Source organism: Macrotis lagotis, chromosome 7 (assembly GCF_037893015.1).
Source record: "Macrotis lagotis isolate mMagLag1 chromosome 7, bilby.v1.9.chrom.fasta, whole genome shotgun sequence".
NCBI lineage: Eukaryota > Metazoa > Chordata > Mammalia > Peramelemorphia > Peramelidae > Macrotis > Macrotis lagotis.
The window spans coordinates 72,021,152-72,093,240 of NC_133664.1; the positions used below are offsets into that span (position 1 = coordinate 72,021,152).

Here is a 72,089-nt window from a genome sequence, read left to right on the forward strand (position 1 = left end):
TTGCACTTTGGAATATATATTCAGTAATGTTGTCCGCAGAATCTGAGTTCAAATACACAGTATGTCAGGGCTCTTTGGAAATGATTCATTGGAGGCCTGTTGTAAGCATTAAGGCCAAAGTGCTCTAATCAATCCAAAGGACATTGAAAACTCTAAAAGCCAAAAGGCCCACTTCTTGGCAATTGCTTCAACAGACCACCAGCCTATTCTCATTCATTCATTTTATAGCCTAAGTTTCTAACCCAGGCAAACTAAGATTCTCCATCAAATTCTCCATCTAAGAGTCAGATGACTTCCTAAAGTCAAGGCAGGATATTTCCCCAGCAGGGAAGAAGGGGAGACTTAAGAGAGTGATAATGGGATGTTAATGGAGGGAGCTCTGAGTTCAAAGTTTGACTTAAATCTGACCTTCTGAACTTCAGTTTCCTCCCTAGTAAAAGGAGGAGGTTGGATCTGATGATGTCTCAAGTCCCCTTTATCTCAACTCTATGATGTTATGATCTATGATTCCCTGGGTTCTATTTTTGCAGTGTTATTGTATCATTACCTATTACAAAGGGTCCTACTTTGGGCCCCCTTTCTATAAATTACTCTACTCATCCTATAACATCTAATGAATTTGTATGTTTTATTGCTTGTTGATTTTACCTGCATATTCATGGTCCCCACTGATGATATCAAACCAGTTGGGAAGAGTAGACATACAAGCACTCTCAGTCTGGTTTATTAACCACTTCTCTAGGATAAGACTAAAAGCAGTGTGTTGTAGCATCACAAAAATCAAGAATCATTTTGGGTCCTTTTTAAAAAATTTTTCAGTTTTTTTTCCATTTCAGGTTAGACTAATTTGTGATTTCATTCATATCAGAAATATGATAAATATGATAGTTTTCTTGTTAAGAAGACTATTAATGAAAACTGGCAAATATTTTGTATTTTTTAATCTTGGAGTTGTCTAGAGACCATTGCCTGTAATCACAGTCACTAAGTGTGATGAATTTGAATCCTAGACATCCCAACTCTGAAACTGGCCATCTACACAGGTTTTTGTCTCCTGTGTACTTTTAAATTGTCCAATATGTATTTAGTGCCTACTACATATAAAATTATTGTGTAAGGTAGAAGACAAAGATAAATAAGAATCAATTTGGTTCTAAATGTTCCCTTTTGCTCTTATTTCACTGTACTTAATTGTGCTTATTTAATTGTATGATAGCTAAACTGAACAATTTACCCTTCCCCAGAATCATCCCAAATTCTCCTGGGTCTGTTTGTTACACACTCCCCCTTCCCAATAATCCACAGAATCTGTGGTGGAATTTGTTAAATTTATATTTAAAGTGTACCAAATTTCACATCTTCCATGAGATCTTCTGTGATTTTTCCCTAGTTGGAAATATTCTCTACCTCCTTGAATTTCTCCTGTCATGCTTTTTATGACCTAGGCATTTGTTCATTTTCCCTTTGGTATATACATTTTTGTGTACCCTCTCCCTCCCCTCAAAACGTTATGCATTATAGTCATTTTTCAACGTTGAATTCTCAGTGCTTAACCCAATGACCTGAATAAAAGAAGATGTTTAAAACAACGATTAATATAGAGTTAAAATGATGGGTTGGAGAAGAATTTATGGTGCTTTTACTGAATCCAAAAAAATTATATATGGTCATCATGACTTCATACAAAGGAATATTAAAATATATATTATAATGGTTGAGAGAGATAAGCAGGAAAATGAGATTAAGCTGAGATGCATTTTTAGATAATGAAATAATAACAATTTTAAATATATGTGCACTACACACAAGTCAACTAAATACATTAAGAAAAACATAATTGAAAACCTATATAGAAGGACAAAATGATAGATTATTTCAAGGTACTTCTTACAAATTCTGAAAAATTTAAGAGATAAATTTAAAAAGTAGATTAAGGACCAGAACACATAATAAACAAATCTAAATGAAACAAAAATATGATGTTTATTGAAATTTGATGAATATTACTATTCATTAATATCATATACTTTTTCAAAAATTAATCACTCATTAGAATATAAAGAACTACTAAATATAACACAACATAATGAACAAGGGAAAGATGAATAAAGGATATATACCTAAATAGAAGCTAAATAATATTATTCTAAGTAAAGAGTATGTTATAGGACTAATCAGAAAATAATTAAAGAAAATAAAGGAAGAGGAAAACATGTCAAAATTTGTGGTATATGGCTAATCAAATTCTTATAGGAAAAGCAATGAATGGAGAATACAATCTTCTAAAACTTAGAAAAATCAAATGAATAATTCCCAATCAGGCAAAAAGGAGAAACTGAGTTGTATTTGGAAAATCAATAAATTTAAGAAATCATTAGGAAATATGATCGAATGAGAGGAAAACTGAATTTACAAAAATAAAAAACTAAAATGCACAATAATAAGAAAATGAAAAAAGTTATCAGAAAGTCCTATACCCAATTATATGGTGACACAAAAAATTTAAGGAAATTGATGAATATATTAAAAAATAGGAAATAGAAATTCTAAAAATCTGATTTCATAAGGTATTCCAATGAATCCCAAAGCAAATCATAGATCCAAATGGTTCTATAGGTGAATTCTATCAGACATTTAAAGAATAGCTAGACATCACTATTTAAACTGTTCACAAACCCCTTTACCAAACTCTTTATGAGAAAAGTATGATCCTAATATCAAAATGAGAGAAAGGTTTAGACCAATATCAATAATGCATACTGATGAAAAAAATAATAATCAGCAAGTTCTTATCATGTCTTGGGAAATTAGAGCTGGAGACATAAAAAAATAGAATAATTCTTACCCTTGAGGAGCTCATATTATATTTGAGATAACAACATGTAAAAATGCATATTTATGTAAATATATTTACAAGATACAGAGTAGATATAAGGTATTCATAGAGGGGAAGGTCCATCAGCTAGGGGCTAGGAAAGGTCTCCTACAGAGGGGGTTGACAGAGCAACACTGTATTAAGTTCTTGATAATTGTGTGGAAGATGAAATCAGTTCTACTGCTCATTTGATTTTGAGAAAGGCCCTTAACCTCTCAATGATTAAGGCAATTCTCTTAGACCATAGGTAGTAGGGAAGTTGCCAACATGCTTAAGCAGAGGCAGTTTTCTAACTGGAGAGTTTTCTATGCCAATGAAATCACAAGCCCAAACCCTATATGATTGAGGCATGACTAGTTTTCAATAAGTATCAATTAATACATACTTTTAATTTTCTCACAATTACTAATAATTGAAGATGTGCAAATTAAAGCTGTCCTGATCTATCACCTCATATCTATCATACCAACAAAGATCTTGAAAGTTGGGAAAATTAGGAGGACAAGAGGAAAGAAAACATATTGATTTTAACACTTATTTAAGCCATTTTTGGAAACCAATTGGAATTATGCAAGAAATTTTTTGTAATTGTTCATACCTTGAGGGGCAGAGCCAAGATGGTAGGAGACCAGCCTTTCCTAGGAGCTATCCCCCAAATATTTCAAAAACCTTAAAATTATGACTCTAACTAAATTTTAGAGAGACAGAACCCAGAAAGGTCCAGTGAGGCAATTCTCCAGCTCAAGGTAACCTGGAAAATAGTGGAAAGACTGTTCCACAGGGTTGGAGGGGGCAGCAGCCTTCTGGGAATAGGCTGCAGGGCTTCTGGGTCCCTGGGAGCACCAGCTCTTGCCAGCAGAAGCAGTTTCCTGACCTGCCCACCCAGGGAGCACCAAGCACAACTTGGAAGATCAGCAGGAAACCTCTACCAGAGTGAGCATGAAGCCCAGACCCTGGTGGCTCTCCTCAGCACAGCCCAGATCCCAGGGAACAGAAGCAGTCCTGCAGAGCTGCTCAGCAACTGCCCCTAGAGCATTCAGCCCATGGAAGGTCAAGGAGTGGAGGGAAACTGTTGAGGTCTCTCCTCTATCCCTGGGACAGGACTCTGGGGCTTTGTCTATATTTAGACCCTGGTTATAGTTTGGGTCCCCATACTGTCACAGAGCAGGGACCCTTCTCATAGCCCCAGGGTAGAAGGGTGTGCTTGTGATCATCCATAGATCAAAGCTCAGGCAGGAGAGCAGTCAGAGTCTCTCATAAGACCTTGAAGGAACTGAGGTCCTTGCAGGGATGTCCCAATAATACTCAAAAGCTCAGGAAGCACCCCCAAACCAGGATACAGGCTGGGGAATTGAGTAAACAGTAACAAAAGGAACCTGACTATGGACAATTACTTTGATCCCATGGAGGATCAAAATACACACTCAGAAGATGAAAAAGTTCAAGTTTATACATCTAAAGACTCCAAGAAATATTGAAGCTCAGGCTATGACAGAGCTCAAATAAAATTTTGAAAATCAAGTAAGGGAGATAGAGAAAAAATTGAGAAGAGAAATGAGAGAGATACAGGAGAAACATGAAAACCAAGTCAGGACCTTAGTGAAGGAGACCCATAAAAAATGCTGAAGAAAACAACAGGTTATAAACTAGTTTAGGTCAAATGAATAAAACAATCCAAAAAGTTAATGAGGAGAAGAATACCTTAAAAAGCAGAACTGGCCAGATGGAAAAGGAGATAAGAAAACTCTTTGAGGAAAACAAATTCTTCAAATATAGAATGGAGCTAAAGGAAGCCAATGACTTTGTGAGGAATCAAGATACAATAACTCAACACCAAAAGAATGAAAAACTAGAAGAAAATGGGAAATATTGGAAAAAACAACTGAGCTGGGAAACAGATCCAGAAGAGATAATTTAAAAATTATTGGGCTAGTACAAAAATATTCATTGAAGCCCTGTTTGTGGTGGCAAAGAATTAGAAATCAAGTAAATGTCAATCATTTGGGGAATGACTTAAAAACTGTGGTATATGTATGTCATAGAACACTATTGTTCTATTAGAAACCATGAGGGATGGTAATTCAGGGAAGCCTGGAGGGATTTGCATGAACTGATGCTGACTGAGATGAGCAGAACCAGAAAAACATTGTATATCCTAACAGCAACATGGGGGTGATGATCAACCTTGATGGACTTGTTTATTCCATCAGTGTAACAATCAGGGCTAGTTTTGTGCTATCTGTGATGGAGAATAACATCTGTATCCAGAGAAAGAATTGTGGAATTTGAATAAAGACCAAAGACTATTACCTTCAATTTAGAAAAAAAAAATCCCTTATCTTATTATGTAATTTTGCTATCTCTTATACTTTATTTTTCTTCCTTAAGGATATGATTTCTCTCTCACCATATTCAATTTGGATCAATGATACCATGGAAACGATGTATAGACTGGCAAATTTCTTTCTGTAGGGGGTGGGGGGAGGGAAGCAAGATTAGGAAAAAATTGTAAAATTCAAAATAAATAAATAAAATATTTGAAAAAAAATATTGGGCTCCCTGAAAGTTATGCTCAGGAAAAGAGCCTTGACTTCATTTTTAAAGAATTTCTACAGGAAAACTGCCCTGATATCCTAGAAGCAGAGGGCAAAATAGAAATTGAGACAATCCACTGATCTCCTCCTGAAAGAGATCCACCCCCCCCCCCAGGAATATTATAGTCAAATTCCAGAACTCTCTCAAATCAAAGAGAAAATATTACAAACATCCAGAAGGAAACAATTCAAATATCACAGAGCTACAGTCAGGATCACACAGGACTTAGCAGCATCTACATTAAGGGCTCGAAGGTCTTGGAGTATGATATTCCAGAAGGCAAAGTGCTTGGTATACAACTAAGAATCAATTACCCAGCAAAATCAGCATCCTCTTCCAGGGGAAAAGATGGACTTCCAGTGAAACAGAGGAATTTCAAATGTTCCTGTTGAAATGACCAGAGCTGAACAGAAAGTTTGATTTTCAAGTACAGAACTCAGGTGAGGCATAGAGAAGATGGGCAAGGAGGGTAAATAATGAGTAATTTAATGATGTTGAATTGCTTGTATTCCTGCATGGGAAGATGATGCTGATAATACTCATATGAACCTTCTCATTTATTAGAGCAGTTAGAAAGGACATATATTGACAAGGCATAGGAGGGAGTTAAATTTGAAAGTATAATAATATGGTAAAAATGGAGTCAATAGGTGAAAAGGAAAATTACTGGGAGAAGGGGAAAGGATAGGAAGATTAGGATAAGATATTTCAGGTCAAAAAGTCAAGAAATAGCTTTAGCAATGGTATGGTGGGGGGGAGGTGAGAGGGAATGAGGGAGCCATCATTCTCATTGGGAATGGCTCAGAGAGGAAACAGTATACACACTCAGTAGGGTACATACATCTAGAAGCAAAAAGGAGAGAAAGAGGATGGGGGATGTGGGTGATAAAGAAGAGGGTAGACCACAGGAGAGGATAGTCAGTTATAACACATTTTCTTGTTTTACTTTTTATAAGGTGATAGGATTGGTTGGCCTGTCCAAGACCACGGGGCTGGGTGGTTGCTGGGTCTCTGGGGTGGGATGTAGGCTTGGGGCCTCTTGGCCCCAGAGCTGAAGCTCTGTCCACTGTGCCACTTAGCTGCCCCATAGCACATTTTTGAAGAGGGACAGAGTGAAAGGAGAGAGAAAATATAATAAATGGCAGTGGGGAGGAATGGGTGGAGGGAATTACAATCAGCAACAGCTACTGTGGGAAAAACATGATGGACCATTTTTTTAAACTTTTTTTTTTTTAGGTTTTTGCAGGGCAAATGGTGTTAAGTGGTTTGCTCAAGGCCACATAGCTAGGTAATTATTAGGTGTCTGAGACCAGATTTGAACCCAGGTACTCCTGACTCCAGGGTCAGTGCTTTATCCACTGCACCACCTAGCTGCCCCATCTGATGGACTTTTGATGAAGTATGCGACCTACCCCAGAGACAGAGCTGATGGTATCAGAACACAGACTGAAGCACATTTTTTCTCTTTCTTTCACTTTATTTATCATGAGGTTTTATATTTTTGTGGGGGGGGAGGGGGGATTATGTTTACTCTTACAACAAGAATATTTTAGTAATGTTTAAATGAATTAAATAAAGACAAAAAGAAAGGAAATTCTTCACATCTCTTAACTCCAAGATTCCCTGTGCTTTTGATAGTAAAAAAAAACCCCAAAACTCATAATACAAAATGTTTACATAGCATTATCTATGGTGCCAAAAACTAGAAACAAAATCACGTGCCCAATGACTAAGAAATGGATTAAAAAGAAAAAACTACTTATGGAATATATATGAAATAATCTTCTGTTGCTCTCTAGGGAATTAAAAAATATGAATATTTCAGAGAAAAAGAGGACTTTTATAAAGTGATACAGAGTGAAGAAAGGATTCAAACAATAGGATACTGCAAAGAAAACTAATGTGTAGAGGCAACACAAATCTGGTCAAATACAATGAAAAATATTAATATTGTACAATGTTAAAGGACATGCTTATTTCTAATATTGATGACTGATCATATGTTTTTCTTTCTTTTTTTTTTAGGTTTTTTTTTTTTTTTTTTGCAAGGCAAATGGGGTTAATTGGCTTGCCCAAGGCCACACAGCTAGGTAATTATTAAGTGTCTGAGACTGGATTTGAACCCAGGTACTCCTGACTCCAGGACTGGTGCTTTATCCACTGCACCACCTAGCTGCCCCGATCATATGTTTTTCAAGGAATGTGCTTCACATAGGATGTTTTAGTTGATGATTGGGAAGTTTCTATTTTATCAAAACAGAATGTATCATTATTTAAAAAATGAAAGTAGGGGCTATATTTGTTTGTTTAGAACAATGTGAAAGGAAAATTTGTCAGAATTAAGAATCATCCTCCTTGTTTAATTTTTTACCACAACCACCCTATTGGGGAGCCATCCTATAACTTGTTGTGACCTTTGGGATTCATACACTTGTAGCCCTCTTTTCTGACCTAAACGGTTTCAATCCTGCTTACTTTGCTGAGTGAGAAGTCCATTGGAAATTGATGTTATTTACATACTTTTTTCTGAATTCAGAGGTGGCTCTCTAAGTCAAGACAGCCTTTGTTCTAGTTCTTTAGTAATAATGTAGAATGTCCCCAGAAAACATTTCTTGGGTTTGATCAGCAGTAGACCTTTAGTAAAGGGCTGGGCAATTGCACATATTGGCTAATGCTTGGAAATGCCAGAATCTTCCTCATCACTCTTCTCCACTTTATAGGGCATGGGTGAAAGGACATTGTTTCCAAATGTGATTCAGGGACAAAAAGGGTATGGTTCTTCTTGAAAAAAATAATAAAGGAAATATGTAGAAAGGGTGGTTTCCAGTACAAAAGATTCATATTTATCCATTATCAACATAATCCAAGAAGAAGGCAACTCTCTGATTACCAATATTCTTGGACAGAAATAAATTTCTATTTCCTGGTAATATTGAGTTTTAAAAATCTAAGTCAAACTAAGCTCCTTAAGAAAAGTAATCCCCATGTTATTTAAGAATGAAAGTGGGTAGAAGACAAACAGAAAAAAATAGAGGAAAGTGAGTGAGGATTTTTTTTTAATCACAAACTTTTTTCAATATCAATGAAAGAAGAGCCACAGTTTAAACTTGAAAGTATCTGTGGAAATGGAAGAGAAGTAAGCAAAATGGGAACTACTGGTAGAGTTGATCAAGAGAGGGGATCTGTATTGGATCAATAAGGTGTTATGAGTGTGATCTTCCAAAAATAAGATGATGGATAATCTTTTGAAATGTTAACATTTTTTAAGATAACAATTCAATTTAATTCTTTCCATTTCTTCTTCCCTATTGAGAGTATAAAGAGAAACAAAATCCTTATATGCATAATCAAATAAAAGTTTTTGCATTGTCCAAAAATTATATAACTCATTCTGCAACTTGATTCTAATCCATTAGAGAATTTCGATAACTGTTAACTCATATGCCTATTTTCCAATTGTTACAAAATGTTATTAATGCACATATATATATATATTTATATACATATATATATATACATATAAAATTTGAAGTCATTCTTAAAGAAGGCTAGAGGAGGAAACAGGTAAGTTTTAGCAAAAAGAAAACTGACTGACAGTCTCCATCTTTACTATTACAGATGACTTAAAGGCTTAGAGAATACAAAATTCCATGGTTTGACTTTAAAAAATGCATTTTATTCTGCAAACACCAAATTAAAGGCTTTCTTCCAACAATGTGTCTGCTATGCATATGTCAAAATCACGCAAGATTCCTTTAAAGATATAACAACAGAGATAACTCTGTTCAGTAACCCTCTGATTAATAATATCAAATGAGGCATAAAACAGAGAGAAGCATGTTCTTTAAATTTTTTTTTCAATAATAGAGAAGGTCTAGCAGAAAGTGCTACAATTATCCCTTCCACATCATGACTTTTTCCATCTTGGTTTTGATATACTGTGGGCTGGTATAATAAATTAAATGGAAATTTTGGGGGAGTTTTGTGGATGTCACAGATGACACAGAAAAAAGTTTAGAAACTCAGAAATGCATAAAATATATAGATAATATTGCATAATATTTACAAAGATTTTCCAGATTTTGGGGCCTAGGATGGGGGGCTTCTTATGTCCCTAATCACCAGATATGGAAGGGGATTAACTGTATTGCTATCCTAATTTTACAAATAAGGAAACTGAGATTGAGAACAAGTAAGTGATTTGGTCCAAATTCACACCTCTGTGCCTGAGATGGGACTCAAGGTCACATCTTCCTTAGTTAAAGCTACATCAGATTGCCTTCCCTATTCAAACAAAAAGGGGAAAAAAGTGAAGGAAGAATATCTATTGTTCAAACTATGATCTGCAGTTGGATAGATATAAATATAGATATAGAGCTGATTCATCAATACATGTATTGGATAGATATTGTGATGAGCTTGGCCAAGAGATGAATAGGAAGAGAATAGATTGTATTGCTTTTAGAGAAATTGCATTGTTTTTCCATCTTCTTCCTGAAACCAAGTCCCATCTTTTGAACAATGTTTCTCCAGAGAAATTAAATGTTTTCAAGTCACAGAATGTTGCAGTATTTGAAGAATTAAACTTGAAGCCTATCTAGATAAAAATGGAAAGAAGTTTGCTGACTTTCAGAATATGAACTCTACTTTGGTCTGTCTTTGCTTCATTTTCCTCATTGTAAAATGGGGATAAGGATAAACACTTACCTTGCAGAGCTTTTGTGAGGATCAAATGAGATAACAATTGTAAAAGACTTAGGTACTAGTCCCTGGTGCCTGCCATATAATAGGTGCTATACAAATGTTAGCTATTATCATTTCTTTTTTCATTCTTCATACTGAATTCAGGCAGATAATGTTTTAGAAATAAATGGCTACCAATGAGCCCATTCCTTGATTTTATATAAGCCACATTTAGACTTTAAAGAATATAAAGTCAATTACTTATTAATAATAGCTTGTGCTTATTTAGCAAATCCAGATGTGTAAATACTTTAAAAATATTGTCTCATTTAATTCTCACAACCCTAGGAAGGTGGTGCTATTGATGAAACTGAGGTAGGCAGGAAATGACTTCCTTAAGGTGACAAGGTGACATCCAAATTCAACTGTGCCATCTGGTTGTCATGAATTAAATTCAATAAATATTTAAGTGGATTTACAGGGCAGAGTAAAGATGATGTTACAAAACTGGGAAACTCTCAGGGATTTTTCTTGAAACAACTTTAAATTAAACTTCTACACAGGGCCCACAAAATAAAGAAACAAGTTTTCAATTCAAGAGATTGTGGAGGAACTTCAATGAAGATCTAGTTCACCTGGGTTATAGTCCAGTATAGGCAGGAGAGGCTCCAAGCTTCTGTGAAGCCAGTGGTGCCAGCACCAGGCCAGCAGTGAGGATCCCAGTTCAGAAGACAAATTTGAACCCTGAGAATGCTGGTGCAACAGGTGGTACTGGGTTGGATTACCCTAATGCAGAAAATAAATCCTCCCATAAGTAAGCAGTAAGCCTGACCAGAACCTAGCTCCAGCACAAAAAGTTTGAGACTGTTCTCCCTATGCACTAGGAGCAGAGCTCAACTATCAAAATGAGCAAAAGAAAATAGAGTGCTAACCATAGATTGCTGTTATTCTGATAGAGACAATAAAATGCCATCTCAAAAGAAGAAAGTGGTGACAAAATATCTACATGTGAAGCCTCAAAAGGATTTATGAACTGACCTCAAATCCAAAAAGACCCCTTAAAAAAAGCTCAAAAAGGATTTTAAAAACCAAAAGAAGAGAAGAAAAAAATTGGGGAAAAGAAATGAAAGTCATGCAGAAGAATTACAAATATTGATTTGAAAAACAATACCTTTAAAAGTAAAATTTGTCAAATAGAAAAAAGAAAGTTACTCCTTTAAAAGTAAAAATGACTCACTGGAAAAGGAATATAACTCATCAAAAAGTAAAATTGACCAACTGGGTAAAGAAAACTACACAGTAAAATTAACCAAATGGAAAAGGAAACACAAAAGCTAACTAAGAAAATAAAGCCATAATAATTAGATTTGGACAAATGGAAACTAATGAATCCATGTTGACACCAAGAGTACATCAAGCAAAAGCAAAAGACTGAAAAAATAGAAGAAAATGTAAAGTACTTCTTAGGAAAAATGAACAATTTGGAAAATAGATCCAGAAGAGATAATTTAAGAATTATTGGTCTACCTGAAAGTTGGATCAAAATGAAATTATCAGGAAAATTGCCCTAATATCCTAGAAGAAGAAGACAAAATAGTACTTAAAAGAATCCATTGATCATCCCTGAATAAAAACTCCAAGGCATATTAAAGCCAAATTTCAAAATTATCAGATCAAAGAAAAAATGCTGCAAGCATTCAAAAAAGAAGGAATTTAAAAACATGGAACCACAGCTGGGATTACACAAGACTTATTAGCATTCAACATTCCAGGAGGGCAAAGGTGCTAGAATTACAACCTAAAATCAACTACCCTGCAAAATTCAACATATTGTTTCAGAAGAAAAGATGGCTTTTCAATGAAATAGAAGACTTTAAACTTATCTGAAAAAAAATTCAATCTTCAAATATGAGACTTAAGGGAAGGTAAAATGAAAGGGGGAAAAAAACAATAGTAAGTAACATTAAAACTGTGTAAATCACTACATAGGAAGACAATATTTGTAACTCTTGAGAATTCTGTTTTTCTTAGGTTAGTTAAAAGAAACATACTTAGATGGTTTGGGTAAAAATCATGAAAGTGATGATGCTTTAGCTGAAACTTTAGTTCATGAGGGTTGTATTTCTATTAGGACATTTAGGGGAAGTATACTAGAGGGTGTGAGTATAAATATTTTTTTTGGTAAGGCAATGGAGTTAAGTGACTTATCCAAGGTCACACAACTAGATAATTATTAAGTGACTGAAGTTAGATTTGAACTCAGTTCCTCCCAACTCCAGGGACAGTGCTCTATTCATTGATCCACCTCGCTGCCCTTTATACACAAATCTTGAAGTGATTTGCTTTATATGATACTAGCTAATGACAGTGTATTTCTATTAGGAATGATTGCAGGGAGTGTATTTTGAAGGTGTGGATATAAATGGATCATGAACTGATTTTGCTTTACAGGATACTTTTAATTCATAGGATTATATCTATTGAGGGTGTTCTATAAATTTATTATAATCTTGAGAATTGTATTTCTAATTAGACAGTTGAGTGGAGTGTACTTGGTCAGAGACTGTGGGAATAAAGTGACTATGAGTTAATGATGTTTAAATTTCAATCATTCAACCCTTGAGAATTGTACTTCTGTAAGGACAGATAAAAGGAGTGTGTCCTTTTATAAGATAGGTATAAAAAACATTAATACATGAAAAGAAGGATTATACAGGGCAAAAGTGAAGCATTAGAGCAAAAGTAATACCTCATAAAGAAGCACAAAAGTCTATTAAAATAGAGGGAAAGAAGGGAGGATGTGAACAATGAGTAAATTTACTCATCTCAGATTTGGTCCAAAGAGAGAATAGCATACATTCCCAATTAGATTTAAAAATTTATCCTAACTTACAGGGAAGAGGGAGGATGGGAGAGAAGGAAAAAGAAAGGAGAAGGAACTAGGAGGGTCAAAGTAAAAGTAAAGGTAAATTAAAGTTAAAGTAAAAGTTTAAAAGAAAAGGAGAAGGGGAGAAGAAAAGGGGAAAAGCAGAATATAATATGCTTCAGATGAAGTAAAAGAAAGCAAAGGAATTAATCTTCATGTCAGACAAAGCAAAAGAAAAAGTAGATCTCATTAAAAGGGATAAGGAAAGAAACTGCAGTTTCTTAAAAGGCATGATAGGCAAAGAAGTAATAGCATTATTAAGCATAAAGGCACAAAGTAGTATAGTATTCAGATTCTTACAGAAGTTAAACAAGTCAAAGGGAGACATAGACAGCAAAACTATTAGTAGGGGACCTAAATCTCCCTCTCTCAGAATTAGATAAATCTAACCATAACAAAAACAAGAATGAAATTAAGAAGGTGAACAGAATTTAAAAAGAAAAGAAAAAATATAATAGATCTCTGGAGAAAATTGGATGGAGATAGAAAGGAATATATCTTTTTCTCTGAGGTACATGGCACTATATAAAAATCAACCATATAAAAGGGCATAAGAACTCACAATCAAATGCAGAAAGGAAGAAGAACTATTAAATGCATATTTTTTCAGATCATGATGCAATAAAAATTAAATGTAATATAGGGCCATGCAAAGGTAAACTAAAAATTAATTGGAAACTAAATAACCTAATTTTAAAGAATGAGTAGATCAAACAGCAAATCATAGAAATAATCAACAATTCCATCTAAGACAATGACAGGGTAGCTAGGTGGTGCAGTGGATAAAGCACTGGCCCTGGAGTCAGGAGTTCAAATCGGGCCTCAGACACTTAATAATTACCTAGCTGTGTGGCCTTGGGCAAGTCACTTAACCCTTGCAAAAGAGTTGCAAAAGCCTTGCAAAAACACTAAAAAAAAAAGACAATGACAATAAGGAATTATCATTCCAAAACTATTGTGATGTTATTAGGGGAAATTTTATATCTTCAAATCCTTATATGAATAAGGCATCAATGAATTACACTTGCAACTAAAAAATACTAGAAAAAGAAGAACAGAAGTCCCCAATTAAAAATTCTGAGGCTCAAAGGAGAAATGAATAAAACTGAAAGTAAAAAAAAAAAACCACATTGGACTAATAAATAAACCTGAGAGTCAATTTTATGGAAAAAATAATAAAATAGATAAAACTTTAATATATCTAAAAAAAAGAAAAAGAAAATCAGATTACTAGGGACAAAAATGAAAAGGAGAACTTACCACCAATGAAGAGAAAATTAAAGAAATAACAATTCAGACCCATTTTACCCAATTGTATGACAGGAAATTTGGTTTTTTTTCCATTTTAAAAAGGTTTTATTTATTTTGAGTTTTATAATTTTTCCTCCAATCTTGCTTCCCTCTCCCCAACCCCCACAGAAGACAGTTTGTTACTCTTTACATCATTCCCATAGTATGTATTGATCTAAGTTGAATGTAATGAGAGAGAAATCAAATCCTTAAGGAAGAAACATATAGTATGAGATATAGCAGAATTACATAAGACAACACTTTTTTTTTTAAATTAAAGGTAATAGTCTTTAGTCTTTGTTCAAACTCCACATTCTTTCTCAGGATACAGATGGCATTCTCCATCACAGATATGCCAAAATTTGCCTGATTGTTGCCCTGTTGGTATGAGCAAGTCCATTAAGGTTGATCATCACTCCCATGTTGCTATTAGGGTATAAAGTATTTTTCTGGTTCTGCTCATCATCAGTTCATACAAATCCTTCCAGGCTTCCCTGAATTCCCATCCCTCCTGGTTTCTAATAGAACAATAGTATTCCATCACATAGATATACCATAGTTTGTTAAGCCATTCCCCAATTGATGGTCATTCCCTCAGTTTCTATTTCTTTGCCACCACAAACAGAGCTGCTATGAACATTTTTGAACAGATGATGTTTTTACCCTTTTTTGTAATCTCTTCAGGGTATAGACCCAGTAGTGGTATTACTGGATCAAAGGGTATGCACATTTTTGTTACCTTTTTGGCATAATTCCAAATTTTTCTCCAGAGATTTCCCACATCACTTCCAATATTAATCATTGTCCTTTCTGGTCATATTGGCCAGTCTGAGAGGTGTGAGTTGGTACCTCAGAGATGTTTTAATTTTATGCCAGGAAATGGTATTTTTTTTTTTTTAGGTTTTTGCAAGGTAAATGGGGTTAAGTGGCTTGCCCAAGGCCACACAGCTAGGTAATTATTAAATATCTGAGAATGGATTTGAACTCAGGTACTCCTGACTCTCTTATTACAAAATAAGAGAAATGGATGAATATTTACAGGAAATTTGACAAAATAAGTGAAATGGATGAATATTTACAAAAATATAAACTACCTGGATTAAAAGAAGAGGAAATAAAATATTTAAATAACCCCATTTCAGAAAAAGAAATTGAAGAAACTATCAATAAAATCCCTAAGAAAAATTCTCCAGGGCCAGATGGATTTATAAGTGAATTCTATCAAACATTTAAAGAACAAAATTCCAATTCTTTTGGAATTAATATACTATTTGAAAAAAATCCAAATTTCTTTACTGTCATACATAGTACTAATACCTAAACCAGGGAAGAGCCAAAACAGATAAAATTATAAGCCAATTTCTCTAATGAACATTGCTAAAATTGTATTTAAAATTTTTGCATCAAAGAGATTACAAATTATTTCTAGGAATGCACACTATGATCAGAAAAAAAAGTTATACAGTTATACCAGTTATACAGGAATGGTTCAATATTAGGAACCAATCAACATAATTGACCATATCAATAAGAAAATTAATTGTAATTATCTCAATAGATATTGAAAAAATATTCCTATTTATTAAAAGCATAGGAATAGAGAACATAGGAATAAATGGAGTTTTCCTTAAAATGCTAAGCAGTATCTATCTAAAACCATCAGCAAGCATTATATGCAATGGGGTAAACAAGCAGCATTTCAAATAAGATCAAGGGTGAAACAAGGATTTCTATTAGCACTATTACTATTCAGCATTGTATTGTATTAAAATGTTAGCTTTATCAATAAGAGAAGAAAAAGTGAAAGAATTAGAATAGTCAATGAGGAAACAAAACTTTCACTCAGCAGATATGAGGTGCAGAACTCTAGAAAATCAATTTAAAAAAACTACTTGAAATAATTACAATCTTAGCAAAGTAGCAGCATAAATCATTAGCATTTCTATATATTACCCCAAAACCCAGAAAAAGATAGAAAGAGAGAAATTCCATTTAAAGGCAAGATAACATACTCAGAGATCTACCTTCTAAGACAGATCCAGAAACTATATGAACACAATAACAAAATAGTTTTCACACAAAGTTACATCTAAATAACTGGAAAAAATGTCAATTGCTCATTGGTAGGCTGACAATTCCTACCCAAATTAAATGATTTAGTGCCATACCATTCGAACTATCAAAAACCTATTTTACAGAGCTAGGAAAACTAGTAGCTAAATTCTTTGGGAGCAACAAAATGTCAAAAATATCAAAGGAATTAATGAAAAAACTATATTATAAAGTGGCAGTCATCAAAACTGCTTGGTACTAGTTAAAAACACAAGGAATGGATCAGTGGAATAGATTAGGTACAAAAGAAATAGTGAATAACTATAGTAATCTACTGTTTGACAAACCCAAAGACATCAGCTTCTGGGCTAATAACTCACTATTCAACAAAAATTGCTGAGAAAGCTAGAAAATAATTTGACAAAAACTAGGGTTAGACCCACATCTCCCAACCTATACCAAAATAAGATCAAAATTAGTACAGGATTTCGACATAAAGGGAGTTACCACAGACCAATTAAGAGAATAAGAAATAATCTATCTGTTGGATCTATGGAGAGGGGGAGAAATTTATGACCAAACAAAAGATAGAGAACATTATAAATTGCAAAATAGATGATTTTGACTACATTAAATTAAAAATATTTTGCACAAACTAAATCAATGCACCAAGATTAAAAGGGATGCAGAAAACTGGAAAACAATTCACAGCTAGTGTTTCTGATAAAAGATTCATTTCTAAAACATATAGAACTGGATCAAATTTATGAGATTATTAGTCATTCTCCAATTCATAAGTGGCCAAAGGATATGAATAGGCAATTTTCAGATGAAGAAATTAAGACTATCTCTAGTCATATGAAAAAATGCTCCAAATAATTATTGATTAAAGATATGGAAATTAAAACAATTCTGAGGAACCATCTCATACCTAAGATAACAAACAAGGAAAATGATCAATGTTGGAGAGGATATAGGAAAATTAGGATACTAATGCAATGTTGGTGGCATTGTGAACTGATACAACCATTCTGGAGAGCAATGTGGAAATATGCCCAATGAGCAATAAAACCGCAAACCTTTTGATACAATAATACCATTACTAGGACTGTACTCCAAAGAGCATAAAAACAGGAAAAGACCCATATGTACAAAAATATTTATTACAGTTCTTATTCTGTAAGAAATCATGAGTGAGGGGCGGCTAAGTGGCACAGTGGATAGAGCACTGGCCCTGGAGTCAGGAGTACCTGAGTTCAAATTTGACCTCAGACACTAATAATTTTCTAGCTGTGTGGCCTTGGGCAAGCCACTTAACCCCATTTGCCTTGCAAAAAAAAAAACCTAAAAAAAAAGAAAGAAGTCATGAGTGGCTGGACTTTAGAAAAGCATGGAAAGGTATGAGGCTGATACTGACTGAAGTAGTGAGCAGAACCAAGAGAATACTGTAGACATTAACAACAATATTGTGAGATGATCAACTATGATGGATGTAGCTCCTTTTAGCAGATCAAGGACAATCCTAAGAGATTTGTAATGAAAATGCCATCCACATCCAGAGAGGAAAAAACTATGGAGTCTGAATGCAAAGCAAAGCATACTATGTTCATCTTTTAGAACTTCTTTTATATGTTTTTTCTTTCTTTCTCATGTTTTTTCCCTTTAGTTCCAATTCCTCTTTCACAATATAACTAATATGGAAATAGTTATACACTACTGTAAGTATTTTACTAGATTGTTTGCAGCCTTGGGGAGGGCAGGGAAGGAGAATGGTAGAAAAATGTGGAACTCATAGTGGATGACTGTTGAAAATTACCTTTGCATGTAATTAGAACAAAAAATTAAATAAGAAAAAAAATAAATAAGTGCTTGGAGATAGAACGTACTGTTAGTATCTGACAGCATATAGTACTGATGAGTAGCCTGAATTATCCACACACTTGCTGACACTTATAATTGGAGCAACTGAGAAATTCTTAATTTGTCTTGTTATAGTTTGATCCTTGAAACAGTGAGATAAGGAAAGAGATATTAGTCAAGTACTCAGTACAGTGTCTAGCACACAATACTTTATTGCTTGTTTCCTGCTATTCTGGATGTGTTGCTTATCAATGAGGAAGCTTGGGAAGAAGTCATTATTCCATTTTAGAATTCATGAACCATCAAGGGGTGACATCAAGGACAGACTGGTACATACTCTTAATCTTGGAAGACTAGATTTTAAGTTTCAAAACCAGAATAGATAGACTTTAATAGTCTATGCATATGTAATACATATATATTTATATGTAGATATATACATATATGTATGTTTGTATACATATAAACTAGAGGATTTTTGAATACTTAATATATTTCATTTGGCAGGCACTGGGAACTAAAGGTTTTTTTGAGTGGGGAATTGACATGGTTAGAAAGATGATGATTTTAACTGTAATTTTAAAAGTGACAGTAGAAGTAGAGAGTTTGATTTCAGAGACATTGCAGAGAGAAGAATCAATAAGACTTGATAAATATGGGACGTATATGTGTGTAGGGGGAGAGGGTAGGGAATGAGGTATAAGGAAAAGTCAAAGAAGACATTGGAAGAAGAGTATGTAATCAACAGAAATAAAAAAAATTGCACCTTACCAGGTGCTTAATAAATATTGATTTAATTGAATTTTAATGTTGATTGAAGGGAGAGACACAATTTTTGAGGCACAGGAATCAGAAATTTATGAATAGATTTTTGAAGTGTTGGCAGTTAATTTTAATAACACCCTCGGTGTCTTTTTTCCACCATAGCCTTCTCATCTTCTGAACTTTCCTGTTATTGTGGAGGATACCACCAGTCATCTACATCCATAACCAAGGTGTTATCTTTTCCTCAATACTCTTTCTCACCCTCCATATTCAATTTGGTGCCAAGTCCTGTCAATTTTATCTTCATCTCATCTCTCCCACACACCTGCTGCTTCTCTCCTCTGATACTGCCTTCATCCTGGTGCTGGTCCTTATCACCTCACAGCTGGACTATTGCAATAAACAATAGATTGATCTCTGAGCCTCAGTCCCCTCCCCACTCTAGTCCATCCTCCATTCAGTTGTAAAATTGATCTCCTTCAAGAGCAGGTCTTATCAACAAACCCTCTTGAGCCTCCCCATCAACAGCAATGATCAAGTATAAAATCCTCTGTTTGACATACAAAGTATGTCTAACCCACTCCTGCCTTTCCAATTTTTTTTATACCTTAATCCCTTCTATATAACCTGGGATCCAGTGACACTTGCCTCCTTAGGATCCCTCAAACAAGATACTCCATTTCTTGATTCTGGGCATTTTTACTGGTTGAAATTTCTAGGCATTTCTATCCCTAGAATTTCTCCCTCTTCATCTGTCCCCTGGTTCCATTAAGTCCCAGCTAAAATCTTACCTTTTATAAGAAGCATTTTCTGATCCTCCTTCAAGTTAGTGCCTTCCCTCTGAGGGGGGAATTTATCTGTTCATATCTTGTTATTCATAGTGGTTTCGGTGGTTTCAGTTCCCCCACTGGACTGTGAGCTCCTTTAGGGCAGGAACTATTTTTATTTTGTTTAGGTATTATCAGTAGTTAGCATAGTGCCTGTAATAATATTTGTTCAGATTTTTTTTCTGTATCTGACATATTGTGACCAATTTGGGGTTTCCTTGGCAAAGATACTGAAGTGACTTGTGATTTCCTTCTCCAGCTCATTTTAGAGATGAAGAAACTGAGGTAAACAGAGTTAAGTGACTCTGCCCAAGAGTTCACAAATCTAGTAAGGGTTTGAGACCGGATTTTAAATTCATTAAGATGAGTTTTTCTGATCCACCATATCAATAATAAATGGGTGTTGATTAATTCTTAGATGGAAAATTCCAACAGATAGTTAGAAAAGGAATAGATATTTCTAGTCAGAACTAGGATGAAAACTTTTGGAATCATCTGTACTGTTGAAAATAATTAAAGCTATAAGTAAAGCACAAAGATTGTCTTCATATCCTTGTAGAACATTGTGCTATGAACACTGAGCCTATCTAGTCTCATTTCATTTTACAGATGAGGATTGAGGCTCAGTGTGATTAAATCACTTTCCTAAGGGCATTCAGCTATGAAGTGGGAGAGTTGGGATTTGAACTGGAGACCTATGAATCCAAATTCATGTGCTTTGCAAAAGCCAAGTTCTTTGGCTAGGGAACAGAGGGAAAAAATGAAGGATACTGGCAAAGCTGTGTACAATTTGACTAATTAATTTAACCAAATTCTCAGAATAACAACAACCTTTACCTCAGGCTTTTATTTTTCTATCATAATATAATTTTTAGGAAGGTCTGGATATTGGGATTGAAAGAGAACAGATTTTCCCATAGTTTTAGAAATATGACTATGAATCATCAACAAACAGCCTCTCTTCTGCTTTCCTCACTAAATTCTATTAAAATGACTTTGCTTACCTTTTCTTCCATTGATATTTTATTGTCTTTTCACTATTTTATTTCCCATATCCTGAACTGTGTTCTTTAAGCTTTAAAAAAGAGCCTCCAGATCCTTTTTTTTGTAGGACATAAATCTTACCAAGTCACATCCCAATGAGAGAAATCTGGTTTGGATCAAAGTTACTAAATCATCAATATGGACCTTCCTCCAAGACTGGAACCAGCCCAAGAAGAAGTTATGATATATGTAAGAGACCAATCACCTTTAAATTCTCAATTCTTCCACATTCTTTCTCCACTCCTGTGCTGACAGAGGAATCAGTGACCAATGGTATGAATACTGAAAGATGTAAAGTTTAAATATAACTCTTACATCTCTGTTCCTAGAAAAGTTTGGCTAAGGATCTAAACTTTGGAAAGAGCCCTGGCTCTGGTATCTGAGGACCTGGTTTCAAATCTTTCCTGTCAATTCCTATTCAACCCTGGGCAAATCATTTATGTTCTCTTGGCATCTTTATCTGTAAAAAAAGAGAAGAAGGAGTTTTCTTGCCTCAGTTCTTTGGCTACTCTGTGGCTGGATTCAGCCTTGGGGGTCTTCTCCCCACTGAGACCATTCAGTCTTAAGTCTTTTATGGCTGTGTTTTTTTCCTGTTTAAGATGAATGAAGTCTCTTATTTTTGAGTTTTGAAAAATCAGAGGATTGAACTAAAGAAGTGAGGAATCCAGACTGGATTTTGCAGCCAACCTAGCACTAGTGTTTTGAGAACCTTGAGAATGATCTATTGGACTTGATCCAGAGAAGGTGAGATGAGGACTCAACCAACATGATTGTGACATCTTGGATGTGAACTTGGTAGACTCAGTGCTTTGTAGGAATTAAGCTTAATTTTGAGTGGATTTCTTGAGATTAATATCCTGTAAGGGAAGATTATTCCTGCTTGCTTTCCATGGTTTTTGGAGAAAAATAAAAGTAATTGTACATTTGTTTTTGCTATACCTTTGAAATAACTATTGAGAGAATGAGAAAGGGAGAGAGTGGTGGGTGGTGGATGGGTTGAGATCCAAACCCTCAGTTCTTAAATCTAAACTCCTCTATTCCTGAGGCCTCAACATCTACCTTAATGTAATCGCTTTCCTCTATAGTCAATACAGGGATTTTTCATCTGATTCCTTTATTTTTAACAGGAATTATCCTTAAGGGTTATTACAGGTGGGTAAGAGAGCCCTATCTTCAAGAGATCATATTTGTGAATAAAATATATGACCAGGGAACAGAAGAAGTAGTGAATGATATTGGGAAAGTATTTATCTGAGGAAACCTGGATGTTTTGGTGTTACCCATAGATCACACATTGCAGTTAGCAAAGCTGCTGTTTTATCTTCTGAAGCACATTCTCAAGTCACACTTATCAATCAGAGGCAGAAACTGAGACAATGATCTGGGTTGTTTATCAAGATCATGCTGTAGGAAAAGCCCATTTCCAACTTTTCCAGGCTCTTTTATTACCAATCAGCCTCATTCTTCTCTGGTCCTCCCAGTTGCTGTGAAGACTTTGCCACAGGCATCCCTGCCTCATTCTTGCTTTCATCTTGCAGTCCTGCCATTGGATTCCTGCTAAAACCTAGATTGATGAGACAGTTTGGTGCTGATATCTCAGAAACCCAACTGTTCTCTTGGGTCTTAGGCAGGGTAATACCAACGACATCCCCTGCTTCTGCACCCTTAATCGGCTGACTCATTTCCTCTGCCTGGACAGAAGAAAAAAAAAGACTGACTGGTCAAAATATTTTCTATTCTTACCAAATGTATCTGGCTCAACTCCCTGTTAAGATAGTTCTGACTGAGAACCCTATTTACTGACACTTTAAAAAAAAAGTCCTTTTCCATTTGATAAAAAAATCTTTGATCGCTGGCTTGTGGAGGAGCTCAGTTTTATTTCAGTGGACTTTTAAAATGCAAAACCTCACCTTAAAAGGAAAATTAGACTCATTTGTACAACACCCCCCCCACACACACACACACTTTCCCAGTATCCTTCACTTCTCCCTCTGTTCCCTGGCCAAAGAACTTGACTTTTGCAAATATAGCATCCTGAAGGTAAGCTTTTCTTGCCCACAGTCCTATAATGACCCCTGAGGATTGCCTGAAAACTGGAGACTATTTGGGCTGGTTTTTATTTCTTTGTATATATTTGCTTACTTAACATATTTCTGTTGTGGTGGTAAGGCAGTCGGAGAGCCAGAACATCCTTTTCCAGAAAGAAAACAGAATTTTGAAATCATTTGTCCAATTTTAGAAGCCTTTCAAGACCTTTTATACAGACTATCTCAGTGCTCAGCCCTGGGTTTATCAATGGCAATGTGGCTATATTTTTCTGCTAGATGATTCATCTGGGAGACAGTATGTTACAATGGAAAGGAAGCCAAACTAAGAATCTCAAAGTGTTGTTGTTCAGTTGTTTTTCAGGCTTGTCTAACTCTTTGTGACCCTTTTGGGGGGTTTTCTTGGCAAATATTTGGGAGTAGTTTACCATTTCATTTTGTAGCTCATTTTAGAGATGAGGAAACAGACAAACTGGTTTAAGGGACTTGCCCAAAGTCACCCATTTGGTGACTTTACCTGAGGCTGGATTTTGAACTCACTGACTCTGGGACTAGCACTCTATCAACATCACCACCAATCTGCCCAAGACCTACATTTACATCTTGGCTCTGTCATTTATTACCTATATAATCATGAATCTCTGGATTCATATGTGATTATGAATGGAGGCTACAAATCACCATTCTGAGAAGAGGCTGTATAGACTTCACAGATGGATGAAGGGGTAAATGCTACAAAAATAAATAGATGAGGAGAGACAGAGGGGGGCGGAGAGAGAGAGAGAGAGAGAGACAGACAGACAGACAAGCTGTGAGTAATGACTTGAAATTCCTTTACACACATAGATCTCTATGGTTTGGGCATCTAGGTGGTTCTGTGCCCAGAATTGATCTTGGAAGCCAAGAAGACCGGAACTCAAATTCTACCTTTAGATACTTACTAGCTGAATGGCACTAGACAAGTCACTTAGAAACTGAAACTCTCCCCATCTCAGTTTGTTCATCTATATAAATGGGAAAAATAATAGCACCTCCCATATATGTCATTATGAGGTTTTAATGTTTTGCTTTGCTGTACAAACCTTTAAACCCTATATAAGTGCTAGGGATTTCTTAAAGACTGGATGGGTGGCACAGTGGATAAAGAGCCAGGCCTAGAGTCAAGGACCTCTCTTCCTGAGTTCAAATCCAACCATGGACACTTATTAGCTGTAAGAACACTCAGTCTCAGTTCCTCATCTGTAAAATTGAAGAAGGAAGGAAATAGCAAACCACTCTAGTATCTTTGTCAAGAAAACATCAGCTGGATAGTAACAAAATTCATCTGGAACAACAAAAGGTCAAGAATATCAAGGGAAATGATAAAAAATGTAAAGGAAGGTGGCCCAGCTCTACCAGATCTAAAACTATACTGTAAAGCAGCATTCATCAAAAGTGCCTGGTACCAAGATATAGAGTAGTAGATCAGTGGATTAGGAGAGGTTCAAAAGAAACAGTTGTAAATGACGACAGTAATCTGTTGTTTGACAAACCCAAAGACATCGGCTTCTGGAATCAGAACTTATTATCTGACAAAAGTTGTTGGGAAATCTGGAAAACAGAATGACAAAAATCAGTCCTCGATCCACATCTCACCGCCTATACCAAAATAAGATCAAAATGGCTATGGGATTTAAAAATAAAGTACAACACCATAAACTAAATTAACAGAACAAGAAATATTCTATCTGTCAGATCTATGGAAAGGGGAGAAATTTATGACCAAGCTAAAAACATTATAAATTATATAAATTATAAATTATGACCAAACAAGAGTACATTATAAATTACAAAATGGATGATTTTGACTATAGTAAATTAAAAAGGGTTTGGACTAATACAACTAATGCTGCAAAAATTAGAAGGAAAACAGAAAACTGGGAAATGATTTTCACAACTAGGGGTTCTGATAAAGGTCTACTTTCTAAAATATACAGATAATTGCATCAAAAATTTATAAGGTTACTAGTCATTCCCAATTAATAAATGGTCGAAGGATATGAACAGACAGTTTTCAAATGAAGAAATTAAAGCCATATATATAGTCATAAAAATGCTTCAAATCATTACTGATTAGAGAAATGCAAAGTAAAACAACTATGAAGTATTACCTCATACCTATCAGATTGTCTAAGATGATAAAAAGGGAAAACAATCAATGTTGGAGTAGTTGTGGGAGGTTTGGGACATTGATGCTTTGCTGGTGTAATTGTGAACTAATTCAACCATTCTGGAGAGCAATATGGAACTATACCCAAAGAGAAATAAAACTGATCATACCCTTTGATCCAACAATTCCAATATCAGATCTATATTCAGAAGAAATTATAAAAAATGGGAAAAGTCCCATATGTTCCAAAATATTCATAGCAGCTTTTTTTTTGGAGTGGCAAAGAACTGGGGGGATGCCCATTAATTGAGGAATGGCTAAATAAAATATGGTACATGAATATTATGGAATACAATTGTTTTATAAGAAATCCTGAATGGTCAGACTCTAGTGAAGCATGGAATGAGTTATGGGATCTGATGTTGAATGAAGGGAGCAGAACCAAGAGAACAATGTAGACATCAACAACATTGTGAGATGATCAACCTTGATGGAAGCAGCTCCTCTCAGTAGTTCAGAGAGCTAGGACAACTCAGGGAAACCTTTTATGGACAATACTATCCATATCCAGAGGAAGAAAAACAAAATAAAACAACAACCCCTACAGAATCTGAATGAACACTACTTTCTAAAAATTTCTCTTATGTATTTCTTTCCTATCTCATGGAATCTTCCTTTTCCCTTAATCCTAATTTCTCATACCAAAAATGTATCTGTAAACATGTTTAACATAAATGTGTATGTACAATATTCACCTGACTGTCCTGAGGGGAGGGAGGGTGGAGAAAAATCATATAACTTAAAAATAAGCATATATATATGTGGATGAATGTTGAAAAACTTTCATAATATGTAATCGGAAAAATAAAATAAAATATAATTTAAAAAAAAGAAAGCCTCAGAAGGGGTCACAAAAAGTCAGACACGACTGAGGCAACTGAACAGCAAAAAACTATTCAATTTTAAGGTTTACAAAGGGCTTAAAATCTATTGCACTTGATTTTCAGCAAAATAGTAAAATACAAGTTTTATGACTACTGGCACATTTTGTCAATGTGGAAACTGCTTCAAAAAGATGACTTCCAAGTATCAGAACCAGGATTTGAATCCATTATTTTCTGACTTTGAACCCAATATTCTTTTGATTAAACTCTAATTATTGATTATTTCCTGTTTGGGAAGTAAAGAGGAGCCCTTTCTCCCCTCTTGTCCATAAAGGAGTTTTAAATTTTATTTTGTTCTCTCTCTCTCTCTCTCTCTCTCTCTCTCTGTATGTATGTCTGTATGTGTCTTCTCTATCTCTCCTCATCTTTTTATTTTTGTGGCATTGACCCCTTTGTCAGTCTGTGAAATCTATGGAGCCCCTTCTTAGAATGCTAGTTTAAAGCCTCCATTCATAGTTAACAGAAATGCTGCCTTTCAGTTAGAAGGTAATGAAAATAAAGCTGTAATTTTTTTCCCCTCATCCAAATTTATAGATGTTTGGACTGTGTCTGTAGACTACATGAACCTTAGGTGAATAACCCTTGAATTAGAAATGTAAGCACTGGTGTGCCTCTTTGAAGAGTTAAACAGTAGTTGGCACACAGTAGAAGCTTAATAAATGATTGTCGATTGATTGATTAGTGCTTAGGGAATGAACAGAAAGGAGTAAGATTCCAACATCACCACTGCCTCAAAACAAATTAAAAAATTAAAATCTGAATTTCTAAGAAATTTGGCTTCCAGAATTTCTTCATTTTCTTCTCAGTTGGCAAGCATTTATTAAACACCTTCTATTTGCTAAGCTATGTGCTGAGCAGTGGGAAAATAAAGAAAAACAGAGACAATCCCTGCATTCAAGGAACTCAACATGTAAAGAAGGAGACATTTGAAACAGCTATATTCCAATGAGACATATTCAGGATAAATTGGAGACTATCAAGAGAGGACAGGATCTAGCATCAAAGGGATCAAGAAAGAATTGTAGAGTGACATTTTAGCTAGAATTGAAAGTAAGCCAAGGAATCCATGAGGAAGAGATGTGGAGGCAGAGAAAATGCTCTGAGTTTCTCTGTCTCTGTTTCTCCTCATCCATTTCTTTTTGAACACAGTGGAAGTACCTCAAGGGAGGGAAAAGTGAAGAAACTGGGTCGAAGTCTAGGAGGGCTGGTTTGAACAGTGGGGAAGATGTTAGAAAATTGGAAAGTGAAAGGGAGGGTCAAGGTTAGAAAGGCTTTGAACTCCCTACAGACCATCATATAGCTTTGATCCTGGGGGCACTGGGCACTAGGACTCATATCTACACAGAGTACCCAATGGATAAATTGACAAATACTTAGTATATACTAGATAACTGGGAAGACTGAAGATTTCAAAAATTGGAACACTTCCTTCACTCGAGAAGCTTCTATTCTCTGGGGAGGCATTGTAGCATCTCTGACTGCAGGTCAACAGTTCCTAGGAGAGCTCTGAATTTTAATAGCAGAAGGGTACTGCACCTCTGGCAAAGCTAGTTTTTCCAATCTAATGCATATACCAAAGTGGATGGTATATGACCTAACAAAACTTTAATTCTTGGGTGAACTGAGAGGAAGGGGGTAGGATTGGGGGGCGGGGAGCGGGAAAGAAAGGACATAAGGTTATCAAAAAAGAAATAAGGAACACTGGGTGCTTTTTATTGTTCTCCAAACCTGGCCTGGGAGCTGCTAATGAGCCCTTGTTAAAAAAAAAAAAAAAGATTAAAGGGAAGCCAAAGATAGAGATCTTAACAAAAGATCTGTTAGTCAAGACATTTTGTATTTGATATTTTTAGGTTCCCCCTTGGCAGGAGACAAATTCCTCTCCTGTTTTTTTTCTTCCTCCTACCCTCCCTCTTGCTCTCATTTGTAAAGCAAAGGTTATCTCAGGGTTTTCCCCTCCGATTTAACTTGGCCAGAAGACCTTGGATCTATTTTGCCAATCCCCTTTTTTCCCTTTTCTCTTTAATTTTTTTAAACCACAGGTATGATAAGGGAAATTTCTTCCATATGTTATTGCTTCATTTGTGCTTACATCATTCAAATGTTACATTGAGAGACCATTTTGATGTCCAAGGTCCTTGAACTTTATCAATAACAATAATAACAATGATAATAACTCACATGCATGTAAGCTTTTAAGTTACACATGAGATTTGAATATATTTCAAATATATGGATAAGGATGTGTGTGTATTTCCCTTCTCAAGAACAGGAAGTTATGTTTTTGCCTTGAGTTAACGGAACTCTCCCACCAAATGACTTGGGCTCTGTTCAAAATTCCCAACACATGAATTCTGAGCATCCTCTAAAAAAGTAGTCTGTCCTTTCCTTTCACCACAGCGTTCCCATGGTAAACATATTAAAAGTAGAAATACCCCATGTGTGGGACAAAGAGTCTCTAAACCCTCCTTGCTTTTTTGAATGCATTCAGTAAGTTGAGAAAACATCTGGATGAGGTTGCTATTTTGTTTTTCTTGGGATTTTTTATGCATTCGTTAATACCTTTACAACTTGAAATAAATTAATGGCCTTTAAGCCCTTTACTCAAAAAAAAAAAAAAAGAAAAAAGGAAAGAAAAGAAAAAAAAGAAAGACTTCCAAGTTGACAGCCTAAATGATAAGTTGCAGCCTGATGTATTTTGAAATGGACCAAACATAAATCCGCCTTAAATAGGGAGTTTTAATTGGAAGCCACACTGACCCTTAACTCCAGTGGTGCTACCACACAGCTTGCCATAATGAAGACTGACAAATTGTCCTAGCTGGATGCAAGCTTTCAATTTACTTCACTAACGTCCTTGCCATACTAAGCATCAGGAATGGAATACACATTTCACAGCTGTTAGGAAGTCTATGGTGATCTACAGTACCATCTGCTGAACAATAATGGGTCCTTCCATTGTGGGAGCAGGTGCCTCCAAGAAGCTAGGGCAAGGGAGGGCTGCGAAAATTTCCTCTGGTGGCGGGAAGTTTACGCCTGCCTCCCGAACTACTCAGAATTTCCATTACCCTCATCTGAGATCACCTGTCTTGCTTCAAGGTCATGCTGGCCAGGGCTGAACGTATCTCCCAGGATCCCACTGAGTTTCTAGAAGGCTCTCTGGTTGGGAGGTTGCTATTTATCCGAGATTGAGACCCATCCAGGAAAGGAAGTTGTGAGGCCAAAATTAAAATAGCACATTTGTTCCTTGTGATTTGACTTTAGTTTCCCCTAAAGGCTCCTGAGCAAAGAAAGCCTTATTTTTTTTTCTTTTGAGAGATGGTGTGCACCATATGGATTCTTTTTTTTTTTTGTTTTACAAATAACGTTTGCCAAGAGCTCCTTGTGAGACACAGCACCTCATTTCCATGAGGATCCCTGGAGATAACAGGTACTTTCAAAGCTATTTGTATTTCTTTAGATAAATGTAAACATGCGGCATAAAACAAATCTACTTAACAAAAACTACTCTCATTTTTTAGGCAGAACAAGTTGTAATTACAGCAGGTCTGGACAATCACTATCATTTCATGTCCAAAGAGTACCACCAACTCTAGGCTAGATAAAAATAGCAAGATGATAACAGAATGAGGAAAGGTCCTTACCCCCAAAGAACTCTAAATAGGAGACACAAGGCTCCTGATTTGACTGAGTCTGCCAGGGAAGTGAGTGAAACAACCAGTCAATTCAGACAGTTACTTTGATTTCCCCCCCATTGAGCTGCCAGTTACTTTGACTGAATTGATTGACCAAATTGATTCATTATTTTGTCCTCTGAAAGGCACAAGAACTGTGAAGACAAGCAAAAGACATGAAGTGAGTAAGGAAGAATGGACCAATATTCTTGGAAAGAGAAGTGAATAACAAAGAAGTCACGTGAGCTTTTCTGTACTCCTACATCTTTGTTGTCCATCATGGTTGGGGGTGTCACACAGAAGAATGAGGTTCTCTAAGACTAACTGAAATCACACTGTGGTAGACAATGACAGAAGTATGGAGGGTTGGCTTTGGCTTTTTTTGGGGGGGGGGTTGTTGTTTTTTTTTTTAATTTCTATTTGAGTAACATTAAAGTTCTTCAAATCTTCTCCAGACTTCTTGGCTCTGCTTTACTAGGGTTGGCAGTCTGGGGATAACAGTCTCTCTCAAGACCTTTCCAGTGCTTTCTCATTGGCTCTCTAAAAAAACTGACTTGAGATTACAATTTAAATCTGAAGATTTATAGTCATACGGTTCTTGAAAGGCAGGATGGTTCAAATCCTGCCTCTGATATTCACTACCTGTGGGACCCTGAGTCAGTGGTTTGACTTTTCTGAGCATCATTTTCTTCATTTGTATAACATGGGTAATCAACCCTGAAGTAGTTACTTCACAGGGCTTTTGCAAGGTTCGAATGAGCATGCAGTCCATTAAGTATTACATTTGTGAAGTGCTATAGAACATTAAACACTACATAAATTTATGTTATTATTAAGAAAATGTCTCTTTAATTACTCAAGCAACCCAAAGTTGATGTCTTTTTTGTATCTATGCAGTACTCAAAACATACTCATGTTAACAGCAGATAGAGAATATCCCTGCTCTTTCCATAGCTTTCTGAAAGTTATTTTTAGAGGCGTGGTTTGGCATGAAAAGAATTGACTGCTCTTTGGAAGCCGTTGGGGGTGAGTTAATACTTGGATGATCTAATCCCATTTCCAAGGTCAGTCTGAAGGAAAGTTGGGAAGTGGTAAAGTTTATCTAAATTGTTCCTCTGTGCCTATATAAAGGAAACAAAAAGCCATTTATTATTTTTAACAAGTTTAAAAATATAATATATAAATGTAACTGACTTCAAGGAATATGTGTGGATCATTGCCCCAGGCTCTGAATTTATACAAGCTGGGTCCAGTTCTGAGGGCTATCCAAAACATTTCATTCTTTTCTTTGGTTTATTATATCGAGTTTATCTGGGAAAAATCTCTGGATATTGTTTGTGCCTATGTCTATATAGATCCCATACAAATTCTCTTTAATGCATACCCCAGACAGGACAGTCTTTATTTTACCACTTAGAAATGCAGAGAAAAAATAGAATGGCTCATAAGAGCCTTTCAACAGGCAAATAAAATGCATAAAGAGGTCAGAGCAACCCATAACAGATCAATACGATTCTTCTCCCTTTTCACATGGCAATAAAGTCTTCCAACATCATAGTGTTTTCCTTATTATCAATATCCCTGCCATTTCACTGAATCTTGTTTAGTTATTTTTTTCAGTCATGTCCAACTCTTCATGAACCTGTTCTGGCTTTACATGGCAAAGTTACTGCACTAGTTTGCCATTTCCTTCCCCAGCTCATTTGACAAATGAGGAAGCTGAGGCAAACAGGGTCCCATAGTAAATGTCTGAGGTTGGATTTGAACTCAGGAAGATGAGTCTTCCTTTCTTTAGGCCTAATACAATATACCTAGCTATTCCTTACCGAATCTTCTTTTCTATGTATTCTATGTAGAAACTTAGACTCAGATCACTACTCAATGGTTTGGAAGCCATAGACTGGAGATATAACTGGGGCTAATAGACAGCGAAGCTAATCCCATTGAACCAACACCATCCAAATAAGATAGAATAAAAGTGGAATGTCAAGCCCTTGCTCCTTCATCTAATTACTTAGTGTCTTACTGATTTTCCTTCTGTCTCTGGGGCCCAGATGGATGGTCTACTCAGGAAATAGAGAAGATCAGATCCTAATACTCTATAAATTTGAGTTATTCTCAAGACAATCCTGAAGCTGATGTTGACCAAAGAACTCTCTTTTTCCCCCCCATTCTCTAGGTAGAATGCCAGATTCTAGAACTCTCCTATGGGCCCTAAAGAGATAATCCTAAGGAACTATCACCATTTTGCCACTTGATTCGCATGTAGTTGAGAGATTATACCACACCTACCCAAGACTGGGGCAGGGAAACTCAACCTTACCCATGAACTCTCCTTTCAGGTCACAGGGGAGAAGCAATTCTGCTTCTGCAATATATTATTTCTCAGGTAGTCATTAATAACTCCTTGGGCAGGAATCTGACCACCTCCTCCATCTCAAGTATCTGGTCCACTCTTAGTTTTGCTCCACTTTTAGGTTGGAAAAAGAAGTCTGTAAACTCCCCTCTGGATGTTAGATACAAAGCTATGGCTCCTCCCTCAGAAATACAACCCAGAAGATTAACCAGGCCATTTTGAGATAAGCTCCATTAGTGAAGTTCATCTTCAGCAGGTGCCAAAGGTTAATTTCCTTCAGAAGACATAATTAAGCATTCTCTAAGTCTACCAATCTGATCAGTAAACTCTCTTGAATCATCTAGATTTATTTCTGATAAGCTGCCTGAAAATGGAATTCCTGAATTTTTCCACTGAATTTCAGTTAGAATTGGAAATGCATTCTTCTGGAAAACATTTTGACTTCAAAATGTCATCAAATTTCATTTAAGAATGCAAAAAATTTATTTTTTTATTGATGTTTTGCTTTTTTCCAAATACATGTTATGAAAGTTTTTTTTAACATTCATCCATATGTCTGCATATTTCTAAGTTACAAAATTTCCTTCCACTTTTCCTTCCCCCCCCCACCCTACCCCTGCCTCTCAGTGGTAAACAGTCAGGTTACTATTGTATGTATACATCTGTGTTAAACATCTTTACAAGTTAGCCATTTTTGGTATGAGGAATTAGGATTAAGGGAAAGAAATATATGAGATTTTTTTTTAAAAGTGAATTTAGTGTTCCTCAGATTCTGAAGGATTTTTGTTTTGTTTTTTCTTCCTCTGGATGGAGATAACATTGTCCATAGTCAGTCTAGTAGGGTTATCCTAGCTCTCTGAACTGCTGGGAGCAGCTGCATCCATCAGGGTTGATCATCTCACAATGTTGTTGTCAACATGTACATTGTTCTGTTGGTTCTGCTCCCTTTCTCAGCATCAGATCCTGTAATTCATTCCATGCTTCTCTAGAGTTTGACCATTTATGTGGTTTTTAAAATTTTTCTTTTATTTATTTAAGGCAACGGGGTTAAGTGATTTGCCCAAGGTCACACAGCTAGGCAATTATTAAGTGTCTGAGGTCAGATTTGAACTCACATCCTCCTAACTCCAGGGTTAGTGCTCTATTCACTGTGCTACCTAGCTGTCACTATTTTTTCTTATAGAACAATAATATTCCGTAGTATTCATGTACCATAACTTGTTTAACTATTCCTCAATTGATGGACATCCCCTCAATTTCCAGTTCTTTGCCTCTACAAAAAGAGCTGCTGAGAATATTTTGGAACATGTGGGATTTTCCCCATTTTTTAATGATTTCTTCTGGATATAGACTTAGAATTGGAATTGCTAGGTCAAAAGATATGAGCAGTTTTATTTCTCTTTGGAAGTAGTTCCATAATGCTCTCCAGAATGGTTGGATCTGTTTGCAACTCCACCAGCAATGCACCAATGCCCGAATCCTCCCACAGCCTCTCTAACATTGATTATTTTCCCTTTTTGTCATCTTAGCCAATCTGATAGGTGTGAGTTGATACCTCAAGGTGTTTTAATTTGCATTTCTCTAATCAATAATGATTTGAAGCATTTTTTCATATGATTAAGATAGCTTTAATTTCTTAATTTGAAAATTGTCCATATCCTTTCACCATTTATTAATTGGGTAATGATTTGTAACCTTATAAATTTTATGCAATTCTCTATATATTTCAGAAATGAGACCTTTATCAGAATTCCCAGGTATAAAGATTATTTCCTAGCTTTTTTGCTTTCCTTCTAATTTTTGCAGCATTGATTTTATTAGTGCAAACCTTTTTTAATTTAATATAGTCAAAATCATTCATTTTGCAGTTTATAATTTATTACTCTATTTCTCGTTTGGTCATAAATTTGTCCTCTTTCCATAGATTAGTTAGAGTATTTCTTGGTCTTAGTTTATCTTTGGTATCACCCTTTTTATCTAAATTCTGTACCCATTTTGACCTTATTTTGGTAAAGGAATGCAAAAAAAAATTAAAGGAAAAAAATGTACAATAATGACAAGGTTCAGAATAAGTTGTTTCTATGTTTGACACAAGTCACAGAAAAACAGTGGCAGGTTCAGGAGGTAGTAGGCTAAAAAGTCACTTTGCTTCTATAAATTTACTTCAGTTTAAAAATTTTTTTATCTTATTTTATTTTTTAAAAGGAGAACATACCCTTTTTTGGTTGTTTGATACTGGTGTTAGTACTTTTTATAAGCTGATGGTTTTTGGAGGTTAACAAGTTTGTTTTGAAGAGACTGACAAACAGTAATGATGAATAATATTCATTGAAGAAATTCAGGGATAATTGCATTAAAATATAAAACTTGGGAAGTAGATAAAATCCTGGTAAAATAAATACTTAGATAGTTCCAGACCAAAATTCCATAAATTAGAATTCCTACCTACTGAGTTTGAAAATAATGGCCACATAGGCCAAGAATTAGAAGATCAAAGAAATCACCTGAAGCCTGAAGTCTTAATTTTATAAAGAAACTGAATCCAAGGAGATTATGACTTATCCAGGGTCAAATGGGTAATATTGGAAGAGAGCTCTGAATTCACAGATTTGACCCTAGAACCAGCCTGTCTTCTCTTTCTTCAACTAAATGAGCCTATTTCCGTTGATCTTTTCCCAAGGAGCCCCATTCCCAACCTTGACTCATTTTTGTAATCATTCTTTCTGAACCCTTTTCAAATTTTCCATATTTTATTTTAGTCCCTGGGCCTGAAGCTAAATTCAGTGCTTCCATAAGAAGTCTACAAAAAGTTGAGCGTAAAGGAGGATTACTTTGTGGTTTTCACATGCCATAGACTGAGGCACTAATCCATAAAATATCCCCATAAAATGTTTTGCCTTCAATTACAAGACAAGAAGCTAAGGCATGGGCGGCAAGAGTGAAAGACTTGTCCTAACATCACAGAAAGCCCATGGTAAGGACAGCATCTTCCCTCCAAGGACATTTTTCAATTCACTCTAGCTCTTTGCCTCTACTCGTTTTCAGGAGGAACGCCACAGAAATCCTCTCTGTCAAATTAAAATGAGTAAGACGTTGGCTTTAGTTTTTATAAATACATAAATGGTGTTTGAATTTTAATACAGCTAGAGGGGGTCAGCCTTGGGCACTGAGTTATAAATGTAGAGATTAAAACCATGTGGAAGCAAAAATAAAGAACAAGAAGTTTGCAAATTGGAAGGGCTTGGTTCTCTCTTTTTTTTTTGGCATTGGTTGTTATCTTTTAATCTATGAATTCCAAACAGATAATTGTAGTACAACCCTAAAAAAACTCGAAGCTTAATGGTTCCTTAATCCTTTTTTTCCCCCCACTTTTAACAGAGGATTTCAATTAGGCCAGTTGAAGCAGTACAGAAAACAACCCAGGTTGCATAAGTCTAAAAATCTTCATCTTTTGATGACATACCTTCAAGACAAGCAAGACATGCAAGCAGCGTGCCTGATTTATTGTTGCCCACCCTAGTTCATAAAGCCAAGGAAGAGAAAGATGGCACCTTTTTACTTCATACTGAGGAACCTCATATCTGGCACACTCAAATACTACATGTCCATTGGTGGTTGATCGTTGCTTGTTTTTTCTTTTTAATGTAATTTAGAACTAACTTTGAAAACTTTATTTTAATTTATTTTTTATTTTTTGGCTTTTTGCAAGGCAATGGGGTTAAGTGACTTGCCCAAAGTCACACAGATAGGTAATTATTAAGTGTCTAGGGTCAGATTTGAACTCAGCTCCTAACTCCAAGGTTGCTACTCAATCCACTGTGCCACCTAGCTGCTCCTGATCATTGTTTGTGGATGACAAAGCTAGGTATAAGTATCATCCTCATGATCTCAAGAGATAGAGATTCCCCTTCCATGGAATTCATCAATTGGGGGTTGGAGGACTTGTCAAATATATTATGTTCAGGATTATTTTAGTGTGTAGACTAGAAAACCAGGAAAAAGTCCTTCCATTTTTAAAATTTTGTCATGATTTGAACTAGATCCGATTCATGGACACAGGGAATAGTGGCATCTAGTACATTTTCCTGCCAGCCTTGCAAAAGTGACTATGGATTCCTTCAGCAAATCCATGAAGACAAACCCTATTCTTTTCCAGTCTCTATTGACAAAGGAAATGGAGAGAAGAGGAAATAAGGAACCAGGTATCTGCAATAAAAACCAAATACCTAAACTGTTGTATGACCATTTTCAACAATGAGACAAGAAAATAGTGTCATTCTTTTCTTCCCTGAATTCTCTAAGTCATAATCTCAAGTTTCTACTTTACTTTTGCCATTGCGGAAACCCCACTTTTCATTTTGTTTCATGGGAATTCTACTTTCACAAAGACTATGCTCTGAAGGAGGATTTCCCTGTGAGATCTTTAAAAAAGTAGCATTTTCCCCCTCTTGAGATGTGAAATTTGTTTAGGGGGTTTCTGAAATCTGTCAGAGACACAGCAGTGGGACTTATAACATCCCCATTCTACACAGCAGGCAAGCAAATGGCTCCCATCTCAAGTATCTGAAACTTTCCTTAGAAGATAATCAGAGGCAGTTCCTTCATGGAGAGGCTTGTCCAGGAGAAATTGAAAGTGATTTAGGGGTCAGTTGAAAGGGTGAAAGTTCAATTCCCTTCCCACTGAGTCTTTTCCCTATTCTGTTGCATCTCTCAACAAGGGTGACATTTAACTGCCAGATTCTTGGTGATGGAGAAACCCGATCCCTATGTCAAGATATGGGCCATCAAGCCAGTGACCTCAAGGTGAAAGCCTCCTCGTTGTGTTACTATCCTCCTCGGTTCAACTGTCCCTTCAAAGCATCCTCTCTTCACTTTATATTTATATTCTCCTCTTCTCCATCCCACCATCTTCCAATATGCAGCTGACAGTGGCAATAAACATGGTCCTACTCAAGGATGAGACTGTGACAGGTTCAATAAGGAGAGGATTGATTTGCTGCTTTGGGGTTGAAGGCTCAGACTTTCATGAAACAAAAATATTATATTCAGAGTAATGATTTATAGCCTTAACTCCAGTTTGATCACCAGTCATAAATACTAGCAAATGGTACTTACAGCATTTCTAGAGGACATTAGTAAAATACTTGAGTTTATTTAAGATAATTACTGCATCAGTGTAAGTGTGAATAATATGTGAAGGACACTTTTTGCCCCTAAGAAGTCCTTGGAGGGGGTACTATTCCAGGATGATTTCCAAACTTTAAAATATTCAGGGGAATCTGCTGGCAAACTGCCCAGTGAGGGGAAAGTTTGATTCCTCTTGATAATCTAACAAAGATGTCAAATTATTTTGATACTATAAATCATTAGTGTCCCAATAGAATATGTTCTATTGCTTGTCTCATCTCTACAAAGTGCCAAAGCTAACGAGTCAATCTGATGTTCACCTGTTTATGTCAACTTTGGCCAAAATATTTAATTTGTTTGTGTCTCTATTTCTCTGTCTGATTTAGAAGGATACACTTCACCCTACTCCACAGTCAGCAGGGAGAAAAAAAGAGAGATTTTTGGTTTGGGTTCCAGGGTCTGATGTGTAATAGCTGTATGACATTTGTCTCTGGATATCATCTATTATCATTATCTATAAAATAAGGAGAGTTGATTTTCCAGCTCTCAATCTGAAGATCTTTTCCTTTCCTGACTTCATACCTGGTTTCCCACCCTAGATTTAGTTTTTCTCCAATTGGTCCTTGGACACTTCTCCAACAAAGTCCAGGATCCAACAAACAGTTCAACTGACACAAGTCTAAGTCAGTCCAGATCCCTGGTCTTTCATAGACCCATTCTCTACCACTAGGGATGAAAAGAAGTGTCTTATGAATAGAATGCTTCATTTATATTGCAAAAACATTGCAACCCCAAGAGAACTTTACACTCTCTCTACTTAGTGCTTAGCAAAGCCAGTTATTTAAAGCATGGCAAATTTATATATATATATATATATATATTTTTTTTTTTTTTTCTATGTTACTGATTTGATCCCAATGTGGAAAAAGAAAAGATTTCTCTAAGGGCTTCTACTGAGCCCTAGAACAGAAGATGTCATTTGAAATGCTATTGAAAGAAAGAGTCATGGCAGCCAGACAGAGAAAGAGATGTGTATATATTTCTGGGAGCTGCTTTACATTCATTATATACAGTATGCATCTACTTTCTCTTCCTTATCTTATTTTGAGAGACTTCCCAGAAGATAGAAACCAATTAACTCTTTATTTTGGCAGTGATCAGACTAGGTGTTCTTTTAATGGACATTATTCTTACTAAATTATAGATGAGCTTTATAGTAAGACAACTGCCATTATGTGAGTTATTTATTCATGGGATGTCGTCTGTAACATACCCACACTAGTTTTTGTTTTTTTTTCCTCTCTCTCAAAGTTTAGTATTGATCAATTGCTTTAATCAGTTGTATCAAGGGATGCTAAAAGATTCAGCAGCTGCAGCTTTGACTATCAGCATCTCTCTCTGGGTCTCTGCCAGGTTGTGAGTTAGCACCATGGATTCTGTGGATCCTTAGGTAACAGGAGCTCTAAGCTGGAGGTAGAAGGATCCTTGCATTAAGACTGGTGGCTACATTAACTCCCTATTCCTTCTCCTCCAGCACCCCCCCCCCAAAAAAAAGTAAAGCTTTATGTTCTAAGAAGACCTCTCCTCTGTTGGCCAAGACAGCTTTCATCCATTGGCTTTAGGTGAAGTGGAAGCTGGAAGGACTGTAACCACCCAGCTTCCTGCCCTCCCTAAATGATACCCACTTATCTTTTGTGACTTCACTTTCAAAGTGGAGAACAAACCCTCTGGCTCCACAGTAACACATGGTTTCAAATTTGGAAGACAATCAGCACTCTGTCTAAAGGCAATTAAAGATGATATAGTTGAGGCTCTATTTTTATTTATACTGTGTAATGAAGCTCCAAATTAAAAAAGTTATATCCTAATCTCCATTAATGTACAGAGTTGCAGTCTAGTGAGAGCAGTGGTCCATATTAGGTGACAAATTCATCATTTTTACTTTTTCTTTCAGTACCCAGATTCAGCATTTCCCAAGGATAAGTGCTGATGCAAATAGCAGGAGATCTACCCCCCTCTTTTCTTAGCTGGCTGTGGAAGTGGGCTTCATTTAAGCAATAAGAAATGACAGACCGTGCATTTGTGGGCAATTATGTCACACCTTAGGTGGTATTAGAAAGCATAAGGTCAAAGGCTGGGGGTTTTAACTTCCCAAGAATTGCAGTAATGACCCTGAAATGCACAGCTTGGATACCTCCTTACTATTGTGCAATGGAATACATTAAAACTGGGAAAACAAGGAACAAAGGCAGAACTGGGGATTGTTAACAGAGGGTAGGAAATCAGTGTCCACCAATCAGAGGGCTTTGTATTGTGATTCCTGAAGGCACTTCCAAATAGTTATCTTCTCACAGAGCCTGGCTGCTTTGTCTCAAACAATTGGAGTCTGATTGTCTATAAATAGCCCCTGACCAGTTTCCCTATATTTTTGAATGAACTTGGGCTGAGGAGGGAAGAAAAACATTTGTTTTTGTTTGGTGATGAAGAGCCTCACCAAGGCTGGCCTCGGGGCAGAGCATAGTCATTTATTCTATAGTGGGCCAAGGGTGGAGAAGAGTAGTGATCAGGGCAGTCAGACACCATTTAATAATGGTCAGTCTATTTAAAATAGAATATGTGCCCTAAATCGTTAGGGATCTGGGCACTGTCCTCTCATCTGCAAGCTGCCCCAGACCACATCATGCCCTATCTTTTGGTGATGATTTCTTCCTCACTTATTTTCAAAGAATCCCGATGAATCAAAGATTAGCCTTGATTATGCTGTTTTTATCCCCTGACTCCTGAGATGATTCTGTGGTCCTGATTTAAAAGATTATCCAGCTTTGTTTGCTTGATTGGTTGAAGAGGGAATGTTTAATATAGAGAAAATAAAATTTGGTGAGTGAGGGTGGGCGGGCAAGGGGATAGGGTAGCTATCTCTAAAACTTTGAAAGAGAAAAAGGATCGGATGTGTTCTATTTGACTCCAGAGGTGAGCACAATTGATAGTGTTCAAAAGGAAAATAGATTGTGTTGAGATATGACAAGGTAGACCTCTTTAGAGGTTTTGTCTCTCAACCCTGTTTGCCTCAGTATCTCTAAAATGAGAAGGAAATGGCAAACCACTTCAGTATCCTTGCAGAGAAAACCCCAAATGGGGTTCCGGAGAGTTGGGCATGACTAAAATGACTCAATAACAAGAAAGCAGAAGCTGGAGGACCATTTGTTAAGCATGTTGCAACAGGGATCTCTCTCTCAGAGAATGGATTAGATCAGAGATCTGCTAAATATCCTGTCTACACCTATGAAAATAGAACCTTCTTGTGATTAAGACTTTCACTTTTCCATTTGATTAACCGGGGCTTAGCAGAGTGCTTCATACTAGATAGTGTCTTTTTTTTTTCCTTTAGGATTTTGCAAGGCAAATGAGTTAAGTGGCTTGCCCAAGGCCACACAGCTAGGTAATTATTAAGCCTCTGAGGTCAAACTTGAACTCAGGTCCTCCTGACTCCAGGGTGGGTGCTGTATCCACTGCACCATCTAGCTACCCCTAGATAGTGTCCTAATAAATATATGTTTATTCATCCATTCAATCCTTTATTCCAACTCTGAAATTTCCCAATTTTTTCTCAAATGAATAATAATACTAATAAGGGACACCCACTACTTTGAAAGAGCTACTGAACTCCTAGCTGTCTTTCCTTTCTACCCACAGCTGAGATTATTTGTTGTTCTCTAATCATAGACTATTATATACTGTATACATCTTTTGCTCAATAGACAATGACCCACAATAACTCTAGTTTGATTCTGTGCTAGGAATATTGGAAATTCCCCCCATAATACTCCTTTCCATATGATCCCCAACTGCTTACTTCCATTTTCTTTCAAATTTCCCACATCCAGGTACAATCTCTGAATTCTGGAATTTTCTTCATTGAATAATATTCCTTCCTGATTCAGTCCTTCTGAGCACAGAAACCAGAAAAGAGTAATTGAGGCCCAAATATTAAAGTCACATTCTAATAATTCCTAATTTGACCTCAAATAGAGAGGTAGATTGAGAGTTCTGAAGACCAAAGTTCAAATCCTGCTAAGAGTCTAAATTTTTTCAGAATCCTAAATTCACCTCTAGAGCACAGATGTTCAAACTTTGAACTTTCCTGGGTCACATTATTTAACAAAAACTTGGAAAGGGCCACATATAGAATTTAATATTATTTATGATAACAACGTTACCCATATTAACAATGAGTACAATAATAAAATGTAATAATGTCACATGAACGGACTCTGAGGGACATATGCAGCCCATGGGTCATAGGTTCAACATACCTCTCTAGAGTCTCTTTTAGCTTGCTAAGACAAACACACACATACAAAACAAATGTTTACTTCCAAGTCCAAAGCAAGGGGCTATGACTTACAAGTGAGGAATCAAAAAAAAAAAAAGCAAAAAACAAAAAACCAAAGTCACAGGTAAAGTTCTGGTCAACAAAATATTTTTTTAAAAAAAGTCCTTCCCTCCTCGTCTTCCTTTTAAAAATAATAACAGCTCACTCCTGCAAAAGTAAACTCCAAAGGCTGAATTTCTACTAAATGCTAAAAGTTAAAGTTATTGATTTCCATAGAAGGGACTTAACTTTGATTAAAGTGTCTACCACAGATACAATGCCACCCTTTATATTTCTTTTGTCAAGAGGTATTAGTAGGCATGCCCTTTAGCTAGGTGAAGTTAAATTCATGTCTGTGATTAATAGACTTATCTGTACCATGTTGTAATGTTGGCTTGATTGGATTACACTGTCATAACTCTACCTTTTATCCACATCTTATGCAAGAAAAGCTTTTTGTCCCTCTCTCGTCTCCCTATCCAACCAACATTGCTTCTCATGTACTACTGGGAAAGAAGCATTTTAAAATACTAAGCAATATCATAGTGGAGCATCTCTCAGGCTTTTTTTTTTCCCCTCAAATAGCCTGTCAATCTGCCCTTAGTTTCCTAAGTACATTTGGGACTTCCTAAGGCAACTAAGGATCAAGGTTCACAGGCATAGTCCCAGTCCTTAGAAACTCTTTGAACTTTCACAGGCTTAAAATTGGTTTTATTCTGGGATATAGTTTCTATGACAAGATATTCCTGTTTTTCTCCCTGCTGTCACTTTTGAAAGGGCCCTAGAAGCAGCTGATGGACGTATGTAAACTTTATCTGGACCTTGGGCAGCAATCCAAGTAAAATTTAGGGGATCTTTTCTCAGTCTAGGGATGTCTAAGGTCTAAGACTGCTTTCTCTTCTGCTCTTTCTGAAGAACAAGTATTTCAATGCCTTCCAGTATGCCCTTCGATACTTCCATGGGGACATAGGAGAATAGAATAGAATATTTTGGATTTCCTTACAATTGTTTTTTTTTTAAAGACTCAGAAAAATTCAGAAGAACTTATATATAATGAATTAGTCCAAAATTAACAAAAGAATCAGAAAATTTCAGAGTTGAAGGGAACATTAGTGATTATCTGGTTATGAAGTTCTTAAACATTTTTTTTTAAAAAAAGAACCCTTTGGCAGTCTAGTGATGCCTATGGACCCCCTTGTCTTTAATAATGTTTTAGATGTTTAAAATATATGGAATTACAAAGGAAACAAATTACTTTGAAATAGTTATATTTTTAAGAAAAACAAGCTTATGCATCCCGATGTAAGAATCCTAATTAAGCCTGATTCTCTAATTTATAGAAGAAGCTAAGACTCTGAATTTTCCTAGGTTATAGAGATCATTAATGAAGTCAGGATTAGAACTCAAACATCTTGTATTCAAATTCTCTGTGACTTCCATCATGTTGTTCTTTAGTCGTTTTTCAGTCATGACATGTTTGACTCTTTCTGATCCAATTTGGGGTTTTCTTGGCAAAGATACTTGCCATCTCCTTTTCCAGCTCATTTTAAAGATGAAGAAACTGAGACAAATAGAATGAAGGTTCTTGCCCAGGGTCACCCAGCTAGGAAGTGAATGAGGTTTCATTTGAAATCAGGAATAGGAGTCTTCCTGATTCTAATGTCTATCCACTACTCCACCATACTAGATTGTCATAAGTATAACAACTGTATATTTTGAATTTAGAACTTCTGTCAAAAGCCATCTTTTAAGTGAAGTCTTCCCTGACCCTCCTCCCACCTGTTAGTTTCCTCCCCTCATAAATAAAATAAAAATAAAATTGTTTTGGAATTATTTTACATATTTTCCTTTATGTTCAGATTGCCTCCTTTGACACATTAGAAGGGTCTTATTTTTTGCTTTTATATCCTTATCACCTACCACAGTGCAAGGTGCAGAGTTAATAAATGCTTTTTAATCGATTGAAGTGTATACACAGTAACCCATCTTTGAAACGTATTATCTCATTATGTATATAGGGTAAGAACATGATATTTATAGCTTCACTGACTCATTTTCATATTCATGGCATTTTACCCCAAGTGTTCTCCAAACTGCCTTTGGTAGCTCATTTTTCGTCTTAGGATGATATTAAAATATTTTTCTTCTCCTGTTGGCTGAAGATTACTTGGGTAGGGCTTGTCTCTGACAACCCTCTTTCGTTATTATGGAAATTCAGTCAACTACCCGTATGTTTTGCAGTTGCTGACAAGCTGTATGTTATAAGTTGACCATGTCTTTGTAGTCCAAACATAAATGTGTTCTCATTAAACCCTTCCTGCATGCTAACCCTTGTCCATATATACTTTTTCATTTCATGTACAATTCACTCCAGTGCTCCAGCGGAGCTATGAGCTCATCAGAGTTGAGACTCCCACTATCACAGTCCATCTTGGGCAAGATGGGTCCATGTCCTCCCATAAACCAGGTCAAATATGATAAATTCATATACAGTCTTGTGAAGAACTATTCAATTAGAATTCTTCCTCATATTTGAGGTCCCACCCCTCCTCTCCCAGCTTATTACAATATTTGGTGCTAACATGTCATACACTAAGATTATTAAAGAAATATTTACTTTTCTTGTCAGATAAATATTAAAGTGAGTAGTATCCTAGAATAAGGGCAGTAGGTCAGAAGGTGGTAGAATTCATTCAATTCAACAATTTGCATAATAATATGAAGAATTGTGCCAAGGGTTGGGGAAATGAGACAAAATCATATATATGTATATATATATATATATTTTTTTTTTTTTTGTTCTATTGAGTATGAGTGGGTGATAGGGAAGGGCAGATTAGATAGATAAATGAATGTGAAGAATTTACAAAGTTACTTCAGACTTATTTAAGGGACAAAAAGGAGATCTAACAATTAGGAAGTTTTCATGTAGGAAGTGGTACTTGAGCTGCTTTTTGAAGGAAGTTGAAGGTTCTAAGGGGTAAAGGTGAGGGAGAACAGCATAGAAATGGGATGGAATGTTGGGTATGGGGACAGCCAGCAGATGGGAAAGACTGGAATGTGAGAAGTAAAGAAATAATGAAAATATTGAATATAAGGAGCTCCAGCTAACTTCATCCAATGAATGCAAATTTGTATTTACCTATCACTCCCATTATAATGCATGTCTATCAGTAAAATTCCTTGGCCAGAAATATAGGTCACATGCTTTCCTTGTAAAGTTCAACTTTTTCAATCATTTTATTTCTGTGGTTTACTTTCTTCTCTCTAGGATTGAGTACATAAGATTAAGTGATAGATTTAGAAATATAAAATAAGCTCTATATATCTTTTTGGGAAAATCATGTGCGTATGTGCATATAAATATATATTATACATACAAATGTAGAGTGATTTGAGAATTATACAGATTCACACATCCTAAACATTTTTATTTATTTTTTATTTTCTTTCCTAAATGTTTTTAATTGAAATACCAGTATATGATGACAGTCTAGAGTCTAACCTTTCTTTTTTCCTTCTTTAGTGGGGGTTTGTAGCTGTATCAGGCAGATCTGTTAGTACTCATAGTACATTATATTATTTATATTGGATGCTATAATTTATTATATATCATATATTTTATCATGTAATATTATGTCATATAAATTCCTCTGTCCAAAGATTTTATTAGTGTTAATATAACATGTTGATAATAGTTGAAAGGTAGCCAAAATGGGAAAGGAGAAGAAAAAACTCATGCTGTCTCCTAGTAACGATTCAGCAAATAGCTTCCAGGAACTGTATTAGACCCCCAAGTAAATTTGGCACAACTATTCTCCTTTGATAGGCAATCCCCAGTCTCTCCTTGTATTTCCAGTCCCTTTATAAAACATGTGTTTGGTGGGTACTGATGGGGGGAAAGGACCAGATTTATATTTCTCCACCTATTTTTAAAAAAAACAATTTAGAACTTACCTGGTTCACTGAAGTCTTCCTAGATTCATTCACTTAATCCTGATTCTCTCATTTGCTCTGTATCCCCTTAAGACTTATGCAGGCTCTAGACTTTGTATCACGTATTAGTAATTTATAAAAAATTGTAAGATGTGTGGCTCTCTGGTTCTCCAACTAGTTTACATTTGTAGATCATTTCCCCATTTGGACAGGGCTTGTAGCCTTTCTGGAAAGAGCATCTATGTTCATTTTCCATTAAAAGAATTCTGAACTTAATAAACATCAAATAAAATGAGTAATCACATATCTGCAGTAGAACCAAGAGAACTGCATTTGAAAATGTGAATTTTGTGTCGAGCTTGCTTTTCTTTTTAAGTATATAATAAAATCAAGTTATTTTACTTGTCTGGGATTCCTTCCTTATGGCCTTCAAAAATGGTATTAAGTTGCTGATCCTTGTCCTTGTGGCATGTATGTGGGGGAATGGATATGGTAAACATCCCCTCCAAATTTTCCTTCCATACAGTCTACCAATTAAACACTTATTTAAAATGGGGATAATACTATTTAGTTTTGGGGACTGTTGCTGGTTTTGTCCAAAGGATTGGCATGTGTAATAAAAGACTCTAAGAAGAGAATATCAGGTGGTTATGTAGAATGTGACTAGTGAAAACAAAAAAAAAAAAAGAGAGGGTATGCTATGGGAAAAGAACCCATCCTTTGAGGAAAATAATTCCTTGCCTCTTAAGGAAAGGAGGGAGAGGAGTTCTCCTTCTTCATCTCTCATTAGCTATGGTTTTACAGTGGATCTACTTGATCAAGAGAGAACCCTGCACCCCTCACGGGGAAGCCAGTGAAGAACCAAGGCAGGTTGGATCTTAGAGGAATGTAATCTTTTTGTGTTGGCAAGAGAGTCAGCCTTGGTCCTTCAGGAGTTGCACAAAGGAGAGAAACAGAGCTAGGGAGCTGACTAAAGCTAACCAAGTCCTCCTGCACATAAGGAAAGGATAATACAGTTGTGTCATTCCAAGAGATGTGAATTTCTTGGGCTAGGGGAATTCTTAATGTCTATGCCTCTCTAGTATTGTCCACTGCTTCTGCTTCCTTTTTCCCTTTTATGCTTCACACAGTCTCAACCAATTGTTTGGGGTTTAAGTGAATAACTGTGCTCCATTCAAAAACCCTATCCAATGGGTTTTTTTTCTTACGTATGGAGGATAAGTTAGACTTCATTGTTTTTCTCACCTCCTCATCTTGAACTGGATAAGGATCTAAGAAAAATGGTGGGAAATCAATGACTGTCTTGCTATAATTCTTTTCCATTTAATGTTCTATGAGCTATTGAACAGGTCCATTAACTATCTCCTTTTTGAAGTTAAATTACATGTATTGGGATTTTTCTGTGTAGACTCATTGTAAAGCATTCACTTTGTCAGCCTTAAAGAAGAATTTATTAAATACTTATTTGCCAGGCTCTGGGAATACAACTACAAGGAAAAGGAAAGACAGTCCCTGTCCTTAAGGGGCTTACATTACAAGAGAGATAACATATTAAAAAAAAAAGCTAAAAAAGGGCAGGAATGGGAGACCATGCTGAAGGAGTTATTCACAGTCTAATGAGAAATGAAGAGATGGATAGCCTGGGAATCCTCCTGAAATGGAAGTACTAGAAGACATTCAATCAGAGGGAGAAACCACAAGGGCTTTTCTGAGGTAGGGATTCCAGAACTGAAGTGATTTACCAGGATGAATGGTTACCTGGGACTCTTTCTGATGCAAGAGTCTAGACTAGAGTTCAACAGAGATGACTGAATGAGGCTTCACATCCAATTCTCACATAATTGTGATCCCTCTTTTGGATCTCTGTAGCATAAAAAATCCTTGTTCCACATAGTTTGGAGGTTATGAGTATTTGATATGGATGTTATTCTTTAGTTTTAATGCATCAATGTTATATACAGGTAATTATGGGTAGTTGTTCAATCTGTGACAATGGCCTTGTTTCAGTTCAGTTTCTTGGATGAACTCTCCAGGATATTTTACATTTTGAAGGCTTTATTTGGAGCATGGTGATTTGTCATCTGTCATTCCAGTCATACCTTCCTAGATCTTCAGTAGGTGCTAAAGTTTATAGACTTTAGTGCTATGTTTCAGTACTTATACTGTTTTCCTACATAAATCTATATTAATTATCATTTCTAAACTCCTTGCATAATTTCTGACAGCAATGACCTGGTCAGGAATTTCCACCATAAACCCTTCTATCCAAAATACGTAAGACTCTGACACTTGCTTAATATTCCTTCACCAATATATTTTTGTCTGAGTTTATACAGTCCACTCATTGAGGAAATTTAATTCCATTCATAGGCTCCATCCCAAAGTAAGCCACTTTCAGTTACATCTAGACAATACAATTGTATATATTTGTCTGATTATCATCATCAAACTTTTTTTAATGACATTTTTAGGTGAAGTTGAGTCATGAGGTTAGGAGAGTTTACATAAAGTCAAGAGAGGAGATGAGTTAAGTTTGGAGTATGGATAGAAAAGGGCTAAGAAATAATCCCCCCCTTGCCACCTGATATAGAACCCCTGCTTCCTGGCAAACCATATCTAACTCGGTCCAGAGACCTGCTGTCAAAAATGAAACTGAGATTGGAGGCCCTCTTTCTTTTGAAGATCAGTGCCTAGCCAGATAATAGATTAGCCCAATCCAGAATCTTCTGAGTCTTGGACACACAGAGCACTGTTTCTATCTATCTATCTATCTATCTATCTATCTATCTATCTATCTATCTATCTATCATCTATCTATCAATATATCAATCTATCCATACATACACATATATGTATGTATGTATAAATGTACATATATCATTATATATAATATAAAGAGTATACATATATAGTGTATCTATATACACATCATATATGTACATATTCTATTTATATTCCATATTATCTATATACATTTATAGAATATATATATTTGAGTATATGCATGCCTATATAGGTATTTTACATATGTAATGTGTATGCATGTGTTACATGTATATATTTCATCTATGTATCTATACATATATACATGTGGATTCTATTTCTGACTTAACTAGCTGGACAACTTCTCTAGGACTCAGTTTCTTCCTCTGTCAAATGAGGGGGTTTAATTAAGTTGCTAAGTTTTCCAGGTTGTCTATGATTCCATGGATTAAATGCTTCTGAGACAAGTATGGCTTGAAATATATGTGTGTAAAGGGTAGTGTAGGGGTAGAAACAGTATTGGTCCCTCTTAACAGTGACCTATATTAGATCCAAAATGATGAGGGGGGGAATATAGGAAAAGATGGAAAGAGTGTTCTAGAATGGTCAGCACACGATTAAAATTAATGTCACCCCCCCAAAAAAAGTTGGGGGCACTATTCTCCCCATTCCTCTCTCCCTGTCAACCCAATTGGTGCAGAAAGGCAGGCAAATAAGGAGGTGAAGAATGAATTAATTTAATGAAAGAACACTAAGGAGACAATAATTTATTCTGGAGTAAGGGTATACATGTTGCAATATTTAACAACTTCTGCAAGTTCTTTCTTGTGTCTGATCTAAATTTTTCTGGCTTGAATTTAAGTTTATTGCCTCATATCCCCAGGAGATTTCAAGAAGAAAGAGTCAACACATTTTCTCATAAAAACTATAGAAATATTTCAATGTAGCTATTGAGTCATCTTTTTAATTTCTCTTTCTTCATATAAAAATAATCACTATCCATTATTGAAGGCAAAACCAGAAGTGAGGGATGGCATAGCCAGCCTGCTTTCTATCAGTGACTGAATCTCCCTCAGACCTTGTGCCAGGCACCTACTTTCCTATCTATTGCTTGTTTGCTCAGATGCTATGTGGTAAGAAGAAATACAGTAATGAATTTCTTATTGCCTTTGGCACCCAGTATCTTTTCCACCTCTTCTACCTCACTCCTCTATTTGCACAGGGATTCCTAACTTGCAAAGGGTGTGCTGGACTCTTAGTTTTCCTTTGCTCATTTCTAACCGCATAGCTACCAGGATACAACCCATATGATGGACAAATGGGTAGGTAAACTGGAAAATATCCTTTGTATATTATTCTCTACTGGTAGACTTTGGTGTATTGAAAAGAGCTTTGGATTTGAAAGTCACAGGCTTTAATCCTGGCTCTTACCATTGACTAGCCAGGTACTCTTGAGTTGAGCAAGTCAATCAACCTACCTGTGATTCAATTTCTTCATCTATAAAAATGAAAGGATTATTCTAGGTATACCCTAAGGTAAAGTTTTCCCCACTCTTGTTTAGTAAACCAATGTCAAAATCAAATCATAATGTAAAGTTCATGTTATAATTTAGCCAGGTGGTACAGTAGGTAGATCCCTGGAATCCAGAAGACTGGAGTTCACATCTGACCTCATATATTTACAAGTTGCATGACTCTGGGAGAATCATTTCACCTCAGTTTCTTCAACTATACATTGAGAATCATAATAGCATCCACCTCCCAGAATTAGCGTGAGGATCCAATAAGATAAACTTTGTAAAATGTAAGCACTTTCCTCTCTTCCTTGTGTAAATAGATTCACTCAGATTTAGAGTTGTTAAAGACTTGAGGGACTATCTAGCCTAACTCCTTTGCTTGGCCACCAATCATCTCTGCTTCATAATTGACAATTGGTTGCTTGGTCTCGGTTTGAAACCTTCTAATAAAAGGGGATTCATCAGTTCCTGATGGAGTTCATTGTGCTTTCAGATGCACTAGATAGTAGGAAGCTTTTCATTTCATTCTGAGAAGATTTTCACCCCAAATGTTTACATCTGAGGGAAAAGAATGGTGGAGCAGCCAGCTGTAGAGAAACTAAACCAAGATTTATTCTACATCTAAAGCCTTTCTTTAGGTTTTATAAAATTAATTACAGTCAATTCTCAGTTACCTATGTTAATCCAGACACCCGAAACAGCAGATAATGGCTGCTCTCCCACTCCTCAACCCCAAATCACTGATAATTAGCTTGGGGATGTTTTCTTCACAGAAGCTGCTGATTTACCTTCCTAATTATATTTGACTTAGGCCACAATTAAAATTAGGTTTTTTCCTCTGAGCACAAACCAACTGCCACCCGGGCAAAGGAACCCAGATGAATTTGGGGTGGCAGAGGTGAGCCAATCTGGGATTAATTATTTGCTACAGTCAGTCAAATTAATGTATATGACCAGTTGGTGGTGGTGCCAATATTATTGGTTATATTCTGTGTTGCTTCTCCTCAGTCACATTTTTTGTATTGTCTTTCAAAAAAAAAATTCAGTTAGACACATATAGTCACAGCTGCATTGTGAAATACAGACCGCGGCAATGTGAATTAGACCCAAGGCAGAGTGGGAAAAATTGAGGAATATGACCAGGGTCAAGTATAACATGCTTTTTACATAGTTAGACTGAGACGGATCCCATTAAAAGAATACAGGAGGCTATCATCAGGATTTGGTTGACTCAGAGGAAACCAAACATACCTGATGTGACGAAGGGTTGGTAGAATTCTCTCTACCCTATAGAACATTGTTCAATCCAATGAAAGCAGCGACTGAGGGGGTTGGCAAGCAACATGTAGGAGAGCATTTGTACCCATTTGAGGTTCCAAAGGAGTGGTACCTCAGGGTAGCAAGAGTAACTATATCAGATTGGAGATCCCAAGGATCTAGATGCATAAAATCATTGAATGTTAAGTCTAAAAAGGACATATAGTCAGACATCTCCTTCATTTTAAGCTGCTTCCAGATTTCATTTTCATTTTCCATATAAAAACACAAGGTCTATGTCTATTTTCCTTTTTAACAGCAGTGATATCATTCTCTTCAATAGGATTGTCCTATATCTCATGGAATTGTTCTGTCAGGTACACCTAATGCTAATATTTTCTGAGTGGCATTCCATCTTAAGGAATTCAAAGGGTTTACCCCTAAGGTCACCCAGGAAACCTGCCCACTTTATTGTCTCTGGGTCAGACTCAATATGGGCATTTAGTGAGGAGGGAAAATCACTGGATCCTGGCAAAAGTACGTCATATGACCAAAACATTGCTGTCTTCTTGGCCTAGAATAAATAACTAAACTTGCCCTATAATATATTATATACAATCAGCAGATAATTGGTTATTCATACAAGATAAATGGCATCCACTTCTATTCTTAATCTCACTAGATACATATATATATATATGTGCACAGGTACACATATTGTATTAATTACATATCTATTTTATTATACACATTTATCAATTTTAATTGCATATGTGTATAAAACTAAGAAGTATGGTATTAAGAAAAAAAAGAAAAATATTATTAAGATTCTGACAATAAGACAAGCATCAAGGAACAGGGTTTGCTTTCCAAATAACAAATTTCAAAGAAACACAAAAGATGACAATACCAAAGCCAATCTGTATTTTTGCTTCTAGTGAATCACATGTGTGGTGTGTTATCCTGCCAATTTTTTTAAGCATTCTATAGTTTTGGCAAAAATGAAAAAGGCATTTACAAATAGAGCACAGTAAAATTAAAAACAAACTTCTCAAATTTTAAAGTGAAAGTGTGACACATGAAAACTTTTGAAAGTAAAGGATAAAATGAACATTTGGTGTGAAGAATCTTTATAGGTGAATCCCACAGCGAACTAATGACAAATACTTGGCATGCTGGTGTTGAAGGATAACTCATTTACAAATAATAAAAATCATACATAAGTAAACAGTTTTTAGAATTTGTAAAATTGAAGGAATTTTGGTTTCAAATGTTTAAAAAATTGGTAGGGTAATACACCCATACATGTGACTTCCTAGATGTAAAAATACAGATTGGCCATAGCTATTGTCATCTTTGTTTCTTTGAGATTTGAGATTTGAAAAGCAAACTATATTCCTGATGTTTGTCTTATTGTCAGAATATGAATTAGTAATTTTGCTATTGTTGTTTCATAATACCAAACTTCTTTGTGTACTAAGATGGTGAGTGTGTGTGTGTGTGTGTGTGTGTGTGTGTTCTGTGTATGTGTGTATGTGTTTACAGCTATATGAGTTTGAGCAGTTCTCTTAACGTCTTTGTCCTTAGTTTCTCCACTTGACCAATTGAGTTGGGTTAGATGATCTCTAAAGATTTCTAATAGGTTATAGTATATTTTTCTCTTGTAATTCTTCTTCTTGGTCCTTTGTTTTTGAAGAGGACCAATGCCTCATTGGGTGAAATTTTGACTTCCATATTAACTGGATTTAAGTGAGGTAGAATTGCACAAAGTCATCAACCTCACTCTCTCCTCCAGAGTCATTAAAGTTTAGGATCAAGATAAAACTTAGAATGATTGACAATGACCCAGAATCCAGTGGATGACCTTGACCTTTCTAAATCAAGGTTGTTCCAGATCTCAGTTTGTCTGACGCAATGCACATTTGATAACTGAGGATAAGGCAAGAATTGAGACAAAAGATGGTCCAATTTGTTCTTTCTCTTGAAATATAGATAAAAGTTTAATGTATTTATTCTATTTATTTAAAGAAAGAAAGCATGCCATCTAATCTAGGATCTGTTTTTATTATCCTAGGATCATATATCTAAAGTTGGAAAGATTTAGTGGTTATCTAGACCAACCCCCCTCCATTTTGCAAATGAAGAAACCTAGGCTTAGATTAAATAAAGAGCCCAAGTTTTAGAGACAGGAATTATTCATGGTAAAACCTGAACCCCAAACTTCTGATATCAGTCTGTGCAGTTTAACTTCGCTAGTTTTCTGAGTTTTCTCTTAAGACACCTTTGCTTTGAATGAGATTTTACAACAGTCCTTTGATTTTTGTCAGTAAATGTCCCAAGTCAGAATTCCCATGGCCCAGTGGGAAAGTTACCTTTATGTCTCCAGGTTCTTACTTCTGCAGCTCACCCTAGTCCAGGATTCCCTAGTCAAGGTTCCTTGACAAAAGAAGGGTTTTTGACTCCCTGAATCCATCCAAGTTCACCAGCTGCCTGTAGCTGTAATCCTTAGCTGGCAACACTGCACATACTCCTAAGCAACTGATTATGTCGTCACAAAGAGAGATTTATGAACCCCAACTCAGGAGAAACAGGAGGCAGGGATGAGTTATGAGGAGTCCCGGGTCTGCAAATGCTTTCTTCGATCATTAGCCTAAGGAGAGGAGGGGAGAGAGAAATTAACCTCACTAAACTCCCATTTCACACCCCCCAAAGAATGTGCTGCTAACGTCTCACTGAGCACAGAAATTTATCTTGAGGTGATCCAGCTTAAAAATTCATTTGTAAACTTAGACTGAAAGGTCTAAGCAGCATTGGATAAAGCACTGTAGGATGCATGGTGGGGAGCAATAACGCCCTCAGCGGGACTGACAAGGTGGCTTAATAGGGCCTTTCCAGATCTGATTTATGTAATTCTCTTATAGCCCACAGGTAAATATGAAAAATTAGTTGGAAGTTCCTTTGTATTCCAAGGGGAAAAGAAGATGTATTTCTCTTATCTTCCTCTGGTGTCCAGGCTTAACAGCCCTTTAATGTGAAGGGCAACTTGATGAAAGACCATTGGATTTGTTTGTATCCAGACAGCTGTGTGAGGGGCAGCTAGGTAGCGCAGTGGATAAAGGGCTAGGTCTGGAGTCAGGAAGACCCAGGTTCAAATCTAACTTCAGACACTGGCTAGATATATGACCACTTATCCCTGTTTGTCTCAGTTTCCTCATCTGTAAAAATAAACTGGAGAAGAAAATGGCTAACCATTCTAGCCTCTCTGGTGAGAAAATCCCAAATGAGGTCATGAAGAATTGGACATGACCAAAACAACACAATAAAAAGTTGCGTGAGCCCAGGTAATCAATTCCTTCTCCAGATCTCAGTTCCTATCTATAAAATGATGGGGGTCATGGTGGTGGTGAGGGTGGTGTATGGATGGAGTTTGTGTGAAAAAGGTGACTTCTAAGATTCCTTTCCACCCTGCTATCTTTCCTCATTCCACTGAAGCAGAAGACTGCACTATCTTAGATCAAAAGCAACATTATTTGGAGCTGCTCAGTTTACAGTCAAACATGTCAGCCATAGAGGTCCAATTTAATAAATTGGAGTCCAGCTAGTGTTGAAGGGAATTAAAAAAAAAGCATTGAAATCCAGCTTTACAAGGGAGTATCTGGCAGGAAGAAACAAGGAGAACAAAATGGAAGAAGATGTTGATTCAGTAAGAAAGAAAATGGAAAGTTGGAGGAATCAGTTGGGCATCGACTTATTTCTGGCTAGCTGCTTCATTTTATATAAGAAGGAAAGAAGAAAGGAAATGATCAGGTATTAAGCCCTTACTATATACTAAGCACTCTGCTACTATCAGTACTTTACAAATATCTCATTTCATTTACACAATTATCCTGAAAGATCATTCTATTTTTTTTTATTTTTAAAACTATTTAAAGCAATGGGGTTAAGAGTGACTTGCCCAAGGTCACACAGCTAGGCAATTAAGTATCTGAGTCCAGATTTGAAGTCAGGTCTCCTAACTCCAGGGCTGGTGCTCTATCCACTGCACCAAGTAGCTGCCCTGATCCATTCTATTATTATTATTTTTTTAGGTTGTTTGCAAGGCAAATGGGGTTAAGTGGCTTGCCCAAGGCCACACAGCCAGGTAATTATTAAGTGTCTGAGGCCAGATTTGAACTCAGGTACTCCTGACTCCAGGGCCAGTACTCTATCTACTGTGCCACCTAGCCTCCCCAATCCATTCTATTATTATTCCCATTTTACAGTTGAAGAAACTGAGGTGAAGAAAAGATAATGATCTCAGAGTAATAAAATAAATGAGGGCATATTTGAAGTCTTCCTGACTCCAGAACTGTCAGATATTGGCTAAATTTGAAGGTGTATTCCTTTTCCATATGAGATAGGCAGAAAGAGTATAAGAATTAATGAAAGACTCTACAAAGAGGAAATCTGAGAGCCTTCACTTTAAAGGAGCAGAGGAAAGGGAAATATGGAATGAGAATTATTCTCAAGTTGGAATGGACCCATGAGGTTGTCCAGCTCAATCCATTGCTAAACAATAAGCCACTCTAAAATAACTCTGAGACTTTACTGAGACAGCCCATTTCACTCTTAGATAAATCTAATTGTTAGGAACTTCTCTTCTTTCATCAGGACTAAATTGGCTTCTCTGAAATGTCTACACTTTTCCTTCTTTGTAGAATCTTAGATGGGAAACATTTGGTAGTTGTCATTTGTGTTCAAAGAAGACCAAGTGATCAATAAACACAATGAAATCTATCTTGCACATTATATTTGTTATAGTCAGAAGAATGTTATGCAAAGACATCCTTCTCACTGTCTTTTATAGAACTATTTCATTCTTTAATTTGATTTGATAGCAAACAAGACTTCTGGTGATGACTGGATATTGTGGGATGGTTTCTCTCAATCAGTGAGGTACCATGGTATATGGGTATGACTCCAGCAACATGGGTATAACACCATTTTGGTCATCTTGAATGACCTACATGGTCTAATTAGACTATCTCTCAATGGTCTAGTTGTTAGCATGGCCCGGTTACAATTTTTGACACTGCAATATGGCAAACTGCTCTCTCAGTGGTCCAATCATCAATAAGGTGGTTAGATTGTTCCACTCAGCTTTGTAGCCATATTCCTCCCTAAACTCAAAGACTTTGGTTTCCCAGAAGCTGCCTAGCAGGTCAAGGGCATAATACCACCAGATAGCTAGTCAGACATTATCTGATTTCCTCCGAATCTCTGATTTTCATTCTTGCTTAATGAAAACATTCTTTGTTCTGTTCCAGATCAAGGATTTAACCTCCAGGGGCATAATACAAATAATGCCCCTGGATGTCCCTCTTAATCGTGGCCCCAGCAAAATAGAACAGGGTTCCTATTCCATTATTCCTAACTGGGATATCCCAGTAACTCAAGCCTGCTTTGAACACTCTAACTTTTTTAACTTTACTTTGAGATGAGAAATACTGGACAAAATAAGGTAAATAACCATAAAAATCTCAAAAGCTAAACAAAACCAAAAATAAGGAAAGAGAAAGAAAAGAAAATTGGTGGATTTGTAGGCTTGGGTTTGGAGTTGAAAGGTCTAGCTTTGAGTTTTTGCTGTGCTAATTTAATAAAGCTAGGACTTTAAACTCAGACACACACACACACACACACACACACACACACGCACATACGCACACATACGCATACACACACACACACACACACACACACACACACACACACACACACACACGGACACAGAACAAGGATCATAGAGATCCCTTGTCTTTCTCCCACCAACCCTTTATTCTCTTGGTCCAGCACAAACCCACATCTGCCCAATTGAGATTAGGTGTGTCCATCTAAAGCTACTCTTGTCTTTGTGCAAAAAAGCTCTTGAAAAACATTTTTTTAGCAGACTAGTCTTGGAAAAATTAGTATGTGCACCGGGGTATATTCTCCACTCCATTTAACACATGTCATATTTTTCCCTTTTGAAAACTGTCTAAACCCTATTAAAAAGGAAACCACGAAAAGCTAGGAGCTCAGGTAGCCCTCCACTGCTTCTATTAAAACTCCAAGATGGAGCTCAGGAGCCTCTGAAAAGGAGTACTTTGTAATCTCAGGTCTAGTAAATCAAAACGAAGGGCTAATCCATAATTTATCCACTAAATGTTTTAAACTGCTGAGAGAAATGTAGCTTGAGACTTCATTTCTTCACCTGTCCTGGGTTGGCTACTCTCCTTATTTCCCCCTTTCCCTTTAATAACCTTTCGGACATAGCACTAATTGCTGAATGGTCAAAAAAAAAAAAGCCAGATTCAGTAAGTGGAAGAGGCCTAAGCCGCATATAATGAACCCTTCTGAGGATGTGACTTCAGTTCATTTTCATGAATATATGCAGGAAGTCATTGAAGGCACACAATGACCTCCATCTATTGGTTCTCTCTCTGTTTTTCTGTCTCCGTCTCTCCACTGTTCTCTTTTTCTCTCTCCTCTCCTTCCCTCCTCTTAAAAAAAAGTAATGGAACATTTGGTTTATCAGTTTTGCATCATGGTAGTTATAAATAAATGAAATATTGATTACTTGCCTCAAGTTGTACATAATTTGTATAAGATCACGCTCTGGTCCAAATGCCTCATTTAGGGGGAATGGACTAAAGGGGAAGGTGTGAGTGTTTTCAGGAACTGAACTCCCAGGGACATCAATTCTTGTTGCTGGAATCCATCTTTAAAATAATCCCTGGCTACTTTTGGTTCCCAAAATAAGACCTTGGATACACTTCTTTTTCACATGAAAATTACAGGGCCCTGTGGACCAGCAAACTCTTCCTCCCTTACCCACAAAGCTGGTTGGTTGCCCTTCATCGGGGACACCGAGGGGCCTGTCATATAACTGTCTATGATCAGAGTGAATTGGCAGAAGCCCACTAACCACCCAGGCACAGAACCACAGCTCTGTTTACCAGAGAAGACAAGTGAGAAAGGAAAGAGTAAATAACCAAGCTTTGTTTTCCTTCTAGCCAGAGCTCAAATAACAAGTCTCTTTCCCAGTGCTTAAGTCAAAGAACAACCAATTCAAACAAACAGGAGAGTGAAGGGTTGGTGAAAACTGGCAGCAGCAATAGCACCAGGTCACCTTGGGCCTTCTTCCTAAGCTGTCTCTTGGAAAGAATTTCTGCTGACTTCTAATAATGAGCCAAAAAAAAAAAATCCACAGTATTCAGTCCCCTTGCCTCAGGGCTACTGTCAGGAAGCTTCTCATGGAATTTCGTTACCTGAAAATTTCCATCAGAAAAAGTCAGCCATAGTCATCAAGTTATATCATCACACACTTAATCAATACTAATTGATTGATTGATTATAAAAGGGTGTGGCTAAGGAGCCAGTACTCCATTTTTGACCTGGAGCATTCAAAGGTAAGCCCTTTTAAAACAACAGAGTACATAGTCTAAGTCAGGAGCTCTTAGCCTCTTTTTGTATCATGGACCACTTTGGCAGTTTGGTGAAACCTATAGGTTCTTCTCAGAATAAATTTTTACAATTTTACAAAATGAAATATATAAGATTACAAAAGAAACCAAGCATGTTGAAATACAGTTACCCAAGAATTCACAGACCCAAGGTTAAGAATCTGGTAGGGGAAATACAAGAAAATTACAGTTTCAACAAAGATCCCCTTAATATTTACATGTATGTTTGTATGCTTGAGTATGTGTGTATATATGTGAATATATTTGCATACATGTATTTATGAATGTATATATATTTGAAATAGTGCAAAGATATTCGAATTTTAGATCTCTAGCAGGAAGAGCACTTGAATTCCAACTCTTTCATTTTATAGATGAAAAAACAGAGGCTTGATATTAATGATGTTTCCAGGTTCATGCAACAATTATAAGTTGTACCTGGATCCAAAGCTTTCATTCTAGAAACAGATTTTTTCCCCATTGTTTCTCACTGGAGATCTTCAAGCAGACTTAGGTTTTTGTTATTGTAGTTCAATTATTTTAGAATTGTCTGACTTTTTGTGATGCTATTTGGAACTTTCTTGGTAAAGATGCTGGACTGGTTCACCTAGCTCATTTTAAAGATGGTGAAGAGATTTGTCCAGAGGGGCAGAGCCAAGATGTCAATGTGGAGGCAAGAAGTCCCAGAAGCTCTCCTCCAGAACACTCCAAATGTCTTAAAATTACAGCTCTAACCAAATTCTAGAGTGGCAAAATCCACAGAAAGACTGAATGAAACAATTGTCCCACCCAAGACAACTTGAAAGATCCTCAGGAAGGGTCTGTTCCACTAGGTTGGAAAGGGTCTCAATGCAACTCAGATCACACCACACTAGAGTGAACCAGTTCTAACCTTCCAGAACAGCCTGCAGGGTGTCTGGGTCCCTGGGGATGCCTGTGTCCCTGAGGGTGCCTTGGTCCTTGGGTGTCCCTGGGTCCCTGGGGGTGCATGGATCCCAAGGGGTGCCTGGATCCCTGGGGGTGCCTGGGTCCCTGGGAGTGTCATGGTCCCTTGGGGGTGCCTGGGTCTATGGAAGCAGGGGTGGTTTCCAGACCTTTCAGCCCAGGGATTGCCAAGGACAACTTGGAAGGTCAGAGGGGAAACTGTCATCAGATTGAGAGCAGAGCCAGTGTAGCTCAGGTCTCATCACAGACTCTAACCCAGGAACCAGAAACAAGCCAGGAGAATAGTCAGAGTCTCCCATAAGACATTGAAGGAAGTAAGGTCCCTGGAGGGGAGGTGTCCCCAAAACACTCAAATACTTAGGGAGTGTGTTAAAACTAAGTCACAGGCTGGGGAAATGGATAACAACAGAAGAAACAGAATCTGATCACAGACAATTACTTTGGTCCCATAGAAGATCACTCAGAAGATGAGAAGGTTCAAGCTTCTATATTCAAAGTTTCCAAGAAAAATAGGAATTGGCCTCAGGCTTTGGAAGAGTTCAAAAAAGATTTTGAAAAGCAAGTAAAGGAGGAAGAGGAAAATTGGGAAGAGAAATGAGAGCAATGCAAGAAAATCATGAAAATTAAGTCAGCAGCTTAGTCAAGGAGATAAAAAAAAATACCAAAGAAAATAACATGTTAAAAATCAGTTTAGGTAAAATAGAAAAAGAAGTCCAAAAGGCCAATGAGAAGAATACCTTAAAAAGAAGAATTGGGGGGGCAGCTAGGTGGTATAGTGTATAGAGCACCAGCCCTGAAGTCAGGAGGATCTGAATTCAAATTCAGATTCAGACACCTAATAATTACCTAGCTGTGTGACCTTGGGCAAGTCACTTAACCCCATTGCCTTGCAAAAACCCAAAAAAGCAGAATTGGCCAGATGGAAAAAGAGATAAAAACTGTTCTCTGAAGAAAAATACTCCTTCAAATGTAGAGTGGAGCTAAGGGAAGCTGATGGCTTTGTGAGAAATCAAGAAACAATAAAACAAAACCACAAGGACGAAGAACTAGAAGAAAATGTGAACTGTCTCAGTGGAAAAACAACTGACCTAGAAAACAGATCCAGGAGAAATAATTTTAAAACTATTGGGCTATTTGAAAGTCATGACCAGGAAAAGAGCCTAGACTTCATTTTCAAAGAAATTCTCCAGGAAAATTGTCCTGTTATCCTAGAAGCAGAGAGGGAATGCACCAATCACCTTCTGAAAGAGATCCCTCCCCCTCCCAAAAAAAAATTTCCAGGAATATTTTAACCAAATTCCGAAACTCCCAAGTAAAAGAGAAACTATTACAAGCAGTCAGAAAGAAACAAATTCAGATATCACAGCACTATAGTTGGGATTACTCAGGATTTAGCAGCATCTACATTAAGGACTTGTAGGACTTGGAATATGATATTTCAAAAGCAAAAGAGCTTGGATTACCATAAAAAATCAACTAACCAGCAAAACTGAACATCCTCTTTCAGGGGAAAAGTTGGACATTCGCTGAAATAGGGGAATTTTATCCTTTCCTGTTGAAATGACAAGATCTGAACAGAAAGTTTGATCTTCAAATACAGGACTCAGATGAAGCATAGAGAGGGTGGATGGGAAGGACAAATGATGAGGGATTTACTGATGTTGAACTGCTTTTATGACTACATGGGAAGATGATTCTGAAAACTCACATGAACCTTCTCATTTATTAGAAGAGTTAAAAGGAGCATATATATATAGAGAGATAGATAGATAAGGTACAGGAGAGAGTTGAATTTGAAGATATAATATATTGTAAAAATGGAGTCAATGGGTGAAGAAAAGCTTTTGCAATGGAAAGGGGGGGGGTGAGGGGAATGAGTGAACCTTCATTCTCTTCAGAAGTGACCCAGAGAGGGAAATAATATACACAACCAAAAGGATATAGAAATCTATCTTACCCTAGAGGATAAAGGAAAGGAAAGGAATGGGAGAAAGGAACTGAGGGGATTAGGGCGGGGTACTGATAGAAGAGAATGAAAATCTGGGAGAGGGTAGACAGTTACAACAAACTTTTGAGGAGGGATAAAGTGAAAGGTGAGAGAGAATAAAATAAACGGGAGTGGGGAGGAATAGAATGGAGGAAAATCCAGTTAGCAAAAGCAGCTATGGGGAAAAAATATTGAAGCAACTTCTCTGATAGACTTATACTGAAGAATGGGATTCATCCCAGAGACAGAGCTGATGGTACCTGAATACAAGCTGAAGTACATTTTTTTCTTTTCCTCTCTCATTTTATTTTTCTTGAGGTTTTTCTTTATTTGTAGGGGGAGGGGAGATTATGATTACTTTTACAATAAGACTACTGTAGTAATGTGAAAATAATTAAATTTTTTAAAAAGCCTCATCTAGAGTCATACAATTAAATGTTTGAGGTCACATTTGAACTCAGGTCTTCCTAACTCCAGGACTGGCACCCTATTATTGCATTACCTAACTGAAATAGATTTACTGGAGCTTAACAGATAACAATTTAGGTTTCTTTTGGAGGGTATTCTTTAAGGTGCTCACTGAGGTTCCTTCTAACTCTTAAATTTCTGTCATTCTCTGATATCCTTAAACCAGAAATCTATGACCTCCTATATTCCTCCCCATTCACTTCTCAAAACCCACCATTCCCATTCCCCCTGATAAAGAGCTTGGTGAAAACTGTGAGCCAGGTTCCCATCAACATTATATCATTTCTATTCCAATCTGGGTTTCTGGAATATCACATATTTTTCTAGGTAATTGGAAATAATGAAGACAATTTAGGGGTTATTACTGTCTTAGTCAAGCAAATAGCTAATGATGGCCTTAGCTACTGGGCTGCTCAGCTGATCCTAGAGCCCATTAACAAGATTTACTCAGCAAAGTGAATCAAAGATGGGGAAAAACATTTAGATTCATTGAAGCCACCTATCTCTATACAAAACTCAGCTTAACTAAATGGGAAGGATCTCTCCCAGTAGGAGATATATAACTAGAGGGTAAGAATTATTTTTTCATTTCTAACTTTGTTTAGCAATTAGATTATCTATAAATAGTGGGCACATAATACAAACTTATTAATTGAATAATGTCATATGATTTTTTTCTTTATCTAGAAAGAAATAAAATATTTTGCTCACCTAAGTATATGTAACAGTAGCTCAAATTCAATTCAGTTTCACAAAACTTATTGTACTCCTAATATGTACTAGGTTTGGTACATACAAATTCAACAAGAATTTATTAGATGATCACCATTATCTTTTTATTTTCATTTATTTTTTAAAATTTTCATCCATTTGTACACGCATATTACCAAATTATAATATTTCCCTCCAACCTTCCTTCCCAACCCTCCCCTTAGTAGGGAACATTTAGGTTAGCCTTTTTTATACATATTTTGTTAAACATATCTACAAATTAGTAATTTTTGGCATGAGGAATTAGGATTAAGGGAAAGAGATACATAAGAGATAATTTTTGTAAAATGTTCATCGGATGTTCATCGGATTCAGAAGTGTTGGGTTTTTTTCCTGTGTGTTTTGTTTTGTTTTGTTTTTCTTCCTCTGGTTGGGGATAATATAGTCCATTACCAGTCTAATTCAATTGTCCTAGCTCTCTGGACTGTCAAGAGAAGTTGCTTCTTTCAAGGTTCATCTCATAATGTTGCTGATGTATACATTGTTCTCTTGGTTCTAATCCCTTTACTCAGAATCAGATCCCATAAGTCATTCCATGCTTCTCTAGAATTTGACCATTTAGGGTTTCATATTCATATTTCATATTCATATATAATATTACATAGTATTTATGTACCATATCTTGTTTAGCCATTACCCAATTGATGGGCATCCCCTCAATTTCCAATTCTTTGACACTACAAAAAGAGCTGCTATGAATATTTTGGAACATGTAGGACTTTTTCCATTTTTTACAATTTCTTCTGGATATATTCCTAGAATTGGAATTGCTGGGTCAAAGGGTATGAGGAGTTTTATTATTCTTTGGGCATAGTTCCATATTGCTCTTCAGAAAGGTTGGATCCATTCACAACTCCAACAGCAATGTATCAGTGTCCCAATCCTCCCACATCTTCTCCAACATTGATCATCTTCCCTTTTTCTCATCTGGGCTAATCTAATAGGTGTGAGATGATACCTCTTTGTTGTTTTAATTTGCATTTGTCTAATCAATAGTCATTTGGAGCATTTTATATGATTTTATATATAGCTTTAATTTCTTCATTTGAAAACTATTCTTATCCTTTGGACCATTTATCAATTGGGGACTGACTTATGACCTTATAAATTTGATGCAGTTCTCTTTATATTTTAGAAATGAGACCTTTATCAGAATCCCCAGATGTAAAGATTGTTTCCCAGCTTTCTGCTTTCCTTCTAATTTTTGCAGCATTGATTTTATTAGTACAAACCCTTTTTAATTTAATATAGTCAAAATCATTCATTTTGCAGTTTATAATGTGATCTAATTCTTGTTTGGTCATAAATTTATACCTTTTCCATAAATCATATAGATGAGTATTTTTTGACCTATTAATTTATCTGTGGTATCGCTCTTTATGTCTAAATCCTGTACCCATTTTGCCCTTATTTTGGTATAGGGTGTGAGATGTAGGTCTATGCCTAATTTTTGCCATATTATTTTCCAGTTTCCCCAACAATTTTTGTCAATAGTGAGTTCTTATCCCAAGGGCTGATGTCTCTGGGTTTTTCAAATAGTAGACTGCTGTAGCCATTTACTGTGGTTTCCTTTGAACTTCTCCTAATCCACTGATCCATTACTTGATTTCTTAACTAGTACCAGGCAACTTTGATGACTTGCTTTATAGTTCAGTTTTATATCTGGTAGAGCTAGGCTACCTTCCTTTACCTTTTTTTCATTGCTATTCTTTCCCTTTTGTTGCTCCAGATGAATTTTGTTACTATTTTTTTCCAGCTTTGTAGTTATTTGATAGTTTGATTGGTATGGTATTGAATAAGTAATTTAATTTAGGTAGAATTGTCATTTTTATTATATTAGCTGGCCTAACTATTATATTAGCTTGACCTAACTATTATATTAGCTGGGCCTAACTGTGCCCACCATTTTCAATCCCAGGAATTACGTAGCAAAGGCAAATAAGGCATAGATTCTGATTTAAGGGACTTACCATCTAATAAAGTGGAAATGACACATACATAAAGAACTATTATGCAAAGAACAGAGTATTAAGTACAAGTTCAAAATATTTTAGTTGAAAGGGTTCACTTTTATATAGGGATGGAAAGGGAGAAGGAGAGGAGAAGGTTCTTTCAACAAAGGTCTATGGATGAAGAGTCCATACCAGGAATGAGGGATGTAGTGGGTAAGTCATAAAGAGAGGGGAAGGTAAGATGAAAACTGGAAATGCACAGTAAATTCTTTTTGATTGTGTAGTGAATAAAAAGGTTTGAGGGACATAATTTCTGAATAATTTAATCATTTTATGAATAATGCCAGCATTTTAATAAAGGATGGTCATTTGGTCATATCTCTCTTAGATCAAAGACAATCATGACAGTAGGCTAATACTTATGTGTCCATTGGAAGAGGGGGTGCTCCTAAGGGTGGGAATCAATCCTGATTGGTTAATAATTAATGAGAAAATGAATATTACCATGATAGCTTAGACCTGAATTTTGATTATGTCATTTATTTCTAAGTTCCCCCCAGTCTTGGTTAATCTATTAAAAAACTCCCAAACATGAATAGAGTATAATGACTTCCTGATCTGGATGGGGTCAGAATAGAGAAGATTAGCTTTACCTTCAGAGACTGAGGTCTTGAAATGAGAATACAAGAAAAAAGGGAGAAATCTGAATCTCCCCAAATCATTGCTTATTATTATTCTCTCAGTTGAAATACAAAATATCTGTTGGGGAATAATATGAGATAATGCTAAAAAAGAATAAGATATGTTGAAGGTGAAATAGAATAAGCATTTATATAGTGCCTACCCTGTTCTAAGCACTGTCTTAAAAGTAAGATTATTGTCAAAGGAAGAATTTGTGAGACTTAGGAATATATCATATGGAAAAGGTGAGTAGAAGAAAAGTGAGATCACCAAGGTACAGAAATAAAGACAGGAGAAGACTGGGGAAAAGGGAGCAGAAGGAAGAGGTCAAGCATAGGAATTTTGGGAACCCTCATATTTAAAAGGAAGGAGGAGGATGAATAAGCAAGAAGGAAACTGAAGGAATGGTCAATGGTAATAGGATAACCAGGAGAAAGTAGGGTTGTAGAAAACAAAAAAAGAATATATTAAGAAGGAAAAGCTGTTCTATAGAGGAATCAATGGCAAGGTAGAACAAAATGAAAATGGCGAAGAAAACAGTTCATGACTTACTTAATGGGCTGTGCTTGTAATCAACAAGAGGATAAAGTTTATAGACCAAAAACAAAAAAGCTGACCTGTAAGGTAGAATATACTTAGCAGAGGAGAGATCAAGCAGAGATTAAATAGTTAATGAGGGTGGGATCTGAGATCCTTCTTAGAGAATGATGGTGGGGGAATCAGGGAAAGCTTTATGAAGAAAGTGGCATCTTAGCCTGAACTAATCAGAGAAGGGGAAAAAGGTGAATAAGCACGACTAGGGAGGAGAGCATTGGAGTTCTCCAAGCATGGAGATCTTAGTTCACATTATGGCAGAGACAGTATCGGGGACTATGGAGTCTAGTAGGCTGGGGTTTAGAGGTTATGAAAAGAAGGCCTAAGATTAGGGACAATGGGTTAAGATCAGATTGTCCAGATTGTTGAATATTGGACCAAGGATTTTTTTATTTTTTAACTCAATGGACAAGCATAAACCAACAAAGATTTTTGAGAAGATAGTGATGTGATCAGAGCAGTGATCCAGGGTGATGCTTTTGTCACCTGTTTGAAAGATAGGCCAGAGGGGAAAGAGACTAAAAGATGTGAGGAATGTGTGTATACATATATATATATATATATATATGTATATATATAACAAACTCTGGAATATGTCTATAGGTGTTGTGCTACATGCTACAAGAGGAGACAAACGAATTGTATCCCAACCAATTACAGAGCTGGAGAGGCCTTTCAATTTGATCAGATCTGAGATTAGACTAGGTCTGCTACAATTAATGCTGGGTTGACCTAGGGTTCCTGATCTCTGCATGTGTGCTCATTATATTGATTAGACTGTAACCCTGATGATTCAGACCAATGACTAGCTCGGAGGGGAGGAGAAAGTCTTTCAAATAGTATATAAGATTGGACATCACAGTTTGGGGCATTTTCCCACTAGGGAAGATAGCCCTTCTTTGCAGAAAAATAATAAAAAAGTAATACAATTTTCATTTTAATCACTCCAGACTAAGTTTTTATAATTAGGAGTCATTTATAACATAGGTGAAACCATTCAAAAAAGGGATGAGGGTCAGAATTAAGGAGGGGACATAAGAATGGACAGATAAGCACAATGGCTGGGATAATTCAGAATCTGTTTATGAAAAAAAAGCAATAAGTTGGAGAAAAACAGGTTTTCAGTTTTTCTATTTGAAATTGGAATGGAAGTATTCTAGAATCATTTAATTTACTACTACCATGACACAAAGGTGGACTCTTCTTTTTCTAATAGGATAGATGTCTGATCTTTCTAGGATTCATTGGATACAGGTTAACCAGGAAGCCTGGGATGTGGTTGCTTGGGAGGTCTCTTCTACCCTCAAACATTCTAATTCTGTTTATAGAGTTCAGTTGTTGAATGGGCACTTAAGCATTCAAAGGCTAACTTGTCAAGATAATGCTGACTTTACCTTGTTGTTTTCCATTATTCAAATGGACAGCCCACAGGATGTCTGAAGTAACTCATAGAGATAAAAGGATACTGCTGCTTATATTATTTAATATTTATTGCAGGTGGTTAGTGCCATTCAGGGTAGTGCTATTGCTGGAGGGAATTGTTCCATTGAATCAAGCATTCATTTGATGGAGTGCCGAATATATCTACTAAATGTAAATTCAGCAATAATATCATTTAAGATGAAATACCTGGAAGGGGGCTGGGGCTAGGCTGGTGTAGGGGTGGGGGGGGGGGGAGGTGGATAGTGGATAGAATGCTGAAGCTGTATTAGAATCAGGAAAATCTGAGTTCAAATCCAGCTTCAGACACTAACTAGTTAGTTGACCTTGAGTAATTCCCTTAACCTCTCAGCCTCAGTTCCCTTATCTATATAATAGTGGTAACAATAATACCTATCTCACAGAATTTCTATGAAGAAAAAATGAGATATTATATGTAACGTTATTTGCACACTTTAAAGTGCTATTTAAGCGCTAGTTGTCTTTGTTACTATTCTCCAACATTCTGGCCTTTTCTCCATTATCCAGTTCTCAAATCTCTGCATCCTGGTTTCCCTAGGAAAGGCCTACTCTTATCTACCTCATTACCCAAGGAATTCTGATGACTAAAAAGTCATCTTGGTCTTCTTCTCATTTTGTCCTTTGGACTCTGATTTAGTCATGATGATATGCATGGAGTTATATTTGACATTGGCAGAGCTATATCATAGAAAGCCATATTTATACAAATTCAATCTGATTTTGGTCTGTGATTATTTTAAGACATTGTATAATACTGGTGAAAGATACACTGCAGAGTTTCTGATTGTGATTGTGGGGGATCTGCTTATGGATGAATTGCTAGGCTAAAAAAATTGATAAAAAAAGTTCAAGTTAGCAATGGGTAATTTCCATTTTGTTTTGTTTTTCTTTAGAATCTCAGTGCTTGATGTGACTTTCATTTCATTTTTAAATACCAGGACCTCTTCCTGGCTAATCTATTCATCTGGTTCTCAGGTATTTATTTTTTCATCAGTCATGACCTGAATCTCTAACTAGATTTTAAGTACCCTTAGAAGGAAGAGTATGTCTAATTTCTATGTCCCTCACAAAATTTTATAGCTTAAAATCACACAAATAAATGAATGATGTTGTTGTTGTTGGTGGTGGTGGTGGTGATTGTGATCATGTTGGTGATGCTGATAGTGATGGTGATGGTTTTGGTGACTGATGGTGGTGGTAAGGGTGAGAGTGATGGTAAGGGTGAGAGTCAAAGTGATGTTGATGATGAATGGTGGTAATAGATAAAGAGGAGGAGGAGGAGGAGGAGGAGGAGGAAGAAGAGGATATGGTTGATGACAGTTCACATTTACATAGATTTTAAGGGCTATACATACTGCATCTACCAGTGCATAGAATAAACTTTTGATGTTGACAATGACAAAAAAAACAGCATCATCATTTAATTTAATTCAACAAGCACATATTAATCTCCTATCGTGCTTGCCCATCTCTGGGAATACAAAGACAAGATTAAACAGTCTCTACCCCTTGGGGAGTTTCCCCTTATATGGAACTTTTATTTTCCCTATGTATGCACAGAGCTTTTGCTGTTGAATTTATGCAAATTTAAAAAATCATTAATATCCTACTAAGGGCAAGATACTGTAAGGAATTCAAAGATGAAGAATTCATAGGTTCTACCATGAAAACACTTGTATTCCAGTAAAGGGTAATAGGAAATGAAGCAAATAACTTTATTATCAAGTAAACAGTAAAAGAACTTGTAAAATATAGATTGTTTCCTGAGAATTTTTAGATTCAGGAAAGTTCTTGCCAGCAAAATTTTTGACACTGTCAAATGGTTCAACATCCCAAATTTAAAAATTTTTTTTTCCAGTGGAAATGACATTATAAGTGTGGCATTAACATCTATTTTGCCACTGTACCTTAAGGACCAATGAACTTTTCCATTGACTTGTAGTTGAAACCTTTAATATGTGATCTTTTTCTCCATTAGATTGTGAGTTCCTCAATTTGGGACGATATCCAAATATGAAACTGTGCTTGCTCTTTGAACCAGCAATATCACTACTAGGTCTGTATTCCAAAGTGAACAAAGAAAAAGGAAAAGAACCTATATGTACATAAACATTTATAGCAGCTCTTTCTGTGGCAGCAAAATAATAAGACTTTGAGGGGATGTCTATCAACTGAGAAATGACTGAACAAGCTATGTTGTATGATTGTAATATAACACTATTTTGTTACAGTAAATTAAAAACAGAATTCTTTTGGAAAAACCGGGAAAGATTTTCATGAACTGATGCAAAGTGAGGTAAGTAGAACCAGAAGAACACTGTATACAGTAACTGGAGTATTGTAAGAAGATCAACTGTGAATGACTTAACTATTCTCAGCAATACAATGATCCAAGTCAATTCTGAAAGACTTATGATAAAAATGCTATCCACTTCCAGAAAAAGAGCTGATAAACTTTGAATACAGAAAGAATCATCCTATTTTCCAGTTTATTTTAGATAGGTCCTTTTTTGGTTTGTGTTTTCTTTTACAGTATGATTAATATGCAAATATGTTTTGCATGATTGCACATATATGACCTCTTTCAAGGTGCTTTCCTTCACAATGGAGGGAGAGGAAAAGGAAAGAGGGAGAGAATTTGGAAGTCAAAATTTTGAAAAATGAATATTGATAATTGTTTTTATGTGTAATTGGAAAGATACATATATATGTATGATATGAGTTCCTTAAGAGGAGGGATCTTCTTACTTTTTTTGTTTATGTATTCCCAGCACTTAGTAGACTGATATATATATATATGTGTGTGTATATATACATATATATATATATATGAAATATTTTAAAATTGCTTCATTATTTCATTCATTGATTCTTAGAGGAAGGGATGGATCACTTCTAGCAGAGGGCTGATGTGCATACCAGCCAGGTTTACAACTGTTTCCAGTATTCCCTTATAATTTCTTTGTTTAGAAAGACATTTTCATACATACTACATATGGCAAACTATCATAGCCTGAGGGACTTAACACACTGGAAAGGATTTTTTGGCAATGAAGGCAGGTCCACATGGTGGCAAACTAATGTGGTACAGAAAGCAAACTTGTACAGGTGGAAATGGATGGCAGCATCCTAGCTTAAGGGTAAAACTGGTGCATTCCTTTTATTGTCCAACTTTTTATCCAAACATTTTTTCCAAGACCCAAGACTCCTAATTGGGTGTCAAAGATACTACCTAGCCATTATTTTGTTCTCTAGCTCCATGAATAGCTGTAGCACAAAGAAAGAATTAATATAATTATTGGGTGAAAGAATTTGCAGACACTAATCTCAGTTAAACCCAGTCCAGGGTTTGTGAAAGAGCAGAATGATGGGAGATCTATTTGTATCTCATCTGTCTGGAGTGCTTTATGTATAGCCCCGTATAAAGACAGGTGAATAGATTATTTGCCCTGTCCAGGTCACTTGTAGCCCTCTAATTCAATTATTAAAAAATTCATCTGGGGATCAATGTCATTGAGTGTATGTCTCCTCCCTGATATAATTTTCTCCCATTTCCCAGAGAATGACAGTATTACTTTCAGCACCTGGGGATGGAGGAAGGTTTGGCAGCAAAAATTTCTGTCTTTACCTGTCAGCTTTAGTGTTGCACTGATGGGTGAACTAAAAGCTTGAGAAAGAGGGAAAAAACATTCCCAGCACAATTGCTAACATTTGGCAAAGCAGTAAGTATACTAGTGTGGGTGGCAGCGGTCCCTGCTCCTAAGCTCTGATCTGAAGCTTGTACAACAGATGTAGTGGGGGCCTGAGAATGGTGGTGCTCATTTGTGGAGGTGAAAATGGCATGCAAACTCGAGGACCATGACTGGCAGGGGTATCATATCGCCTGAGGCTCATGAACCTGTTGGTGCTGATGAGCGTTTATGTTCATTCACATTCTGAACCATTTCTAGGGCTAGAAATGATGGTAATACACAGTCATCCCCTGATTCTTAAGCAGATCAGGAGACCAAGATGGGTTTTTTGTTTGTTTTTGTTTAGTTTTGTTTTAGCCATAATTAGATTATACTTTAAATCTGCATTTAAAAAGTATCCTATTTCTAAAGCTTAAAATTCTTAGGAATATAGATTTAGAACTGTCAGAGTCTTGAGTTTTTCTAAACCTATCAATTCATTTTTAGATTGTGAATTGAGATCCAGATAATTTCCCTGATGTATTACAGGTAATGATTAGAAGAAATAAAATTTAAAACCAATGACCTCTTACCTTACTTTAAACCAAATACATTTCTACCTACAAGTGTCTTTATTTAAAAAAAATATTTTGTCAGGTGGTAAAATGACACACTTCATACATTTTTCAAACAAAATTCATTTCTCATTTCAATTTGATAAAATCTTTGAATCATAGATGACTGGTGTTAGACCATCAACTAGTTCTTTTCTCCCATTTTTAAGGCTAAGGCTCAAGTCCATCCAATGCCTTGGACAAGATCATTCTACTAGTTAGTGATAGAGCTTGGGAAATGAATCCAATATGGAGCATGTGGACAAATCAAAAATCTACCTTAATTGAAATTAGGTTGCTTGAAAAACAATTTTAAAATAATATAGTTGTGAATTTTATTATAAACCTTTTGAAAAACTTCCTATTTTGTCATTAGAATGATCATTTTATTTGGAAATCCACTCACTAAA

The 72,089-nt window shown here is 36.2% G+C and overlaps 1 long non-coding RNA gene across 1 annotated transcript; it reads right to left on the minus strand.

Moving 5' to 3' along the window:
• Positions 1–22,096: 22,096 nt before the first annotated feature.
• LOC141493710 (uncharacterized) lies at positions 22,097–53,537 on the minus strand. Its single transcript, XR_012470302.1, has 3 exons — positions 53,427–53,537; positions 24,408–24,552; positions 22,097–22,608 (listed from the first exon to the last, which is right to left on the minus strand). It is a non-coding gene; the product is annotated as an uncharacterized LOC141493710 (long non-coding RNA).
• Between the last annotated feature and the right edge of the window lie 18,552 nt (positions 53,538–72,089).